A 72089-nucleotide genomic window follows, 5' to 3' on the forward strand; every position below is an offset into this window, starting at 1 on the left:
CACCACGAACTAAGTTTTTACTTCTGCTTATACCCAAATGACCTGCATGAACTTTTTGTAACATTTCTTTACGGAGTGATGTAGGAATAATAAGACTAGTATTTTTAAATACTAGTCCATCAATAACATGTATTTCAGATCGATAATTCCAATATTGTCTAACACAAAGTTCTGTTTTATTTTTATGAATTGGCCAACCTTCTATAAAATATTTTAGTACCTGTTGTAGTGTAGAATCATTAAGAGTTTCTTTTTTATAAATTTGGAGTCTCTCTTCAGAAACTGAAAGAGAAGATATGAACATATTTGCATGTATTGCAATGTCATTATCTATACTATGTTCTTCAGACTCCAATAAAGCAGCTCTAGATAATGTGTCTGAAATGTATAATTTTGAACCTTGAACATATGTTACATTGAGATCATATACTTGTAGTGATAGTATCATTCTTTGAAGTCTATTGGGTACTTGACTTAGAGGTTTCTTAAAGAGAGTAATTAAAGGTTTGTGATCAGTCTCTACATTAATTTTTCTGCCATAGACATACTGATGAAATTTTTGACAACCGAACAATATTGCAAACAACTCCTTTTCTATTTGAGCATATCTTTTCTGACAGTCTGTAAGAGTTTTTGATGCATAGGCTATAGGTTTATTACATTGTAACAGAACTGCACCTAATGCTGATTGTGACGCATCTACACTTAAAGTTAGTGGTTTTGTATTATCATAATGACATAAGATAGGTGATTTTGTGATTAAATCTTTAAGTCTTTGAAAGGCTTTATTATGGTTTTCATCCCATAACCACATTGAGTCTTTTTTTAAAAGATTTCTAAATATCTCTGTCTCTGTAGAAAGATTTTTGATGTAGGTACCTAAAAAATTTATCATGCCTAGAAATCTTTGTAAACTTTTTTGACAATTTGGAGTAGGCATTTCACAAATGGCTTTGATTTTGTCATAATCAGGGCGCATACCTTCAGCACTAAATATTTGTCCTAAGAATTTTATTTCATTTTGTTGAAAGACACATTTCTCTCTTTGAAATTTAAGATTTATAGATTCTGCTCGATTGAATACTTTTTGTAAAGTTGCTACATGTGAGGCCTCATCAGTACTATAAACCAATATATCATCAATGTATATAATTACACCCGGTATGTCTGAGAATGCTTCTACAAGTGTTTTACTAAATATTTCAGTTGAACAATTAAGACCAAATGGTAATCTTTTGAATTTGTATCGACCTAGTGGCGTGTTAAAAGTGCAAAGGTCTGAACTCTCAGAATCAAGAGGTATCATCCAAAACCCAGCAAAAGCATCCAGGTGTGAAAATATTTTAGCCCCATGTAATTTTGATCTTATATCTTCAATAGTTGGCAAAGGAAAATGTGATCTTTGTATTGCCTCATTCAGGTTTCTAGGGTCTAAACAAATTCGAAGTTTATTATTAGATTTTTCTACAATAACAATAGAACTAACCCATTTAGTAGGTTTTGACACTTTCTCTATAACATTCAGTCTTGTCATCCTGTCCAGCTCTTCTTTCAATCTGTCTTGCAATGCAAATGGAATTCTACGTTGAGCATCAATCTTTGGTTGTACATCAGGTAAGACAGTCAAATGACACTCATAGGGTAAACAACCCAGGCCCTGAAAAAGGTTTTCATATTTAATTAATAAAGTTTTTAAATTATCAGGCTGACTAGTTAGGGAATTATTAAAAATCCTTTGAACAAGACCAATTTTTGTGCATGTTTCTGCCCCTAAGACTGACTGACATGAAATATCTACTATAATAAATTTTATTTTATACATTTTATCATTAATTAGGCATTCAATAACACAATATCCCTTTATTGGTATATTGACACCACCATATGCAAATAACTTTGAAAAGCAATATTTGATAATGTTACTTGACAAATTGAGTTTACAAAATGTTTCATATGACATACAATTAGCTTTTGCTCCTGTATCTATTAAAAATTTTAAGTTTACATTATTAATTTTGATACTGATTATCCAGTCATTATCCATATTTAATGAAGACACAGTTAAATTATTATTAAATGACAGAGTACCTATAAATGTATCAGAGAATAAATTAGTAGAATTTGAATGATTACAACCTGAATTTAAAGATGAATCCATTTCATCATATTCAATGTTATTTATTGGTGTTCTACAAAGATTGTAATAATGACCAATCTTGTGACATCTTTTACATTTTACAGACTTAGCAGGACATTTAAATCTGTGATACTGTCCACATCTGGTACATTTTTTATTATTGTCAAAATTGGCTGTATTATTATTATTAAATGGTACAGCCTGCTGTTGTTTTAATCCATTTTGACTTGTAGAAAGCTGTTTAGAGTGAGAATGTGCTGTTGTTCTTGAACTGCGCAGAGTAGCTACAGGAATTTCTTGAGAGAGATATGATGTACTATTAAATGACAACTCAAGAGATTTATATATAGTCACTAATTTATATAAATCTACATCATTTTCAGTAAGCAATTTTTCTCTTATGTGATTATTTGTTTTATCCATGTTACATATGAACATGTCTCTAATTAAAGAATCTTTTAATTGTCCAAATTCACATACAGATGCCTGTTTTTTCAATTTTGTTAGAAAAGTGTCTAAGGAATCACTTTCTTGCTTCAACGTAAAAAATTTATGGCGTTCTATTGCCAAATTCTTTTTTGGAATAAAATAATCGTCAAAGGATTTCAAAACTAAGATATACGTTGACTTTTCTTTTTCACTGAATGAGTTATATATGTCCAGACATTGCTCACCCATAGAATGTAGTAGAATGGCAATTTTTCTTTCATCCGAGCATGTGTCGAACTGCATAGCTATCATGTAGTTATTGAATATTTGTTTCCACTTTTGCCAAGATTGGACGACATCGCCATCTTGGATGTTAAATGGTTTTAGTGAATTTATATCCATGACTCAATTTTGTTGCACAATTTGCTTTGGATATTTTAATTAACCGCTGCCACCATATTTTATTCATTAAAACAATGATTGATATTTTGTAATTTTATTTATTATAAATCTGACAAGTTAAAAGTTACTTCCTACTTCGATGTCCGCCACAGATTGATTCTTCATACCCAACCATAGATAAACAAAATACACAACATACTGTTTTGTCCATGATACCCCCCATGCGTTGCCATTCCTGAGGACTCAAGTGTTATTCCTCTGTACACTGTAAATTCACGCCATATCCCACCCTTCAAACCGAAACACAGCCATTCAAACACAACTGCTTCACGGTTGAAACTTGTCCTACATTGCACTCGCAATACTGTAAAGTGCATTGCGTAGTGACAATTTTGATAATGTTACACATATATATTGCATTACTTACTAATTGAAGTAATACATAATCCTGTATCTAATACCATTAAATTACATGTAACATACGAACAAAACAACCTAGTGCTGTGTTTTTTTAATGGTTGGTAATGGAATAGTATCTCCTGCCTGCGCTATCGGTATACGCTGGCAGGACACCAATGAGGGATAATTAGGTGACGACGAAAGCAGGTCTGTTAGCCCATAGTGATGAATTCCACTGGAATAAACCATGATGGTTTCTAGGAGGAACCACGTGGAGGTCGACCTGATAAGGTGTATTGCTAGCAATGGGTCAGTTAGACACCATTACTAACAATCCCTTCCCCTCTTTTTCACATATCATCATATATTAGTATATAAATTCCAACATACGAACTAAGCAAACCGGCTAAAACCGTTTTAATAAAACACGTCTTACAGAAAGCCATATGTTTTGGGACTAATATTGAACAAGGAGGTTAGACCCCAATACACAATACCTTTCCCCGTAGCTAGTGCTGTTTTAAATGCAAAAGTTTGTGTGGACGTTTGGTCTCATAATCAAAATCTATTCCGAGGTTTACAAAACTAACCAGTGAAAAGGCAACCCTGAATAGTGGCTATATGATTAGAGGTACTACACTTTCAATCTTTTATAGATATAGTATGAAAAAAAAATTAAAAAAAAAAAACAAGTTTTTAACAATTTTATATCATAGTACTGGGGACATTTTAAAATACTGCCATTTATTTTTACCATTACTTACTTTAAAGCTCTTAGATTGAAAGTAAGTAAATTCATATTAAAAGCGTAGTAAGTAAATTCACATACGATCCGCCATTCTTCGCCATCTTGTGGAGGCATCCATTTCGAAAACATTAGAGTATTGTGTATTGCGTACAGTATTTTCACAACAATTAAACATATATGTAAAATTTAAACTCAACTAAACGTCAAAAAATACTTCAGCTTCCAAATTTGAAATAAAACTAACTAACTAACATTACATTGGAAATTAAATACAACGCATTATCCAACAGTTGATTGACAATTTTATGTGACGTTTTTAACTGGATGCTCCATCTAGAATTATATTATCTATGTCACATGATATTCTATGTTCTCGTATTACCAAAAGATTATATCTTCAAAGCATAAGGCCAAGTTAGTTGGAAGGCCAATCCCCTAGTTTAATAGTTGCTAACGATATCCGAGAAACCAAGATCCGGCAACAGCAGGATGTAGCTAAATGAGTTCCGTACCTACGTACCAGTTCCCTTTGTTTGGATGTCGGTAACTAAGTTGATTGTAGCATTAGAACTAAATGAGAAAATCTAAAATTAATGAAACTTGTTCCGAAGATGATATATCAAATAAGTTTTATTTAAATATTTTTTTATACCACTGAGATAGCAAATAAGCCCATCTGTTAGTAAAGCGAGCCAGGAGCATTACGCGCACGTTACCGAACCTGAAGAAACCTCTTTTTCGCTTTTTTTGAAAAATCTCTTGGAAAAACCTCGACGACCTGAGCGTTCGTACATTTACATAACTTTTATATATATTATTTGCACACAAAAATATAATTAGACAAACATACGCAAAAAGATGTAAAAGGTACATATACAAAAAAAAAACAAAATACATAAAATAACTAACATATATTTTTTTCCTTTCCTGCGTGTGCCATCGCAACACAAGACGGTCACAACTCATTTATTGTTTTGCCCTCAAAAGAGCAAAACACTGATAATTCGTTGTTGTCCAAAGTACATGCGTATCCACTGCAGTTTTAGCTAAGTATATAATGTTACTACTAATTAAAAGAATGAAATTAAAAAAAACTAAAGCAACATATCATGATATCAAATTCAAATTTAAATTCAAATCATCTTTATTCAAATAGATTTGTTACAAGCACTTTTAAATCATACTTTTTTTTTTATTTTCTGTAAGGTTCATAAAATTGTTATCTATTGAGAAGAGCTCAAGAAACTCAACAGTTATTCTTTTAAATCTCTGTTAACATTCTGTGTATTTATTTAAATGTACTATGTCTAAAATTACATGGTCATTAAAGAGCCCACGCATGATCGACTAACACCATGCACGCTTGTCATCCAAGTAGTCGTTTAGAGTGTAATAGGCTTTGTACAATAAATGTCTTTTAATACTAATTTTAAATTTATTAAAAGATAGATCCAAAATATTCTTCGATATCTTATTATAACGTTTAATGAATATTCCCATATATTGTATCGTACCATAATTTTCAAAAAAAGAACGTATCCCTTTTTAAAAGGCCGGCAACATACCTGCAATTGTTCTGGTATTGCGAGTGCTCATAATTGGCGGTAGTCACTTACCATCAGTTGAGCCGCATGCTCGTTTGCTCTTTAGTTAAAATAAAGTATCAGGCAGTCATTCTAATGGAGTATTTTATCAATGAAAATCAAAAATATTTTTCAAATGAACATAGATGGAAAAACAAAAAACAATAAGCTTCCTATTATTCTTTTTCCATATTATTTTTATTTCCTATTATTCTTGCATGTATTAATTCTCATGCATGAGGGGCTTAACATTTTTTGACGTTTTCTTTCGATCTATATTCCTTTGGAAAAAGTATTTAGCTCAGTAAAGCTTAATATTTTTCACTTATAGAAACTATTCTACAAGAGTACCAGATTACCAGAGGGAGACTTTGTACAAAAGTCGATTGCTTGGGCACCTCTGTCCCAATCGTGTTTCAACCGTGAAGCAGTTGTGTTTGCATGGCTGTGTTTCGGTTTGAAGGGTGGGATATGGCGTGAATTTACTGGGTACAGAGGAATAACATCTGAGTCCTCAGGAACGCATGGGGGGTATCATGGACGAAACAGTATACTCTGTTATATCCATGGTACTGCTCATGTCTATAGACAACGGTTACCACTTTCCATCGGGTGGGCCGTCAGCTTGTTTGCCATTCTAAGTTGTATAAAAAAATAATAATAAAAAGGTAACATTAAAAAATCTATTTACAAAAAACATACATATACGAATAAAAAAAAATCTAAAATATAGGTATTAAACGTATTCTGAACTTTTGAATTGTAGATATCATTAATTAATATAAAGAAATAATCACTTATTGGAATAATTAACCAATTATTTTTATGATTAAAGCATAATTTTGTTGCCAAACCACTTTAGAAAAAAAAAACAGAATGATTATATTATTACTCAATATAAAATTTCAACAATAATGCAAAATTAATTTGACGTTCGTTTTTTTAAGCACACGCATAAATGATGTTTTAATAGCAGCGGATAAACGTTTAAACAGTCAATTGTTCTACATCCTGAAATAAATCCATGCAAAATACATCGCAATATCTTGTATTTATTTATTTATTTATTCATTAGTATAAATATGTGTACCTGGCGGACTTAATGCTAAAAGCATTCTCTCCAAGTCAACCATAGGGAAGTGTCAGAATACTCGAATGCGGCACTAGTAATTATTGATATACATACATACTAAAATTACATATATAAGCGAATAAATATATATGAATAATAAATATTTTTTTTTATGCAACTTAGAATGATAAACAAGCTGACGGCCCACCTGATGGAAAGTGGCAACCGTCGCCTATAGACATTAGCAGTACCATGGACATAGCAGAGTATACTGTTTCACCTATGATACCCCCCATGCGTTGCCATTCCTGAGGACTCAGGTGTTATTCCTCTGTACCTAGTAAATTCACGCCAACTTTCTTACACATATATGATATATACTATATTATACACGAATTTGGGAATAATATAAAGTACTTACTGCTCGGATAAAGATAAAAAGTGAGCGTGAACGTTTTTTTTGAAAGACGGTTTAGTCGGTAGTCTCTGTATATGTATATGAGTATTAAACAGAAAGCAATTGGTCAATACAAAATTGTTGTATTTATATCAGTGTGCCTGTCTAATTACGCTACGCACGCAATATGCACCTCATTTGGCGATACCCACTAGGGTTGCCAGAATGACTTATTATAATATTAATGATTATAATATTAATTAATTAATTATGATTTTTATTTCTTTGTACACTACATTCACGCAACACTACACACACAAATAATACACACTTTTACACTAATTTATTGCTGAACTTCCAGTGATGTGACGTGTTTTTTTTTCCAATGGGTGAAAATGGTATAGTAACCCTGCCTGCGCTAACGGGATACGCTGGCGGAGCACCAGTGAAGGGTGATAGATGAGAATGAAAACAGGCCAATTAGCCCATCATGATAGTTTCCAGGGAGAACCGCGAGGAGGTCGACCTGGTTGGGTATATTGCTAGCAATGGGATTCTCAGTCTCTATTACTAACAATCCCTTTCCCCCCTGATGCGACGTGTTAAATAAGTATCTCCATACATTTTTTTTTTTCTATTTAATTTAACCTACCCACCAAAAATTATGCTTATTTTTGGAGGATAGGTTAAATAAAATATTGTCTGTTATACAAATTGAGAATCTGTAATTGTCTAATGTATAGTGTAAATATAATATTTTCATTAAAATAGATATAAGCTGTTGATTCCAAATGTAATATTAAAATAAAATTAAATAACTAAAAAAAAAAAAATTTTAGACATTCGCTATGCATGTTTTATGGTTTATTAAAAACGGAAACGATCCACCTGCCAAGCCAAGTAACTACTAGCAAAATCCTCCCTCCCCCTTCCCGCCCCATTTATTAACAGCCATAAGAATTGGTCCCGTTCCTTTTGGCAGCCTATAGAGGAGGCCTATGCTCAGTAACGGCTCATATGATGATGATGATTATGATGAAGAAACGGGGATTAACGCAATCATTTAAGTAAACAATGACAATTAACTTGACATTAAAACAGTTTGTGTGATGACAATAATGAAGAAACTGCCTCGGAATTGACATGGAGCGCTAAATCATAACTTGTGAAACAATGATAATTAAATTGAAATTTATCAAAGTTTTCTAAATAATTTATTGGAATTTAGAATAGCAATTATTAAAGTTAGATAAAAATTTCTCTGTTGGAAAAATCGTATATTTTAAATCTACACTTATAAAAAGGAAAGATTTGATCGTTTGTTTGTAATGGAAAAACTCAAAAACTAATCAATAGATTTAATGTTTTTTTTTACATCTATAGAAAGGTATATTATCAAAAGGTAACATACGCTTACTATTATTCTCTCTACCCATACGATGTCGGGTCAGATCACAAATTTTTACTAAACACATTAAAACAAGTAACAAGTATTTTACACAAATAATGAAATTATAGAAATATATATATATATATATGTTATATATATATATATATATATATATATAGTATATATATATATATATATATATATATATATATATATATATATATATATATATATATATATATATATATATATGTCATTTGTAATAGGGGTTATATTTTATAAATTGACCATAGGTTTCATTTTGAAGAGAAATAACTTTAAATTTGGGCGAGAATAGAAAATCCTATAAGCCGCAGCAGCCCTGATCGAAATGAACCAGTGAATCGAATGGTGCATTAGTATTCACACTGTGCAATCATTATGATTCACTTTCGTTTTGTTTACTCATTCATAAGTCCACTTCCTCGTTTGTTCGTTACTAATGAATGATTTTGATTAGTGGTTTTCTTAATCTTATCATTGTTCATATCAGAAGATTGATTACAATCATCATCATCGTCATATCAGCCGATAACTGTCTTTCAAAAAAAAAAACGTTCACGCTCACTTTTTTACTTTATCGGAGCAGTAAGTACTTTTTATTCCTCTCAATTTCGTGTATACTATAGTATATTTTATATATGTGTATGTATATTTATTATTTATATATATTTATTCGTTTATATATGTAATTTTAGTATGTCTATATATCAATAATTACTAGTGCCGCATTCGAGTGTTCTGACACTTCCCTATGGTTGACTGGGAGAGAATGCTTTTAGCATTAAGTCCGCCATATACACATATATGTACTAATAAATAAATAACTGTACATTGCTGAACATAGGCCTTCACCAATAGATGGAAGGCTGTTTAGTAGTTGCCACACTTGGCAGGCGGGTCGGCGACCGTAGTTAGACTTTGGTAATGTTTTATGTAAAAGAAGCACTGCTGCCTATCCGTCGACCATTAAGTTCGCTTAGTCGCCTCTTACGACACCCACGAGAAAGAAAGGATTGGCCCATTCTATGCCGGAATCACACGACATTAATAATATATTAAAAATAAACTCTTTATTACACACAAAATTGGTGTATACATAGAATATTGATACAGCATGTGCAATTACAAAAGGCAGCTTTGTCATTAAGGATATCTCTTACAGACCACTTTACATAAAATAGGAGATATGTACAAAGTTTGAGATAAGTAAAAATTTTATGTACTAGTTTTTGTATGACGTCGTAAAAACATACAAACAAACAGACAGACGTACGGACAGACAGAAACAAAATTTCTAAAAAGTATCGTTTTAGCATCTATTAGACTAAAACCCCTCATATAAATATTTCTTAAATATCTCCCATATAGTTTTTTATGCAACTTAGAATGGAAAACAAGCTGACGGCCCACCTGATGGAAAGTGGTAACCATCGCCTATAGACATATGGTACTGCACATGTCTATAGGCGACGGTTACTTTCCATCTGTTATGTCCATTGTATTGCCATTCAGTTGTATAAAAATACATAAGCAGTACCATGGACATAACCACTTTTTCCATGATCATGCGTTGCCATTCTGAGGACTCAGGTGTTATTTCTCTATACCCCGTAAATTCACTGCCATACCCCACTCTTCAAACCGAAACACAGCAAACACAACTGCTTCACGATAGAAACATGAATGGGACAGAGGTGCCCAAGCAAACGAATTATATACAAAGTCTCCTCCTGGTAAATCTACAGAATATAATAATAATGTACAAATATTGTCTAGTTACAATTTTATCATATTACTAAGACTTTTACATTCACAGTACTCATGTAAATGTAAAATTATCCTGTACATAATAATTTGAAAAGAACAACTTTTGAGTTTCTTGCGGGTTTTTCTCGGCAGATAACAACATCCAGCATATAGTCATAAAAAAATTACAGTTTAAAAGAGTTAAATAAGTCTATTTGAATAAAGATGATTTGGATTTAAATTTGAACAGAGTTGACAATCTATTCACCATCCGCCATCTTGTGGAGGCGGCCATTTTGATAGATAGTTATTACTTTATATTATTCTAATAAAATTTTAGGCAAACGTTTTATTATTCGACGATGTATTTATTTGAAAATAGAAATAGTAATAATTATAAATACTATTATTTCAATAATATCTACTTGTCTAATAATCTTTTTTGGTACTTACACATATATTAGTATAGAAATTCCAACATACGAACTAAGCAAGCCGGCTAAAACCGTTTTAATAAAACACGTCTTACACAAAGCCATATGTTTTGGGGCTAATATTGAACAAGGAGCGTTTACATAGGGGAATACGTAATGAATACAGTTCAGTTTGCACGTTCGTCACGCTCTCCTTGCGTTTGTATTACACTATCATGGGGTAATGTGATGCGTAAGGATATGTGGGGACTGGGGACCCATATCCCGTACACCGTGTGCACCGAATAACCAATTACTACGTACAGTGTTGCTATTATATAATTACTAGTTTTAACCCACTACTATCGTCCGCTATATAATCCGGGATATATTTTTTATTTATTTATTTATTTTACACTTTATTGCACCAAGTAAAAATAAAAATAATAAATACAGTAAATACTAATGTGAAGTGATACAAAAGGTGGCCTTATCGCTAAGCAATCTCTTCCAGACAATTTCTTCTTGGCTAAAATTGCGTTTTAAATGGACGGTCATGAAAAATTACAATTTAAAAATCTAAGTTTACTAGAATAAAAATATATCTTTTTCTCTCTTTATTTCACGACTATCTTATTAATGCTAAATACTGCAAGTAGCAATAATAATTTAATGAAGCATAAGAATCTCAAAGAAGATTAAAAGACTGTTTAGAAAATAAAAATCTATTTTGCTGTAAAAACCACAAATTATTTAAATTCTGCAACAAATAAATAAGCGAATCTCCATTTCAGTAAATTGAAAACATTTTTTTGCAAGAGATATTTTGTAAAATTAAGGCGATAACTCAATGAAGGATTACATAAAAAGCAAACGTGCTTAACCTTAGTCGGTTGCATGGAATACTTAATTTGCTGCAGCATTTAAATAAAATGAGATTAAATTTAATAGTCCTTCCAATTCAGTAGAATACTGAAACTAGCAGAATGGTATTTTCTACGTTTTTTTTTTTTAATAGTTTTTAATGAACCGATACGACAACACAACCTACAAGAAAAGAGTATATTCCTTTTTAAAAGGCCGGCAGCACACCTGCAATGCCGCTGGTGTTGTGGGTGATCATGGGCGGCGGTAGTCACTTACCATCAGGTGAGCCGCATGCTCATTTGCCCCCTGTGTTGTAAAAAAAAAGCAAAAAAATATAAGAATAACTTTATTTCTTTAAACAAATAACCATGAGCTAATTATGGTACAATATAGCTATGACCACACACTAGGCAAAGCCTGTCTCGTGGAAAGAAATGAAAAAAAATATATACTCCAGCACCTTTTAAAACAAGCTATGCTTAATTTTAGATTATGTGATGCTAAATTCAATATATTTTTTTTAGAATTTATTTGTAGTATTTCTCATTTTATAAAACTTACCGTTCTTAATGACAGTCTATGGAAGAAGCTTATGTCCAGCAATGGACGGATAATGGCTGAAATGATGATGACGATATTATTCTTTATATATATATATATAAAGAATATTTACTAAAGTTGGTCTCTACTCATATTTTTACTCGTAACGCTTTCGCTTAATTCCTCTCTAATATTTGGTCTTTGAGAGCAGAGTCGGCGCGTATAAACAACTTTATGTACTCATATAATTGTTTAATGCAACAGTGTAAATTATTTTACAGCCCCATTATCGGCTTCCAGTGAACAATAAACATTATTACCTGCCTTCGTACAGCGAGCAACAGGATGCAAGATAGTCCAAGAGACAGACACTTTTATGCTACGGTAATAAACATAACAAGTTTAAGGGTTTTAAAATCTTCGAACACATTATGATGATGTGATGGTCCCCCCTTTTTGTGTACCCCTTATAATAACTACCCTCTAAACTAACCTACACGTGGAAGACCTACAAAGCCTAAGAAAAGCCTACGAAGGCTTAACCTAATGAAAACCCATGAAAATCTAGTTAAAACCTACCCTAAAGAATGGCCTAACACCCTCAATATAACCCCATACCTATATTGCCTTATACACCCCAAACATCCTATGAATCATATAAACCCTTACAATAAACACATAATATTGAACAGATCTTATAGTAGAACACTTGATCATTTGGCCAGATAAATAAATGTGTGATCGTCTAGTAATGTAGGACCCGTTGTGTGTGTAATAACCAAAAGGTTCTTTAATTGGTATATGATAGGAGTTAAATAATGAAGATGATTGATAAATCTTTAAGGATTAAGAATAATCAATGAATTATACTCATAATTCATGTAATATATGTTAATTTAATATATTACAGAATAACTGTAATAATAAAAAAAATGGGGGAGCGGTCGGGCCCCTCACACGCCCGGACCAGTGGAAGACTTTCCAACTATCTATAACTCTTCCTCCAAAAAGGTAGGGAAGGGTATTACTATTTATTAATGCACTCTGATGGTAATAAGGGAATGAGTATTCTCAGTTCCAAACCAAACATAAGTACATTTACTTCAACATTACAGTGGCTCCACCAGCCCCACGATGCTTCCAGTATAAATTGGTGTTTGCCAGAGGCAAAAAGATCGGAACTGAAATCCCAGGATCACTCCGACACGAGAGCTTACTCATGGGCGATGACCCTTTCAGTCCTATATGGCGACATAGAGATCACCCACTAACAGTACGAAACTGTTTCCCAGCGTCACCCTGTTACGAGCTTACTCAATGGGGGTTTCCCTTCGGCTCCACAAGAGATCAGACCAAGAAGCGAGATCACCCAGACACCAGAACTTACTTTGATGGGACATAACCCTTCGGCCCTATAATGTGACATTAGAGATCACCTGTGAAGACAGTCCGATAGAGATGAAGATTTGTGTGATAGGGGATACCTTCCACACCCCGGAATTGGCCAAGCCATATAATGTTGATAATTGCTATATCATAACATAGCATTGTCAATTTAATATTATTTACTTAATACCAAGAATACTCAAGGTTCAAGTTACATCTGTTGATTAGGCCAGAGCCTAAGAACGAGTAGTCCAACCCATAGGTCGAGAGCTACTAAAAGTAATGAGTGCTATTGAATGAACTATAAGTCCAGTCAATTATATATAATATTATTGTTGATTAACCACATTGTGAATTAACCAATTATTTATTCAGAGAGATATATCTAAAGGAACTATAAGTCCTTTAAAAGACACTGATTAATCACAAGTTAACAACGTCTCGTGAAATAACCAGTTGGGTTTTCTATAAGTTTGAGGACACTAAGTCCAACAAGCTATTATTGTGTTGAGAGTAATAGAGATCTTTTGTAATATTTGTAGAGGTTTGATTAATCACATTGTGAAATAATCAGATTAAATAATTATGTAGCTTTATAGAAAGGACTATAAGTCCTAATTGGTTGTTGTCATAAGTACTGATAAATTACACATTAAAGTGCCAGGTCAATTATTATATATAGGTATATAGGAAGGACAATAAGTCCTATTTGTGTATGTTGTAGTAGTAGAGGCAATATATTGCATAATTATAATGTGAAAGATATAGATTAAATATATATTTGTATAGAAAGGACAGTAAGTCCCATACAATTATTGTAGCTGTACTATAGTTATACTATATCTACTTCCTTTTAGTGTCTTAGTAAACCTATTTACTAAGAGGATTTCTCAGATAAACAAGTGTTTTAGTGTTTAAATCATCATGATTAAATCCCTAAGTAATTAGGTCTTTAAATAATTATCATATCATTTAAGTGTAATTTCTCATATAAATAATTCCAATATTTCCCCTACAGTTATTATAAAATAACAGAAAATTATATAAATTTTCTATAGACTTAGATATAGAATCATAACGTGTATAATCTCCTTTTGTTTGACATCTGTCACATTAATGACGTATTGAATGACGTATTGATGTATTGAATTGAATTTTGATTATCTATCACAACTGTCAACGTAACAAATACTAGCAAGTTTGTTTATTTGTATTTGTTTAATATAATTAAATATAAAATCATCATATATCAACCGTAATATATAACTAAATTATCAGTGATATAAATAATCAAGGTTTACACCAGTAATAATTAATAGTATCCAGTAAAGCTGCAGTTTTATATTCATATCAGTAGCCAAGCTTACTCTCAAATTCAAGAATGAACAGAAGATTAGAAGTTTAACATTCTTATTGCAATTGTACTTGCAATAATATATACATACAGTACTAATTATCAAGAACATTCCTCAAATACATGTGTGGTGAACATTTTCCCAATATGCTATCTATTTGATTTCTAACCTCTAATGTAAATTTATTAAAGAAGTGAATAATCAGTGTTAGTGTTTGCTTTATTAATATTTAAAGTAATTGTCCTAACTTGATATTAATAGGATAATATCTCCTTGGATACAGTCCGACATAAACATATAACTCAATAATTAAATTTATAAAATACTAATATTATATTTTACTACTTGTATATCTCCATACTATTCCCATAAAATATTCAAAACATGTATATTAAAAATAAATCCAGTCAATATTCACTAATATTAACCCTGTCTGAACTTGTCTAGTCAATATAACATGAACAAACAACACACATACAAACCTTATCGCCAGGACAACTTCCTTTCTAAATATGAGTAAAATACATAGCTTCACAAGTGTCATACAGTACCAATTTTATACTGAACCTCATACCTAGTTAAGAGTAACTATAGTCAGAGAATCCTTTAGTACATTTATTGCCATTAGGAAATAAATCCACACCTATAATATCAATATAATTAAATATTATTAAAAGCAGTAATATACAAAGAGTTGTTATTGTCAGCTTGCTTACTACAACAAAATCAATATTAAAGTTTATAATAAATCAAGACAAAATATCTATTTAAACAATACAGGCTTGTTTACCATAAACACCCCACAGTCACATGAGTTTATCTAGTAACACAATTAATAATGTATTAAAAATATTACATTCACATAATATCACTTGCAATAGTTAAGCTGTCTCTTTGTACATCTGGTGTAAAACAAATCCCCACATGTAGTCATGGATAATCAAATATAGACTAAGAATCATTAATCTGGTCGACCGAGTAATGGTATAAAAACACTTCACCATGAAGCGTTAAGTATGAACAGATATTCCAAACCAACACTGTAATAGTGTAATAAATACAAATATTTCATTATCATCATCGTCTCAACCATCACCAACCCACGACTGAACACAGGCAATTTCCACCGACTGACACAAGGAACGGCCCCACAATACACATAAAACAGTCACTCCAAACAATGGAGGTAGCCCACACCGCACTTGCATTTACAGGGTCGCCACTCAATAACCCCTCTCTCTCATCAATGGCTGTTTCCCCAGCAATGAGACCAGACCATAGTCACTTCAGTCTATTATCCTCAATAAATAAATACTTTATAATAACTAGATATGAAACTAGTTAGTATTGTAATAGTTCAATAGTTGATTCAATAAGTATTTTCCAAAACTGGACAATTAGAACATTGAATCAAATTGATGAAGTTCTATCAAACGACCATATAATTGGATTTTGTATATGAGTAGAATAACGTAAGTACGTAAATTATATTGATGTAAACTTTGTTCAAATGTGATTGCATTTAACGATATACGCATTACCTAAAGGTATATGGACTCGACTAAATACGTATTTTAATAGTTGTTGGGAAAAATATTAAGTATAGACTTTGCCTGTGATCACAGTCAAAAATCTAACTACGTAGTAATAAATGGAACAAGCTCACCGGATTCTCCAGTCTTCTATTGATTAATTTCACACACTTAATCCATAGTGATACACTAAGATCTCAAACCCCTTCATCGAACCAGTCCCTCCCAGATCTATATCCCAGCCATTTTTTTTATTTTATTGCGCAGTTCCTCAAAACACGACTCCCACGCCATTTTTCTTTTCTTTTTTTCTTTTATTGCGCAATTCCTAAAAAGCGACCCCCGCGCGCCCGCCGATCTGCCGGCTCTCCTCCTCTTTTTTTTTTTTTATTCTTTCTCTAATAACGTCATAGATTATGTCACCGAAGGGTAGATATTTCAATAATCAGATTTAGCCTATTATTCGAACTGAACTTTTCTTTAAATTCAATTTAATTATATGTTAACGTATTTTGGTATTTTATATTAAATTGATTATCGAATTTATAAAACTTTAAAGACTCTCATAAACCTTATTAAACTGTGTTGTATGTATCTTTTTTACACCTGATGATAAAAAGGTAAACTATAATTTGGTTATATATAAAATATAATATATTTTTGTTTAATTTATTTAATTTTCTTGTGACATCCACTACACTTTGGAAACACATCAAAGGAGTTTCCCTTCTGTGTCAATATTTCATATATGGTAACGTCTTCTCTGTATACTATTGTGAACCTTGACTTTAAAGTTTGTTTATATTAAATAGCTCAGCTTTCGCAGCGGTCACCCATAGGAACCCCTGTTTCTTTTCTATGTACTTATGGTATTAAACCTATTGTACTATAGGCGAACCGTCACAATGACTTAAATAGAATTACAGAAACACTACTTTATGCATATGAGAACTTGGCTTCGAGTTCGCAGAGAATGATTCGGTGAAATAAAATTTATGAAATTGGCTCAAGTCTGAGTGTTCTAGTTTTGCAACTAAATGATCGTAGTCTAATTTATGATAAAACAAAATATCTTACTATGACGGTGTAGTCGTAAATTCTTAGATAGATCTAATAATGTACATAGTTTTGTCTAACCTCACTACTGTTTTTTTTTTATACAACTTAGAATGGCAAACAAACTGACGGCCCACCTGATGGAAAGTGGTAACCGTTGCCTATAGACATGAGCAGTACCATGGACATAACAGAGTACTACACAACGAGCACTAACAGTGGTTGCCAACCCGCCTATCAAACGTAGCAACTACTGGCAAAACCTTCTTAAGGGAGATCTGTTGTCAGCAGTAGACGTCTTTGTTGAATTTTTATTACTCTATAACATTCCACAAAAAAGACATTGTTTTTCCAAATCGCTTTACAACTAACGGAATTATGAGAAAATATTTTTTTTTATACAACATAGAATGGCGAACAAGCTGACGGCCCACCTGATGGAAAGTGGTAACCGTTATACCTATAGACACGAGTGGACATAACAGAGTATACTGTTTCGCCCATGATACCCCCCATGCGTTGCCATTCCTGAGGACTCAGGTGTTATTCTTCTATACCCTGTAAATTCACGCCATATACCACCCTTCAAACCGAAACACAGCCATGTAAACACAACTGCTTTACGGTTGAAACACGAATGGAACAGAGGTACCTAAGCAAACGACTTTTGTACAAAATCTGCCTCTGGTGAAAAAATTAAACTTATTAAAAAAATTCAACCGAATTGAGATTGTCCTTCTTTTTTTGAAATAAATCGACTTCAATTGTAGCAAAATCAGTTTTTGATTTAAGAATTAAACCACTGAACCGAATTTGACAAACATTTCTGTGCAGCCAATCTCTAAGTACATCCTTCAAATAAAAAAAAAGAATTTTCCAAATCGTTTCACAACGGAGTTATGACGTAATAAACATAAAAAATACGACCGAATTGGGTACCTCTTTCTTACCAGAAGTCGATTGAATATTAAATATATCTATGTAGCTTTAAAAACTAAATAATTTTCAACGAATGTCAACAAGAAACAATGTAGCTAGATGGATTTCCGTGCCATGACAATGCAACCAAACGGAGAGCGAGTCGCACTCACACACTGGCACGCGTAAGATCACCAGTTATGTGCACATAACAGTAACGCTACGCGATAGTGCTCCAGGCTCCTCTTAATGGGCCATTATATTTTATGTTTAATTCAAACACTGCTCGGCAGGCGGCCGGCTCCAGCACTAACATCTTCGGTTGGATTAGCTTCTTTTAATTTTGTTATTGCACTTCTTTATTGCTCTGTATTGCTTTCTTCAAACAAATTAAATTAAAGTGCTAATAAGTATATGTAAGCAAGTAGTTTAATATTAACTTTTATTCTTTCATTATAACTTTTATTTTTACCTTTATTGTCTCGATATTTTGACCAGTTTATATAATCTAAGGCTGTAGTGTAACGTATTGGGGAACACCTGTAAGTAGTTGGTTTTATCTTGCCATGTCAATAACCCTTAGATTTCTGAGGGAAAAGGGATTGTTAGTAATGGAGACTGAGAATCCCATTGCTAGCAATATACCCAACCAGGTCGACCTCCTCGCGGTTCCCCCTGGAAACTATCATGGTTAATTCCTGATGAATTCATCATGATGGGCAAACTGGTCTGTTTTCATTCTCATCTATCCCGTTAGCGCAGGCGAGGTTACCATACCATTTTCACCCATAAAAAACCCTTAGATTCCTATTACAAATGAATAAATTATCGTCATCATCATAATACATAGCCCGTAACAATCCACTGCTGAACGTATGCCTCCCTCTTGGAGAGTTTTACTAGTAGTTGCCAAGCTTGACAGGCGAATTGGCAACAGTAGTTAGACTTCGAAGATGTTTTAAGAGGAACACTACTGCCCATCCCCATATATTCACTAACAAATTGATATTTGCATTGTTTTAACTATTATATATCCATTATTATTTGGTCCGGCTTTCCATATGGTCATTTCATGACATATCTGGCTTTTCCGTACGTCGAACAAAAGCGCCCTCTTACTGGTCCATACAAACATTATTCTAACAATTCGCAACTGGGATAAATACGAGTAAACATTTGATGGCTGCAGCGATAGTTTCTACTTCCATGATTCATTGATAGATAAACCATCGGATATTAAATGTTATTAGGGGACTCTGTATGCACAGTTTTACTAATAATAAATAGATAATAGGGAAATTGTTTAAACCTTCATGAACCTTTAGTATTTTTTTTTCTACAACTTGCAATGGCAAACAAGCTGAGGGTGCACCTGATGAAAAGTAGTAACCGTCGCCTATAGACATGGGCAGTACTGTGGACATAACAGAGTATACTGTTTCGCCCATGATACCCCCCATGCGTTGCCATTCCCGAGGACTCGAATGTTATTCCTCTGTACCCAGTAAATTCACGCCATATCCCACCCTTCAAACCGAAACACAGCCATGCAAACACAACTGCTTCACGGTTGAAACAAGAATGGGACAGAGGTACCCAAGCAACGACTTTTGTACAAAGTCTCTCTCCTAATATACCCTTTGTCTTATTTCTCAATGTCCTATACTCAAAGGTTGTCTGTAAGAGATTGCTTAGCGATAAGGCAGCCTTTTGTGTCACTTTTCATAAAAATTTAGTGTATTTATTATTTTATAATGTATGATAATAATTATATATAGTAATAATAATAATATAAATTATAATATATATAATAATATAATATAATGGTGCAAAATTTTTTTTATACAACTTAGTATAAGTATAAAATAAATAAATAAAATACTCTATCAAGTCGATTTCCACGCGGTTCTCCCTGGAAACCGTTGTGGTCATTTCTTATGGGCTTTGTCAGAATAGGCTAATTTGATCTACTTTCATCATCGACCATCATGTAACGTTCTCTCCCATTAAGAAAATACATAAATTTAATCACCAAACAGTTTTATGTTATACAGGGAATTTCAAAATTTGACGTTTCAATTGCATTTGCATGGCTGTGTTTCAGTTTGAAGGTTAGGATATGACATTGAGTCGTATGGTCTCGGTGTAAAAATGGGCCACCTCTTCCTTTATTGTGGGTGTTATAAGATCCGACTAAAGGAATCTAATGGTCGAGGGATGGGCAGCAAAGCCTAACTTACGGTTGCCAACCTGCCTGCCAAGCATAGCAACTAATAGCGAAACCCACCAATAGGGAGGCCTATGTTCAGCAGTAAATGTTGCACTGCAATGTTGACCATGAAATTATAGGGTACCTTCATTTTCAGAAATGGCAACACATGAATGGTATAAGCGACAATATACTCTGTTATGTCCAAGGTACTGGTGACGTCTATAGGCGTCGATTACTACTTCCTATCAAGTAGCCTATCAGCTTGTTAGTCATTCAAACTTGCATAAAAAAATGTTTAGGCCAACTAAAAAACTGACCTGTTTTATTTAAACTGTCCATTCAGTGGCAATTTAATCTGTGGAACAGTCAAGTTTTATGCGCTCATAAGAAGGCTTTTAGTCGATCAATTCTGATCAATATAGCCAACCAGTAGTAAGTACTCTATAATTCATACAGATAATCTGCTGTTTCACTGCTCGCTATACAATGACCTAAATTCATTTTGCAATAAGTACAGGCTCGCTGCCCAATCGTTGGCTAATTCCGATGGCATTATTATACAGTACAGGATTCGTGCTTAGTCGCCCGTGTTCAACGCATGGTGTAATCTACGCTTGAGCCTAACCTATGGAGGAAAGACATTGTTAACAGCGGGAACTAGCGGCCTCATTGGTAGTAATTATACCCTGAAGACTTGGTCAATTCTTGATGAAACCAACTGGCCTGAATGGATCCACGCTTATCATCTCACACTGCTGCCATTCAGCGTATAGCGATACAGGCGGAGGTGACAATCCATTACCAGCATTTGAAAAAACTAGGAAGCATGTTTTAAGTAAAATTGGAAAGGCAAACAAGCTGACAACTAACTTAATGAATAATAGTAACTGTCTCCAATAGACATGAACAGTACCATGGATTTCATACACATTGTTCACCATATCATCACCATCATCATCGTCATTATATCGGCCTTTAATTGTCCACTGCTGAATAAGCCTTCCCCATAAAGATAGTTTTGCCAGTAGTTGCCACGCTTGGCAGGTGGATTGGCAACCGCAGTTAAGCTTTTAGAGATCTTTTAAAAGTCACCTCTTACGACACCCGCAGTAAAGGAAGGGGTAGCTTATATATATAAACTTGAAATTTCACCAAATACCAAAAATCAACACCACCAGCCAGTTCCATTGAAATCCTTTTTCAACGCTATCCCATAGCCATATCATGGTGGCATTTGACAAAAATTCAATTATTAAATATTCTCGCCGTTTTTTACGACTATGAAAATGGCTTAACATTTCCCTTTTATCTTTTGAACATCTGATCGGTTTTCCTCTATTGAATGCGACACCCTTCTATACGCACCCTAACAATGTTTTTATACGACACGACACGATTACGATCCGATACGACTTTACTTGATTACTAGATTGCCAGACTTCTTAACTCTCGAAACTCGTCTTTGTTTGAAACTAGATGGCGCTGTGTTAATGATGATGATAATAAAATACCCGAATATTAAGACTGTATATTTATTTAATAAACAAATCAAAATATATCATGTAACAAATTAAATATAATAAGGCGATTTAGAGTATTTATAATCCTTGTCTAACTTCGGTGGACCTTTCAAGTATGCTTTCAACATTGTACCCCCAGAAAACCGTATGTCCCCGAAATATAAAAGAAAGATTTTTTTGGTGAAAGTACTTTCTGGAGTCATCAACTTTTATGAAGACTCGAAACCATAAAAGTACAGCGAAACTAGACATAAATCGCACTTGAAAATCAACCAGTAGAGTCCAACTGTACGCTTCATCTTTTTAAAGTCGTATAGAAGTCGTACATGTATTATAAATGTCCCACTAAAGTTAGGCACATACCAGACCGGGTACGTGTAATTTCACTCCATTCTCTATGTTTTACATTCTCCTCGTATCTCTAGGGAGCGTTTCGACTGAAAGCCGGTTATTTCTTGCATTCTGTACTAAATTCACAGTTAGGAAATTGAATTTTTCGAATTCCACGTCTCAAGGAGCCGCGGCCATTTTTACTTGGTCCGCCGCGCCGCTCTTTCATTATTTTTCACAAATCTCGGAGCGGTTAGTGCTTACGGGATCACGGTTCTTGTAATAATGGACAAGTGTTGTTGTATTCTCAATCGCACGACAGGAAAAGGTGTATGAACGTAACCTAAAATATCTTACCGTTTATTTTTTCCGTCAGAAATAATAAAAAAAAAAGAAAATACCCATAAAATATTAGTTGATTTACGGTTATACTTACAAAAATAACGAATAATTTGATATCATAAATCTCTGAACGATAATATAATAAATTTATAGATATAGTATAATATATATATATTTTAATTTTCTTCTTTTTTTTCAAATACTCGTAATATGAAAGGATGCGAATAATTTCGATACTTCCCCGTATATATTATATACTAGCGGCCCATCCCGGCTTCGCACGGGTGGACATTTTTACATTTTAAATAGTGGCCATTAAGTGGCTGCACTCGCGACGGAAGCTTAAAAAACTTCTCCCGTTTTCCCAACATTTCTCTTCACTGCTCTGCTCCTATTGATCGTAGCGTGATGAAAAGTATACTATAAGTATACTTTTCATCATTCTATAGTAATACTATAACCTGCCCAGGAGTATGAAGAATAATTGTACCAAGTTTCGTTAAAATCCGTCGAGTATTTTTGGTTTCTATAAAGAACATACAGATAGACAGACAAAAATTTTACTGACTACATTTTTGGCATCTGTATCAATGGAAAGAGTGGCCCATTCTATGTTGGGACCACACGGCGAATGGGGAGGAAGGGATTGTTAGTAATGGAAAATAAGGGCTCTATTGTTAACAATATACCCAACCAGGTCGACCTCCCCGTGGTCCCCCCTGGAAACCGTTGTGCTGAATTCCAAGTGTATTCATTACGATGGGCTAACTGACCTGTTTTTTTCATTCTCATCTATCATCCCTCAACGGTGCCCCGCCAACGTATACCGTTAGCGCAGGCGAGGTTATCATTCCATTATCATCCATTAAAAAAAACACACGGAGAATATATGTATATCTATAAGTAGGCAAATTCCTATGTATATAACAATAAAATATACACAATAAAACCACCTTCAGATTACACGATCTATTTAGAAAGCTGTACAAACATCACAATGCTGTCAGAACTTAGAACTGTTTAGTAATACAAATGTATACATTTCTCAGTCTCAGGCAACAGCCGCAGAATTGCAATCGCTTGTATCCAAAACGCCTGACGGATTATCAAAGGCTAAACAGACTAAATGCGAGCTCGCATCTTAACTTTGTTTTAATTTTACTATAAATTAATTTCTATATAATCTAAATATAAAAAGATAAATTTACAAAATAAATATTGTATCAGTAAATTATAATAAATCAATTCATCATCATCATCGTCATCATCATACATACATATATACATACATACATACCAGCCTTTAATTGTCCACTGCTAAATGTAAACCTCTCCTTAAAAAATTTTATGCATCATTGAAGTATATTGTTGTCTTAATTGTAATAAATCGGTGTGTGAATTGTTTTAAAATAAGAATTGTGACTAGTCAACATTTATTTTGTTTTTTTTTATTGCCTTTTTTACAGAGCACATGACATGAATGATAACATATTCACGCTGACTTTTTTTTTATACCACTTAGAATGACAAACAAGCTGACGGCCCACCTGATGGAAAGTGGTAACCGTCGCCTATAGACATGAGCAATACCATGGACATAACAGAGTATACTGTTTCGCCCATGATACCCCCCATGCGTTGCCATTCCTGAGGGCTCAAGTGTTATTCCTCTGTACCCAGTAAATTCACGCCATATCCCAACCTTCAGACCGAAAAACAGCCATGCAAACACAACTGCTTCACGGTTGAAATACGAATGGGACAGAGGTACCCAAGCAATCGAGTTTTGTATAAAGACTCCCTCTGGTGATGATGATGACATTGATTAGATTGAAATTATTTAAATTTAGAACAAGAACTCGTCAATCGTTATTCGCTTTTTCTTTTGATTGCATGTCTTTATTATTACGTAATGTCGTTGATCGAAAAAGCGAATATTAATTTACCAAAGAGTTGGCAAAGGAAGCCAGTTTGGCAATTCGAAACCATTAATTAGTAGATATCCTTTGATTATTAATTAACCTTACCTCTATCTATTTTTTACAGGTATACTCGTAATCTAGTTTCAAAGGTATTTTTGGGGATTCACCTTTAATTATAATAATTACATATTGATAGGAAAAAAAAGGAATTCATGAATCGAAAAACAACGAGATGTTTTATAGATAGATATTGAATTGTAACCAAATATTTATAGGGTGAGGGATGGGCACTAACGTCCCTCTTCATCATCTCTAAAGCCTGACTGCGGTTGCCAATCAGCTTACCTAGCATGGCAACTAGTGGCAAACCCGAGGGGGGTTTGCCACTAGTTGCCATGCTAGGTGCCACTAGGCCCTTATGGTGGAGTTCTATGATCAACAATATGCAGTTAATTTAATTTAATTTTCAAGGCATATTTTTTTAATACTGACTTACACAACGAGAGTGGAATGCAATAAATTCAAGTTTTAAACTACAAGAGGTAAGGAAACTGCTATTCGTACTAGCAAATAACTTTTAGAGCAGTCTACTATTCACTTGCTCTAAGTTTGTCGCAATCAAATAACTTCGAAAATACCCACTGGCTAATTCTGTAGAACATTCAAATATTGTTATTCTATATCGACATATTATTTGTTCCTGAATGTAAGTCTAGTTTCCTATGTTATTATTTTATTACTAGTGGTTGCCCCATGGTCGAAATTCGACTATAACACACATTGTACTAAATGAATTTATTATGGTTATGTTTGATAATGAGTAAGACTATAGACAAATAAAATTAAAGACTAGCAGTATTAATCTATTCTCAATGTGACCTCAGACTTTAACAATAACTAAAGAGTATATCGTCATAGTCGTAGAATACTGACGGATCTGACAAAGTACATTTAAAGATCCGTCAGTATTCTACGACTATGGCGATATATGCGTTTGTGTATCAAATACATAGTAGTGTGTGTAATGTTTTTTTTTTTTATTGATTTAATGTATTTTATGGATAATTAAAAGAAAAATATTAGCATTCTTTTTTTTTTATACAACTGAAAATGGCAAACAAGCTGACGGCCCATTTGATGGAAAGTGGTAACCGTCGCCTATAGGCATAAGCAGTACCATGGACATAACAGAGTATACTGTTTCGCCCATGATACCTCCCATGCGTTGCCATTCCTGAGGACTCAGGTGTTATTCCTCTGTACCCAGTAAATTCACTGTCATATCTCACCCTTCAAAGCGAAACACAGCCACGCAAACACAACTGCTTCACGCTAGAAACACTAATGGGACAGAGGTGCTCTTCTCTAAGTATATAAATAATAAGCGTGGTGCATTTCAAAACAAAGTTTTTACTTTACGTATTAATAAATGTATTATTATTTATTATTATTATATCAGCTATTAACTGTCTTCTGCTAAACAGGGGGGTGGGGGGAGCTCCATAAAAGGAGTTTTGCCATAAAATTCCACGCTTGACAGGTAGGTTGGCAACCACAGTTAAGCTTTGGTGAGGTTTTAAGAGAGACATCTGTTCATCTGTCAATACCCTTGGTCTTAGAAATGCAAGGAGGTATTACTGAAATTGATATCAAATACTCGAGTCTGCAATCCCTTGAAGCTGTGTAGAACAACCAAACTGTTTTCTCTTCTTACTGCTCGCTGATAATTAATGCTCCTTTCCACTCAGGGTTTGCTGTAAAAGAACTGTTACTGAGTTATGTTCGTATCTTTATTAAATAAAAAATATATACATTATAAATTTTATGTACAATAAAGTATAAGAAAAAAAAATCTAATTTCAAAATCAAAGGAATAAAAAATACAGCTATTTACAGTATATCCTTTGACATTTGAAATAAATTATATACTTATTCACTACTTACGATGAAATTTGACAAGAAGCAGTGTCGTACCTACAGTACAAGTAGAAACCGAAAAATATATTTTTGTAATTTCATTCCAAAAAAAATTTTAGCAATTTCTTCTTTCATTTGTATGGACTAGTACTAGTAGTACAGTGCTTGTGAATGGAATAATAAATGTATGTCTTTCATTCTTTCATACGTTTCTTGCGATTGATGTTGCTGTTTTTTACGGTGCAAAATACACATCTTGTAGTGTACATTATACCTAGTCCAGCTATAAGTTCTGTTACAAATAAAAATGCATTTTTTTATGAACTAATGTAATATTACTAAAACTTATACCTACATATTTATTAAAGTCTCAGCAAAAAAAGTTAAATTTATCCCATTATTCATAAAAACTAAAACGTCCTACAAACCTACTTTAACTATTACACTGTTTTGTCCCTTTCATTCAAACTGAGAATTTAGCATAAAAGAAAGAGAAAACATTTCAATAGCTAAATTAGTTTTATAAGAAGTTTGATCTTTACAAATAAGGGGGTAATCCCTTAGCACCATTACGTTCTTAATCTGTCCTACTTATAATGAAACTTCTAGAACCGAGTTGAATTTGCAAAACAAAGCCAATGCAGCCATCTAAATCTGTAAGCAAGTTCGTAGGAGCAGATGTTTTGAAATCGTCTCTAAGATTTAATTAAACGAACTTCCATTGTTGCCGAATGTTCCGTTTGTTGCGCAGCTTGCTATAAATGTGATTTGTATGACAGTTTAATTTTAACTTTATAAGTTAAAAGTATCAATAATGTAATAACCAGAGGGAGACTTTGTACAAAAGTCGATTGCTTGGGTACCTCTGTCCCATTCGTGTTTCTACCGTGAAGTAGTTGTGTTTGCATGGCTGTGTTTCGGTTCGAAATATGAGATATGGCGTGAATTTACTGGGTACAGAGGAATAACACCTGAGCCCTCAGGAATGGCAACGCATGGGGGGTATCGTGGACGAAACAGTATACTTTGTTATGTCCATGATACTGCTCATGTCTATAGGCGACGGTTACCACTTTCCATCAGGTGGGCCGTCAGCTTGTTTGCCAATCTAAGTAGTATAAAAAAAAATTATTTGCTTGTGAAAAATTTTACGAATATATTTCTTTATTGAGGGAGTATATTAGATAGAATTGAAAACATTTAATGCCAGTAAACACACAATCACAGTAGAAAATATCGAAAATACATATACAAGAAGTGTACCATACTAGGCAAAAGGAACCGGCTCAGCTGATGCTGCGAGTGTCCCAGTGTAATGTGAACATCAGCACAGCGCTGGTTTTCAGCCAGTCCCTCTCTTAACAAAATACAACATAAATACAGATAATATCTTAGATAAATAAATACATTCTACTTTAATAATTAATAGGTGTATCCCTTCTCTTGTAGAATTTAGTGAAACGTCATAAGAAATTAATTTAAAAATAAAAACGCATATCCACTATGTAGTCACAAACTAAGCAGGCCTTATACAATGGTTCCTAGAATCTGATAGATAAATTAAGATTTTATATATATATATATATATATATATATATATATATATATATATATATATATATATATATATATATATATATACATATACATATATATATATACATAGAAATACTCATAAAATACAATAACATTGTACGGGGATCGAACTCACAACCATCAGTTGACGAAAATTAACTTTTTTGTTAAATTCCACACGGACAAAGTCGCGGGTACAGCTATTGTCAATAAAATATAACTATTTAGAATAAGTAAAAATAAAATTTAATTAAGTAGGTATCATAATAAAAAAAAACTAAAAAATTTATGAATTGTCTGTTAGGCGGAACGAAGTTAAGGTAATAAGAAGTTATTTATTTATTTACACTTTATTGCACTAAGTAAATAGAGAAATAACAAATACAATAAATATTAATGAGAAGTGATACAACAGGCGGCCTTATCGCTAAGCAATCTCTTCCAGCCAACCTTTGGGTAGAGGACATTGAGAAAAAGACAAAGAGTATGTGGCGCACTATTATATAAATATTATCATATACAAACACATATACATACACACATACACATACATATATAATATATACACAATTAAATATATACATAACATACACATACTTAACAGCACACATACAACAGAAAAAAAAATGACGAAGGAAAACGAAAAGAGATCACAGGAAAATAGTACTAAAGTGAGAGGTAGTAAGATTTAACAGAGGTTTTGAAGGTAGTAAGAGTTTGAGCGCACCGAATAGAGGCGAGAGAGAATTAAGAGATATTAAAGATTATTTAGATACGTTCATGAATAACAAATTCCCATTAATGTTAATTTCGATTGCAATTACATTACGTCGTTATATCGCTGTACAAACGACAAACAAATTGATTATTTTCGGTTACCTGCAATCAAATCCGTCTAGACGTCCCCGACACGCTGTCATACAATAAGCCGTAATTAGCACCACAAAGGGCTCTTGTGTTTATCGTATGGTCTAAGTTACGAGATGGTAGCTATTTAATATTTGTTTGGTAATAAAAATCTCGCCGTGTGAGTCCCGGCATAGAATAAGCCACTCCTGCCTATACCGTTAGTGTCGTAAAAGATAACTTGGAAATTACAAACGCTTTCTCTTATGCATTGTCTTGTCAACTAGCAACATTGTATTTTTTTTTGTTATGGGTGAAAATGGTATGGTAACTCCGCCTGCGCTAGCGGGATATGCTGGCGGATCACCAGTGAAGGGTGACAGATGAGAATGAAAACAAGTCAGTTAGCCCTTCATAATGAATTCGTCAGGAATTAACCATGATAGTTTCCAGGGAGAACCGCGAGAAGGTTGACCTGGTTGGGTATATTGCTAGCAATGGGATTCTCAGTCTCCATTACTAACAATCTCTTTCCCCCCAGCAACATTGTATTAGCATGATTGCTTGGGTTATTAGCACTTATTTAAGTTAGGTTTACAGGACAGCCGGTACACGTGGGATGAATATTCTATTGATATTTGAACACCAAACATATTTTATGTGTTATATAGTATTCTTGTCACCGTGTCGGTTTCGGGATAGAATGGGCTACCCCTTTCTTTCCCGTGGGTATCGTAAAAGAGAGCTAAGGGAACTTAATAGTTGAGGGATGGGCAGCAGCGTCTCTCTTAAAACATCTCTAAACTAACTGCGGTTGCCAACCCGCCTGCCAAACGTAGCAACTACTGGCAAATCTCCTTTTATGGGGACGACTTATGTTCAACAGTGGACAGTTAATAGCTGAAATAATAAAGATCTCAACGCTAGGCGTGACAATTTTGACAAAAGGAATGATAAATTTTGACTAGAGACAGATATTTGGCGAGACAAAAGAGAGACCTTTAGCCCAGCAGTGGTTTGGGGGGAAGGGGTCGTTAGTAATGCGGGCTACCAGTCCCATTGCTAGCAATATACCCTGTCAGGTCGACCTCCACGCGGTTCCCCCTGGAAACCATCGTGCTGAGTTCCAGGTGTATTCATCACGATGGGCTGACTGACCTGCCTGTTTTATTATTCACCTATCATTCCTCACTGGTGCTCCGCCAGCGTATACCGTTAGCGCAGGCGGGGTTACCATTCCATTAATCATGTATTAAAAAAAAAGCCCAGCACGGAACAATTAAAAAAGGCCTTTATTAAAAAAAAGATCTTCTCTCAGAGCTCGATAGCTCAGTGGCCCAGTAAGCATGACATAGTGACCTAAACGTATTTAAAGAGGATTAATTTAAAGTAGCGCAGAACTTTTGGAAGGAAATTTTGAGGATTTTTCTCCAGCACTAGTACATCATGTGTTAATAACAGAATAGAAAAAATATTTTTATTGAGTATTATAAATAATGTATTTATATTATTTTTATACATTTTCGATATAAACTTACTTTGACGCAACGAAGGTCCGGCATGTATGTACACAAATTAAAAAAAAAACATTACTAAAGATGATGATATAAGAAAAAAATATTTAAGACGGTCTTAAAACATTTCGCCTTCATTTTTTTTTAATTATGGCCACAAAAATTAATATAAAATTATGATCATTACCCGTGTGATGATAATAAAAAAAAATCCTCAACCAACTTGAACAAACCACGAGTTCTAATAGTTTTCCATATTTAATTCTCTCGCCGAGCGCTTATCACTCAAACCACCCATAACAGAGGGCATAACATGGTGACAAAGACGCCCCTGGCCGCGGAAGCGATCCTTCATTAAGGGACAAAGGTCAATAGGGCCCGGGTGACGCTCCTGGACGTCTGATTAAACCCGAATCACGGGCCCTTTTTTGTGTTCTGTAATTACGCCGCATTGTAACAAGGGTTTTTTTGGATTAAGGATCCTTTGATATTTCGTTTGCGATTTTTTATGGTCGCCACGTATGAAGCTTGACCTTCGCTAATTGCTTGCGAGGTATGCCCGTGGAATTCAGTATATAAGGTTTGGTCTACAGTATTCAGGGTATCCTAGTTTTAAGGACTTAGGATCAGTAAGCTAAAGAATATATTCTGTGGTTAAACAGACAATTAGCCGAACATATTGTAAAAAGTCTCTGACCGAAGAAATTATAGCTAAATTAAATTTTTCGAAATCTCTTCAAAATCATAAAAATAATATCAACATATTAAACATAGAGAATTTAGAAACAAAGTATGTTTAAGTTGTATTATTATTTAAAATGACACTATTGATAAGAATAAATACAAAAAATAAATTAATCTCATCTTGTTTTTATCTTTTAAGCATTTCAATACAAGTTTTTAGAACTATTTTCTTGTTACTAAAGAAGAAATAAGCAAGAATTTCAAAATATTAATTTTCATCCAGATTAACATATTTTTCGATTTTGATGTTTTTGTTTGTCATGCAATAGACCTAGGATGGATTTATCCTATTAAGTTCCCATATTAAGTTCCTGTTTATTCAGTAATATCAAGCATCTTGGTTGAAGTAAGTTAAAAAAATACACTCACAACTAGTCAAATTAATTAATTTACTGCATCAGTAAATTCACAACCGCGGAACACTGGTATTCTGGTAGAAGCCTTAACGTTACGTTACGTTACCTCTCACTTCGTCCACTTCATTACTGAAGGTTGTGTCCTTGAAAGGTGTCTGTTGCGTCTCTTATAATGTTACTCCATTTCGCACGGTCTTCAGCCACTGGCGACTGCAACAGACAGTCCCGTAACGGCGGTTACTTAGTCCGACCATCGACTAGGTGATCGTCCGCGTGGTGTTTTTCCTTCTATCTTGCCTACAACCATTAGCTTGTCCAGATTGTTAGACTGTCAACGAGCAATATGACCGAGGTATCCGTGAATCCTCCGATAGCAGACTATTGTGTTCTGTAACGTTAACCAATCTTCATTATTTTACAAATATATATACTATTTGGGATGGAAAAGAACACAGGCTATGTTTTAACTGACTCACGCTAGTACAACAAACAAATAATTAATTTTACAAGCAAATTTTCATAATTTCGCTAATAGAATCTTACTTTGTCTAACCCTAAAGTAAACTGGCCTGTCGTAAAGATAAAACGAAACTACATCCAATGCTAAATGCTCGCACCACAAATTCCTAAACTGAATCCTCGAATAAATAACTATACACTAAAGCAGAGTATGCAAATGCACCAGTTTGCATGCTGCGAACTCGAGATTTGCGGCGCCCCTTGATATCATGTTTCGGAATTATGATAGTTGAGCGCGGTGGGAATATTAATCCCGCGGAAGTGGCGGGATCCCGCGCGTGCGGTGAATAGGGTTTCCGACTTCTATTCGATTTATACGAAGATCGATGTTTTGGACCTCAATCATCGATTATTTATATCGATTTTAGATCGATCTAAATAATCGATTGTTTTTAAAGATAATTTGTTCTTAGGATAATTAAAAAAATACTAAATCGAGATTTATTTATCCCTTTCTATGTCAAATACCTTTTTCTAATTAGTTTTCCTTTTATTATAAAGTTAACATTCCTCTGTAGGTAATTTTTTTTATTTATTTTTATCCCCTGTATGTACAGTTTTCAAATTTTTGTTAAAAATAAACAATAACATAGAAAGATTGATCGGTTTTCGTAAGAATGGACTTTACAATATCGATTCTCTCATCGAAAGATATGAGATTTCTCGATTAGAAACGATTCAATTGATCGATATTTTTATCCAAGATCGGAAGCCCTAGCGATAAATCGGGCTGTAATCCTACAATATATCCCGTGGCGTCAAAAAAACAGTTCGTCGTACACTGATTCGAGCACCTACGTGCTGTGTGTGAAATATTTTGTACAATGTTTTGAATTAATCTCTTTTTATGACTGTAAATCGAGCTGAACGGAGGCGAATACACTAGTTCGTAGAATTTGTTTGGTGAACTTTGTTTTTAGCTAAGCTCAAAAAAAGACTGTAAAAAGTCGCCATAGACAAGTTATTTATCATAGCATAGGGCATTCAAACTGATCACATTTTTTTTTTGCGTAAGTATTATGTATTTATTATTTTATCTGTGTCTCTACCAATAAATAATTTGGAAAATCCCAGGTTAACTCACATTTAGAGGGGGGGAAGGGATTGTTAGTAATGGGGATTAGCAACCCCATTGCTAGTAATAAACCCTATCAGGTCGACCTCCTCGCGGTTCCCCCTGGAAACCATCGTGATTGGTTTATTGTTGAATTTGTTACGATGGGCTAACTGACCTGCTTCACCCTCATCTATCATCCCTCACTGGTGTCCCGCCAGCGTATACCAATAGCGCAGACGGGGCTACCATTTCATTATCATCCATTAAAAAAAAAACTCACATTTAGACAGGACGTGTTGTATAGGAACCGTGATTTTTTTTATGTTTTTAATCTTCTTTAACAATAAATATGTATGTTTTACTCGTAAAACACATTTCATGCATGAAATTTTAAATATTACAACTAAAAATTTTTTAATGATTTCGATTTTGGTCAATAATTATGGGTATCTACTCATGTTCAGTATTGAAACATGGGAAGTTAAGTACCTACTGATGATATAATGATAACGATGGGGGAAACCTTCCTTCTGTAATAGACAGATGACAATTTGCCTATTGCTGAATATAGGCCTCCCCCATAGACTGCCACGGAGAGCAGTCCTGAGCCACTTGCATCCACTGACTTCCTGTGATACACTTGAGGTCCTATACTGCGTTTATCCGGGATCACCACTCAAGAACCTTTCTTCCTCATCGGTTGTCGGTTCCTCGAGTTATGTGACCTGTCCATTGCTATTTCAGCTCGCTTGTCCTTCGGGCTATACGGTCACTTTGGTTCTTTTGCGGATATCCTCATTTCGGATTCTGTCACGCAAAGAAACTCCGAGCATAGCCCTCTCCATAGTTCGCTGAGTAACTTGAAACTTGCATACGGAACCATTTAAGCAGGGGGGAAAGGGATTGTTAGTAATGGAGTTTGACAGCCCCATTGCTAGCAATATGCCTTATTAGGTCAACCTCCACGTGGTTCCCCTGGAAACCATCGTGACTAATTCTTGTTGAATTCGTAACGATGGGCTAACTGACCTTCCTCATCCTCACCTATCATCCTTCACTGGTGCCCCGCCGGTGTATACCGATAGCGCGGGTTAGGTTACCATTCCATTATCATCCATTAAAAAAAAAACCATGTAAGCAGTAATAACTATATAGATTGACTTTGAATGTACATAATTATAATATTAATACCAAATGTCCAATAATTATTAATTGCTGGTTAGACATTACTGGTTTACTACGCACAGTGTACGTACATGTACTACAATATAATTATCTCTATTCCCAAACTGGAACATTGTTTCAGTCATGTTAAAGTCTAACTGATACAGGACCGTAGCTAGACCCAAGTTTAAGGTAGGGCAAAATAACTTTTTGGTGGAGCAAAAACCATAATTAAATTACTTCGAAAAAGTGAATCTGTCTAATTTTCTTGGGGGCTTTCGTTTTAAGGTAGGACTTTGACTCTTTTAATGTTGTTGCCCCTCAATGTCCCCCCCCTAGCTACAGTCACGTACTGATATAAAAAAATTATAACTAGCCAATGTGTATACATGAAAAATATATTAATAATAAGAAAAAAATACGTATAAGGGGTCTTAATAAAAACAATAGAAATCAAAAATTAATTTTATACTTTCACGTTGTTTACACGTAATTTTAAATACATAATCGGCACTTAAACGTCAGCAATAAAGAATTAGGTATGTAGGTACTACGAATAGTTTACAGGTAAAAGCTATTTCATCCCGTTAAGTCCCGACTGTGTATTTAATAATTTTTTTTTTATACAACTTAGAATGGCAAACAAGCTGACGGCCTAGCTGATGGAAAGTGGTAACCGTCGAAACACACAAACACAACTGCTTCACGGTAGAAACACGAATGGGACAGAGGTACCCAACAAATACACCCAAAATAAAAAGTAAATATCAAGTGTTATCACAGCTTCTCCCTTCTGATTTCAATAATGTTTACTTAAGATAAATATGATAAGGGATCAACCTTATTGAAGTCCCAGTTGCTCTTATTTTTTTTTGTAGCACAAAATCTTAAATGTATATAACACTAAACTTGTCTGAAATGAAACACTGTTCTAATAACTACTCAGAAAGTTAGTCGCCAACACCGAGGCATGCGCCGGAAAACCTCCCCTCCGTCAACAAACAAACTTCTCCATAAACTGACATGGAGGTATCGTAAATGGAACGGGCTTCGTGTCTTACATTTTTTTCTTTAGAAAAGCTATAGAGAAAAACTATGCATTAATATATCGTCTGTATAGACGCATATTAATGCATAGTTTATAAATATAACCCACATTACTCCAAGTTCACAGCCCTTTTAACTTTCCTCCAACAATTTCCCCAGTACTTCGTTGTGCGCCAAAACATGTTTAGAAAATTACTGGACACATCCAGCACAAGGAAGTGATATTTTTTATGGGTGATAATGAAACAGTAACTCCACCCGCGCTATCGGTATACACCGGCGGGGCACCAGTAAAGGATGATAGGTGAGGATGAAGCAGGTCAGTTAGCCCATCGTGACGAATTCAAAAAGAATTGTTCACGACAGTTTCCAGGAGGAATCACGTGGAGGTCGACCTGTTAGGGCATATTACTAGCAATGGGGTTGTCAAACTCCATAGCTAACAAACCTCTTTTCACCCCAGTGAAGTGATTAGGTGCCATATGCGCGACGTAATGCGTACCCATGTGTATTGTCCATAGTTCAGTGCAAAATTGTACAAAGCCTTATATAAATGATATAAATTATCTAAAAAAGAAAATCGTTAAAAATAAACTTATACGTTGAAAGCATTTCTAGCCTTCTCTATATCTATGTATTTAAACTTAAAACTTAGCTTAAACAATCCACAGTTGTATATCTTCCATAACTTCTAGTGCAAGCAAAATTTTTACCATACTCGTAGACCATTCGAAAATTAATACAATTTTTTATCCGAATGCGTTAATATGAATGGACGTGGTTATGCCTACGTACATTGTAACATCACTGCCATATCACACCTATACAAATACATCTGCTTAACAGCATAGACGCGAAAGGGGAAAAGGGATTGTCAGTAAAGGGAATTAGCAATCCCATTGCTAGCGATATACCTCGTCATTTCGACCTCCACGCGGTTCCCCCTGGAAACCATCGCGATTATTTTTTGTTGATTTCATCACGATGGGCTAACTGGCCTGCTTCATCATCACCTATCATCCCTCATTGGTACCCCGCCAGTGTATACCGATAGCGCAGGCGGGGCTACTATTCCATTATCATCCATTAAAAACAGCATAGACACGAGTAAGACAGGGATATCCAAGCAAACGAAATACAGTCTTCCTCTGGTAAATATAACAATGCATTGAACAAAATATAATATGGAACAGCGAAGAGTTAGCGTCCGATAAATGACCGATCATTTGCAGGTTTATTGAACTGGCCTGCACGTGACGGTAATCGATCAAACAAATATTAACGAGCGCCCTCTATATTCACGCAACTGATTTGGCCATTATCGAAAATAATAACTCAGTCATTAACAATATTCGTTTTTTTTATTATTTAACAGAATGTATCCTGCAAGATCATGTCAACTCCGTCATAATCTAACCTTAATTAGATTTTTTTATGGGTGATAATGGAATGGTAACCCCGCCCGTGCTATCGGTATACATCGGCGGGGCACCAGTGAGAGATGATAGGTGAGGATGGTCAGTTAGCCCATCGTAACGAATTCAACAAGAATTGTTCACGATGGTTTCCAAGGGGAATCACGGGGAGGTCGACCTAATAAGGTATATTGCTAGCAATGGGGCTGTCAAACTCCATTGCTAACAATCCCTTTCCCCCAACCTTAATTAGTTTTACATATAGAAGTAAAAAAGCATTAGGTCATTAGGTAGTATGTGTGAATAAAATTATTCTATTTAATTCCACTACCATAATTATAAGGGGAAAAGAGATTCTTAGAAACGGAGATTAGCAATCCCATTGCTAGCAATATGCCCTATCAGGTCGACCTTCACGCGGTTTTCCCTAGGAACTATCGTGCTTGATTTATTGTCGAATACATCACCTGATTATCAATTGACCTGCTTCATCATCATCTATCACTCATTGGTATCTCGCCAGTGTATTCCGATAGCACAAGCGGGATAACCATTCCATTGTCATCCATTAAAAAAACTACCATAAGTATATATGTAAATGTCAGCACAAAACATTAGGAGCGATCTTAAAGTATCATAGAATAATTCTCGTGCAATCATATTAAAAATTTACCCATTATTCATAAAAATATTAACTTTCTATAAATCTACTTTATTACACTGTTTTGTCACTTTCTTTCAAATTAGGCATTTATTGTAAAAAAGAAAGAGACAAAACATTTAAAATAGATTTATGAGAAGCTTAAGGTTTTTATGAATAAGGAGGTTAGTTTATACTAATTTTTAGAATAATCATTTCGCTATAATATCAAATTGAAATTTTAATAGAAAATGATTCCTCAGAATCGATTCTAGAGCCACAGACATACAGAAATCAAAGATTTTTATAGCTTTATACATATATATAAAACATATAGTGCTTGGGCACCTCTGTCCCATTCGTGTTTCTACCGTGAAGCAGTTGTGTTTGCATGGCTGTGTTTCGGTTTGAAGGGTATGGCGTGAATTTACAGGGTACAGAGGAATAACACCTGAGTCCTCAGGAATGGCAACGCATGGGGGTATCATGGGCGAAACGGTATACTCTGTTATGTCCATGGTATTGCTCATGTCTATAGGCGACGGTTACCACTTTCCATCAGATGGGCCGTCAGCTTGTTTGCCATTCTAAGTTGTATAAAAAAATAAAATAAAAAAAAGACGAAAAACCCAATATACATTTTATAAAAATGTCAACCACATAACTCTGACTTGTTTACGTCTAGGTATGTACGTCAAGAAAATACTTAAAGTTCATTTTTAATAACTACATTTGAGTAATAACTTGTTATTTTATGGGTCAGTATAAGTACAGTGAACAGCGTTGATATATTTATTATATTTCTTTTATATCACAAAAAATGATAAACAAGCATACAACCCGCATAAGAATACATAAACAATATTTTGAATTGACAAAAACAGCTTTAAATACTATCTTTAATATTAATTAGTTTTTATTTTTGTTGTTTAATCTTTAGTATAATATAGATATTATAAATAAAATATGTATATATATTTATTTATTTACTTATTTAGGAATAAATTGCTCACTTCACTTACTGTTTCCCAAAACGTGTATTCAGCCATAGGTTCATGTCACAAACTTGAAAATTTTAAACAACATTTAGAAAATCTATCTAAATTATCATTAAAAATATCAATAACAGCCTGCTGAGCAATCAGATATTGAGCAAAAAATAGTGAGAAAAAAAAAGAGAGAGCAAACTGAGCAGTACAGGCGCGAACCGGCGATGCCGATAGTAACGGTATGCATGCAACCGCATGCAGGTATACATATAATGTAGTCATTATATTAATATATTAGTTCTCTTCCAGCAAACCCTGAGTGGAAAGGAGCATTAATTACCAACATCAAATATACTATTTATTTAAATTTTTATAACTTAATACTGCTTACTAGTTCGTTTTTATACAAATGCATTATTATATGCATATAAAACAAGTTTTTTAAAAAAGCAACAGCTTAATTTTTTCCCGTGCTTCTTTGTAATTACGTTTCGAACGGACGGTAATGAAAAAAATATACAATTTAAAAATGCTTTAATATAAGTGTATAAGTTGAATAAACATTTTTTTTTTCTTTTATCAAATGCCATCAGTTTTATTTTTTCTTTCTTATTTTAATTTTAAATATGAAATACTGTAGAAATACAAAAAGTTTTATAACAGATTTCAATTGTCATACAGCAATTTGATAATATTAACAATTTCCTTGCAATGAATCTTTTACGTGGACTATTAAATTTATGAATAAGACTGTACAAAGAATAAACGGGCAGCCAATGAAAACATCACGGCAGGAAACTATTAAAACCTTCATAAACCGTGGACTTGAGCCGGTAATTTCAATTTACTGTCGCGAAAAATTTTCACGACATTTTCCAACGTACCAAATTAAGTTTCACAAGTTGAGAATGACGTATTTCGTTTATATTATTAATAAAGACGACCTATTTAGAAGCCGTTTAGAATGGTATATTTAGTAGTGGCACTACACAATTACTTTATTTAAATACTATGTTTAAAATATAGTTATAACACAAAGGGTCCGTCAAAAACAATGTAATAAGCTAAGAAACCAAGTCGAAAGCATGCGATATTAAAAAAGTTGTTTGTTTTTAGCCAACGTTGTTGTATAAAAAATCAATCGGAGATCTATGAAAGGAGCTATACGCGGTGTGTCAGATGGTAGAAACAGGAAAGGAGATATCTACAGAAGAACTATTTTTTTTATATCACAAAGGTAGCAAACGAGCATTCAACCTTTCTGGTAAATGATCACTGTAGCCTCTGAACGCCTAGGGGTGTCACGTGCTGCCGACTCTGAAAAAAACTTAACCCTTTATTGAATAACCCTATACTGTAGTCTCTAGGGAAAACCTCTGCAGGAAGCTCATTCCATAACCTGAGCGTTCGTGAGAGAAAATTTCTCTGGAACCACAGTGTACGTGACCATTTAGGTTCATGTAAAGATGAATCTCCTGTCGATGGCAAGTGGTGTGATGCTAAAAGAAAACTGTAGGCATAATTTCAAACAAATCCTCAGAACACAATCCGTTATACAAGCGGTGGAACATACAAATGGAGGCCAAGTCTCGTCTTAGACTTAAGAGCTCGACATCGATATGCTCGACTAAATGATCGATATATGTCAATATATATATCCGATTGAATTGATTGGATCTGCAAGCTAATTCGGCAATAGGCCAGCCACATTACTTGAGCAATAATTGTCTGCGATCCCGTATAAACAAGTGACTATAAGACGACGACCTACTAGATGAAGCGATCTGAAGTGTTGTAGTAAGTCAGTGGATGGACCGTTCATTATAGCTGCATGTGGTTTCCCACAGTGGTCCAGCAGTGGACAGTTATGGACTGAAATTATGATTCAAAACGTTGCATATTTTCAATTTAACAAATTGACAGTCTTCTAATATAACCAACAAAAATATGTGACGCAAAAAATATCCTTTCTTAATATAGTAAATTGAAATTTCACTAGAACCAGATGATAGAATTACTATTAAAACATATCTCACACTAACAAATGGCCTGTCTCAAACAAACGTCTTTTAAATTCACCGCTCTGCGGTACAGACGAAGTTTTATACAAGCAACAAACGTGTCTAATGTTCTTTTAGACGTTCTAAAGAAATCTGTTACGGGCGCAGCCGCAGCGCGAGGTGTGTCTGTCGGCGACACGTTGAATTCAATTTATTACAATCCTTTGTACTGCGCTCCTGCAGTGTCTAAGCACGTAACCGATTGAAATATATAAGAATCTTGTTAAACTAAAACTCTTTAAAATCCTTACCATATTAGCCTAACCCATGAGGGAAGGGTTGCCAGTAGTTGCCACGTTCGGCAGGTAGGTTGGCAACTACATTTTAAGAGGGACGCTGCTGCCCATCCCTCGCCCTCCCTTAGTCGCTTATTACGACACCCTCGGCAAGGAAGGGGTGGCCCATTCTCCGCCCGGGCACACACGGCAAATTTTTCTTGCTTAATTCTTTTAAAATCGAACCCCCACGAGCCACGCTCAACATGATTATACATGGGTATACCCACGAGAAAGGAAGGGATGGCCTATTCTATACCGGGACTATAAGGGAACTTTTTATCTCGATCAGGGAATATTACCTCATTTCGCGTACCGTACCTACATGAATTGTTCTATCTATAATAATAGGTTGTGTGGTGAAAAATGAACAATGCAAAGTATTATTCGACCTAAACTAAAAACAAACAACTAAATCGTAAGAGGTAACTACGGAAACAAATTGGAATATATTAGTGTTAGAGACTGAAAAATCTAATTAAAATCCAATATAAAACCACATCGAATGCCAACGATTAATTGACTTCATGGTCACACAGATATTTATAGATAATAGTAATAATCAGGGTCTTCTGTGCCCTCCTGAGAGGGTTAGGTAGAGGCCTCGGAGTGGATCCCTATGCCTGAGCTTCAAGTCAGATGGCGACCACCCCCGGGTCACTAGAATGATGCTTCACTAAAGAAGTGAGACGTGGTATTCTTGTTAGATAGATAATTTATTTGCATCACTTACAGCACATAAACAGCAAACGATACAAAAGCAAAATGAAAAAAGATACATGTACAAAAGATTTAAAAAAAAAGAAACCAAAAACAAAATCAGAATGCATAAAATTAATAAAATTCTTGTTATGGTATAGGTCTTCGTTTTCTCTCTTGGTGGAATGCTCTAGCTCGGCCGTGGCCAGATACAGAAGGAGACATATCCAAAGGACCTCAGCGCAATGGAGAGCTTCATCGACAATCCACTATAGTCGTCATGAAAACCACGACTACTCTGTCAAGAATGTACAATTGACCACTATTTTTAGTAAATAAAAATGAAATAGTAAGCCCGTCTGCGCTAAAGGTTTACGCTATCAGGCCAGACGCTTGGGATGATAGCTGAAGATAAAATCAGGTCCATTAACGTGAATTGAAGTGAAATGAATTTATTGGAATTATTTCTAGAAGTATCGCGTGAATATATTTTTAAGGGTAATAATGAAATGATAACCCCGATTTCACTATTAATTTACGCTAGAGAGATATAAGTGAAGAATGATTTTTTTTTATACAACTTAGAATGGCAATCAAGCTGACGGCCCACTTGATGGAGAGTGGTAACCGTCGCCTATAGGCATGAGCAGTACCATGGACATAACAGAGTATACTGTTTCGCTCATGATACCCCCCATACGTTGCCATTCCTGAGGACTCAGGTGTTATTCCTCTGTACCCAGTAAATTCAAGCTAGTAGTTTTGAATAAAAAAAAATGCGTTCGCGAAGTTTTGGATTAATGAAATTCGTAGAGAAAAATTTAGAGAAATTTGGGTAATTGTCTTTTATTCTGTCATCAAACATTGTCCCAATACTGGGGGTATTGGTAAAAAGTACAATCGCTTGTATATTTCAGCTGTGGCTGAAACAATGCGTAGCACAACGCCCTGTCAGAGCATGTCAGCCGGTAATGTACGACGGCTGGCGAGCAATTTACACTGAATTATTGCATATAGCCATTCCAACGGTATATTCCACTTTGCACCACTATAGTAATTCTGATTTAGTTTAAAAATAAAATGTAATCAGATTTCAATTACCAATTATCAACCTGCTTTTTCATTTCAAATAAATAATAAAGTATTATGGTCTAAGGTACGGAAGCCACCACGAAGAATGTTAAAAAGCAAGTAAAGTGAAATGGATTGAATAGGAAGACCGATCCTGGCAACTAAAGCCAGTATTAATAACGCCAAGCAGAAAAAGAAAGAATATAGTATTGATTTGTCTTACTAGTCACATTGTCCTTTTTATTATGTTCTTCATTTATGTTATTTTTTTATATAACCTATTAACATCTATAAACAAGTACTTAAATTTATCTAGGGCCAAAATATTAAGTGATTTTACAGCCTATTAGACCATGTCAATCAATAAAAAGCATATTCCTAATTTCTTCTTGCGCATTCTTTATTGCTTCAATCAATATGGATATAGCCATAGACAAGGGCTTAACAGAATGGGCTACCCCTTCCTTTCCCGTGGATATCGTAATTGGCGATTAAAGAAACTTAATTGTCAAGGGATGGGCAGCAGCGTCTCTCTTAAAATATCACCAAAGCCTAACTGCGGTTGCCAATCCGCCTGCCAAGTGTTTCAATTACTGGCAAAACCACCCTTATGGAACAGACCTATATTCAGCAGTGGACAGGTAACGACTGATAATATAATTATTGACTAGAAGATACACTGAGCTAATGTTTAAACGACATACAATTGTGAATCTTTAGTTGCTTCATTTAACAGTGGTTTAGCCCTACTTAAATAGCAAATTAAATATATTAATAGATTTAACTTGAACAAACGACGTATCACGTGACACTGTAATATATGGAGCACTATAAAGTGGTTATGTTTCACGAAACGAATAGACAAATAAGAGCAAATACAAAGGTGCCAATTGGAATAACTCAGTCGACCAGACGGACCGATAAATTATAACAAGTTACCACAGCGACAACGATTCTCGATACTCCACATGGACCGATGTACAATAGCGTCAGATCGTGTGTTTGTATATTTAATTGTAAGATGTTCCCATTTCCGTGTATTGACAACGTATGAGGACAATGCCATTACCCCTTTTCAACCGACTTCAAAATGAAGGGGTTCTCAGTTCAGTTATATTTCTTTTTTTATTGTTTGTTACTCCATAACTGGTCAATTCTAAACCTATTTGGAAGATTCTTTTTTCATGTTAATAAATATACGAGCAAAGGTTATTTGGAAGAGATTGTTTTAGCACCTTGTGTTCCTTGTTACTATAACTAATAATTCAGTTTATTGACGCATTGGTTCAAGGCTAGTTTCGAGCAGTGATGAAACAGTTAAGAATCTATCAGGTAACAAACAAACAAACATTTATCATCATCATTTCAGCCATTATCCGTCACACCATCTAGGGTCGTCCTACACTGCGTTTGCCCGTACAGGCCGCCACTCAAGCACCTTTCTTCCCCGTCGGTTATCGGTTCTTCGAACTATGTGACCAGCCCATTGCCACTTCAGCTTGTTTATTCGGGCTATATCGGTTACTTTGGTTCCTTTGCGGATATCCTCGTTTCAGATTCTATCACGCAAAGAGACTCCGTGTATGGCCCTCTCCATAGCCTGCTGAGTAGTTTGAAGCTTTTGCAGGAATCGTGTAAGACCATATTTCCTTTCCAAAAGTACAATTAAAGCTTTAAACATTAGTAAACATATTATATTAAATTAGAAACTAATTGATCAAGGTACACCAAAAACTACCCAGTTACAAAAAACGAACAAATCGGCAGAAAACTCCCACAAGAATAGTATGTAACTGTAAAAATTCAAGAAGTTATTACATAATAAACTCCCATGTTAAAGATAATTGTTATCAGACCCCGTTTTAGCTACAGATTATATCAAACGTCTGTACATACTTACATAAACCACAAATAGATTATCCGCCTTTCGTTGGCAGTGCAGTAAAAAATCTTATTGTTTGCCTAAATTAATGTATGTATTTAAAAAACCAAAATTAACAAATGCATTGCTCAAGCAGAACCATGGCGGCGTGTCTAGCAGCTGTTTAAAATTTTAAATCGCTAACGACTTCAGTAATAAATCACTTTTTGTTCCGTATCTCAATGATGGATTATCGAGCGAATATGGCGCAATCACGGGTTAAAATTCACTGACAATTTACATTTTGTCACGGATCTTTTATTTATGTGTGTGAAATGACAGAGATTTAAAAACAGTAAATTAACGATCAGCGTTGGAACAAAAATTAATGTTTAATTGACCTTTACGTTATTATAGGAATGGCAACGCATGGGGGGTATCATTGGCGAAACAATATACTCTGTTATGTCTATAGGCGACGGTTACCACTTTCCATCAAGTAGGCCGTCAGCTTGTTTGTCACTTTATGTTGTATAAAAAAAAGACATCACTTGGCTCTTAATATTAGGGGTAAGTGGTTTATACAGCAATATCAATATATTTTAGTTACAATATATCGGTCCAATATATAATATATATGTAATAAATGTTAAATTATAATACTTAAAAAAATACTTAGAATAAAATATTTTAAAATGAATAGCAAGAGAGCTGATGGCGCACCTGATTGAAAATGGTAACCATCACCTGTAGACATCAATATATTCCAGCCCATGATACCCCCCCCCCTACTATGTTTTAAGATGGACCCGATAGATAACCCTATATATATATAGATATAGATAACCCGACTACCCCCATGCGTTGCCATTCCTGAGGACTCAGGTGTTATTCCTCTGTACCCAGTAAATTCACGCCATATCTCACCCTTCAAACCGAAACACAGCCATGCTAACACAACTGTTTCACGGTTGAAACACGAATGGGACAGAGGTACCCAAGCAATCGACTTTTGTACAAAATCTAATTTTGTGTTATCTATCTAAACACATTCATACGTTTTAGACTCTAACACACTATAAAGTTTTGAATAATTAAGTATAGTACCGATAAAACGGAACCCTTACGAATCCTAGAGCACAGAGATAATGAAACAGGTCTTAATAAATTAACTACCATTAGCACTAATTGGCGACTAGTGCGTTACTAAGCAACAGACTGTACTTGGGAGCAAGAAAGAAAAATCGTGTTTTATATCAAGAACTATCCAGTCCTCGAGCTATCCAGCATCAAACCATCCCTCGCAAAGTTAAAATAAGCTCTAGCGGAAACTTAGCCGCCGTAAGATTTTTAAACTTTCGTCATAAAGGATTTTGTAACACTTTATGAATATGAAAATGTTATCCGTGAAATTTATTCAACTATTGTACGAGATAAAGTGTTTGCAACAGTTTAAATTAAAACTTGCATGTCTAAGTTTTCTTACATCATACGGATAGCTGGTTTTTGTTTGGTTTGATAACCTATTAAATATAAATAAATATATTGTATATAAATTTGATTTATAGAGAAGAGATAATATGATGTTTATATACATATATATACCTAGTCCAGCCATAAGTTCTGTTACAAATGAACACGAAAAAATATGTGAAATAGCGCGAAATCGAAAGAAGTTTTTAAAATAATAACGTGTTCCAAATTCAAAATAATTTAAAAGTTGAAAAAATAGTTTTTATGCAACAGTATTCATGGCCAGACTAGTTATAACGGGAAATTAAAGAACTCACCGTGTTTACCGTTTCCAACAATTGTTTCGACTTCATCCGAAGTCTTCTTCGGGAGGCATATGGCGTAGTGTCTCGCCTCGCACTCGTAGAAAAAAATAAACATAAGTTTTTAAAAATAAAAAATAATATTCCATTAAACAATAATTTTTTACCTGCAACTTTGCAACACAATTATATTGTATTGTATTAACAGCCGTTACTTGTTGTACTTCTATTAGCTGTAAATAGACCTCCCCTATTGGGGGGGGATGCCAATGGTGGCCACGCTTGGCAGGCGGGTTGCCAACCGCAATTAGGCTTTAATAATGTTTTAAGAGGGGTGCTGCTGCCCATCCCTGAACCATTAAATTCCCTTAGTCGCTCTTACGACATTTACGATATAGTAAAAAGAAGCCCATTCTATGCCGGGACCATACGGCGATCATACTGTTACATACAGATCGTCAAATATTATATTAGCATAAATGATTTTCATGGAATTTACATTTCTTTGTGTTTTCCAAACAAAGTGAACGTAGTTGATCCAATGTCAGATCGAGTTACGGTTCAAATCAAAGAACTTTTTTACTTTTAAATCTCACACATAAAATAAAGCTTTTGTTCTAAGTAATTCCGTCTAACAAGTTTGTAGTGTTACTAGAACGTCGAATGCCCTACCCATACAAATTACATCGAAGTGTGATTTGTTAGAATGCCAACAGCTGGACAAAGTCGCGAGGTGCTTGTTTAAGTTTGCAGGTCGCCTCTCCAGCACAAATAGGCAACTTGTAACATTCTCTTACTACTGTGACTTAGAATATAGGACCAATTAAAATTTAATTTTGTTTTCAACTTTGCTATGTCCACAGTTTCTTTTCACATTTTGTTTTTTAACGCCATCTAGTATCAAATATGGTCATTTCATGTCATAAATATCACGTAAACGCGGATGGAATCATATAAAATAAATAAATTTTTCTACTTGACAGTAGATTAGGAAATTTTTAATTTTCTATAGTCAATATGTTAACTCTCATACAGTAACCCTCATTTAGCTTAATAATTATAATATTATAATTTTAAGTATAATAAATCTTGATATTTTTACTTGAAACATTGTCATATATACAAATCGACAGACATACAAATACAGAAAATCAAACACCTCGTTTTCAGTGCTTCATCATATTTATAATATACTCATAAACTACAGTTTTGACTTAGTTACAATTTTATTATATGTAAAGAAAGACGTATATGCGATATATTTACCACTAGTAAAAGTGGAAGTACATCTGCCACACAATAGACCCTAGTCAAAATTAAATAATGACTCTACTCGTATTGTAGCGTTACGCAAGTTCGGCTGGCGCTCAGAGGGAAAGTTCAAGGCCGGGGATACAAACGTGACAACCCTAGTATTGGGTATGTATACTTATATACATTTATATAAAAGACTTGGCTATAACATTACGTAGCAACTAATAAATACTATTACAACTTGGAGGAAAATCCTCCAAGAAACATAGGTAGTAATATTTTTTTTAAATTGAACGTGACCACATTTAATTTGAAATGTTTATAACTTATTTTCTTATTATTTACATATATATGTAACCTACGTACTATATTTAAATACGTCCATTACCTTTCTTTAACACTCATTTTTCTGTCTATATAATCTACTAGGACAATAAGTCCAAATATTTAAGTCCTACTTACAAATGTGTTTTTTTTTTGTTTTTCTCCTTTCTTATTTTCAAATCGACCCAATTCTAAATTCCAAATTGATCTCAACTCCTCAGTTAGTGTTGTCGCTATAACAAGTCGTCCAGTGGACGCGCACACGTGCCTCGACTGCAGCGCCAATCTAATTTCCTAAAGCATTGTCTCCACGCTATCATCCTCGGGACACGGTTGGAAATCTACACGTTATTAGAATTAACGTCGGTCATTTTGCTGAGAAAATTTGCAGTAACAAGGTAGTATTTTCCCTTCCTATCACGTGGGTGTCGTAAGAGGTGACCAAGGGAACTTAATAGTGGACAGTTGCGCCCATCTTAAAACATCACCAAGGACTAACTGCGTTTGCCATTACGCTTGCCAAGCATGGTAATTATTGGCAACCTTCCCTTCGTTTATGGGAGAGGCCTATGTTGAACAGTGGACATTTAACGGCTTATATGATGATGATGATGATGATGAAGACAGTATTTCCTTCACAAACAATACAACTTCGAAAAGATGTCTCTATATATTAATTTAGAAAACAAAGTCGTGTCTCTTAGTTTTAATTAATTTTGCTTCGCTTGATGCAGTTTTTTGCATCGTAACTGGTAGTTCCATTTGTAATAAAATTTATATGATTGCAACCACAGATAATGTACTTTGTGAAATGTCATCTTCCAGATAAACGAAATGCCTAAAATAGTTACAAAAGAAAATTAATAAAAAAAAAATCTAGTAATTTATTTCACTTTGTATACATCCAAATTCATAAACTAGATATAGAGGTTAAGAATAGTATCAGCGCTCCCCTCTTCTATGCCTCAAGAACTTAGATTAAAAATACTTTTTTTTGGCCCTTGTATATGTGTATACATTTGTCACGTTTTTAGTTATAAAGACTTTAATAAATACTTTTTTAATTATTTATTAATTAAACTAATTCATTGAGAGGTAGGTGACCTCTCAATTACTACAAAAAACTATTAATTAAAATAATCGAACCCCGAAATTCACAAATTCACAAAAAATCTCCACTTTAACCCACTTCCTTCTCAGATCATATATTTTTTATTACTAAAAGCAACCGTCTCGATGGAGTTGGAAAGTCAAAAAATCTTTCTCAAAAACTTTCCACTTCAAATATTTGTACAAGTTTGATTCGAGGAAGCCTTTTTTTCTCTGAAAGTCGCGGTAAATTCATAAAGAATGGAACATTTGCAAGTGAAATGAAAACCGGGAGACGAGAAAAATAGAAGCTAAAAAGAGCCGGTCGGAAGTGAAACTCCCATTGTTAGAACATGCGAATGAGGACCATTTATACATACGAAACCTTATTAATATTTTGCCCGTGACTCCGTTCGCGTGTATTGTGGAAAAATATTGTCGCATTAATTTTGTACAACATTTATTTACACTTTAATATTTTACGCCATCTAGCGTCTAATAGAGATAATTATTTACGACAGTATGGGAATGGAATGACACACTGTATTCGTATTAATACATCATCGTCATCATGATATCAGCCAGTAACTGTCCACTGCTGAATATAAGAGAGTTTTGTCAATAGTTGCCACGCTTGAAAGGCAGGTTGACAATCGTAGTTAGGCTTTGGTAATGTAATTAAGAAGGACGCTACTGCCGATCCCTTGACCATTCAGTTTTCTTAGTTGCCCCTTCCGACACCTACGGGAAAAGTAGAGGTGGCCCATTCTATGCCGGGACCATACAGCGGTGATTACGCTCTATATTCACTATTCGAGAACAGATTTCAGTATTATTTTTTTCTAAAATGATTTACATCGCCGATTACAACGTTACTTTTTTTAAGCTGTTAAACTGCCACTCGCAGTCACATAAAAAATGTATTCTAAATATAGTAATAGAAATTTCTTTACCTATTAGTTACGTTACAATGTATTCAAAGTACTTTACAGTCCTAATCCAGGATTATCATATAAGATAACATAAGAGAAAAGGTTTTTGATAGATCAATATATATCTAGATGGCGCATCGAGTGTATAAACTAGCGATGAGTAATATATCGAAATATCTATATATCGTAGTTACTATATCTATATACTGGTTCAATACCGAATATACAATTGTATCGTTATATTTATTAATTGTCTTGCTTATTTCCTATATTGTATAATACAAATAAAGTATACTCATTCTGTCATTCATTCATATATTACATATCGGTTAACCAAGATATAATATCGAAATAAAAAACCAAATCAAAATGCGTATAGATATCTGACCCTTATAAGTGATATCATAATGGTGAAAGACTTTATTTATAAAGAAACTCAACATATAGATAACGGAGTTATACCGTTACTACCCACGCCTAATAAAAACATATGAAAGACGGCGAACCAATTTGACTGACGTTTCGTTTTTTCACACTATGTGTTTATAAGTTTAATCTCTTGTCAAGTATTAGAAAACCAAAAGGTATAATATTAATAATTGTCAACGTTTCAAATCTATGACACATGACAGTTTACGAGCTTCCCTTTGTCGCTTTGGTTATCCATTTATTAATTGCCCTGTTGTTGTTAATCGAATAGCCGCCATCTTCTTCTTACTCCTTTTTTTGCTCTGTCATATCTAAACAAATAAATTTACCATCCCTATTTCACAAATAAATAGTTCCCAATTGAAACAGTAATAATAGGAATTAAACTACGTGCAATTTCCATTTAGTTACAAAACGGCACGTCGTTTTCGAAGCGTTCACGAGGAGAGACTCCATCTAATTGATATTGGTCTATTTTGAACAGTCTACATCGAAGTAAAAGGCTCGCTAGTTCCCGTTCTATTCGGATATTCCTCTGAAATGACACGGACTATGAGTACGTTAGCTATATGAAAAGTTGCATTAGTGTCTCCAGTCCGCCCCACAAGGATAATCCCGTATAAAGCCACAAAAATATGTATTGCATTACGCTCAGTAGGAAATACCCTTTTGGATTCCCTTTAAGGTCCACATCTGATGCAGAAACATATAAATAGATAAATAAAGGGACACGATTTGACCACTTTGAGGTGGGATTTGTTATCTTACTCGAGGAAAGTAACTGTAATGCAATATAGGGTAGTGAAAATACGCAGAATGATTACAATATTATTAACATCCGTTGAAGGGAGTATTCTACCAGCTATAGGTTACTATCATCATCATATCAGTGATTAACTGTCCACTACTGGACATAGGCATCCCCCATAAAGGAATAACACCTGAGTCCTAAGGAATGGCACCGCATGGACGGTATCATGGACGAAACAGTATACTCTGTTATGTCCATGGTACCGCTCATATCTATAGGCGACGGTTACAACTTTCCATCAGATGGGCCGTTAGCTTGTTTGCCATTCTAAGTTGTATATAAAAAAAAAAGGATTTTTCCAAATTGGTTTACAACTGACGGAGTTATGAGGTAACAAATATAAAATATACATGAGCAGTACCATGGACATAACAGAGTATACTATTCGTGAGGACTCAGATGTTATTCCTCCATACCTATTGTTTATAGAATACACAACATATCCTATTGTTCGTTTCAATCTTAAAAAAATAATAAAAACACAGCCATGCAAAACAATTTTTATGTTTGTTGAAACTCGGATCAGTTGTAAACTAATTTGGAAAAATACTTTTTTTATATCGACTTTTGTACAAGTCTGACGGCCCTGGTAAATGAAAGTGTATCCTTCTGTATGAAAGCATAAACATAACAAAGTGTCGGTTTCCCATAGAAATTTTATCGAAATCGGTGCAGTAGTTCAGTTTTTAAATCAAAACAACTGATTTGTTTTGTGGAACACAATTTAATTATGTTCTCAACCTAACCGTAATCCTTACTAATATTATAAATTTGAAAGTAAGTTTGTTTTAAATCAAAATAACTGGTTTATTTTGTGCAACCAGATTAATAATTTTTTAAACTTAGTGTAACGTACTATAGGGGATAAGCCACTTTTCATCCCGATCTATAAACATATCAAAGTCACACAGACAAAGTCACAGGTAAAAGCTTGTATAAAATAAATATTATTTTATCTGTGCCCATAAAAACATAAATCCCTCTTTCATTTCAGTTACGCCATTGTCAAATATTCAGTTCTTATCCCCGAATCGACTTTCATCATCAGACATATTGTCCGCGGCGCAAAATTGTAATATTTTTACGACTTCCTAATATCTCCCTAGACAAATTAATATCTAACAGTCCCGGCTATATTTTATTTTTCATAACGTGACGCAATACGATAGAGTTGCGAGATTCCATCTTCAAATTCACGGAAATAGTTTTCTACGTACAATTTTACACTTAATTTTTTCACGCGGCAATTTATTTTATTTTTTTTTTTTTATTTGAGAGATGAGAAAGTGTGCTATTGGTGAATATTATTATTTGGTGATAATCGCAGAGCATGTAGTCACTAAGTTAGTGATAAATCTTTTGTTGTTACATGAAAAATTTTAAAATAAAGCATTTACGTTTAAACAAAATTTTTAGAATCCTAATAAATTATAAACTTACACTATAAACTATATTATATTGTTTAAAATAAAGTACAACATGTAAGTATTTGTTTATTGAATGACGGTCCAATTGATAAGTCCTTTTTTAACCGATTTAAAAAAAGAAGATTCTCAATTCGGTTGTTTTTAAATTTATAAACAAATCGATTTGGAAAATTCTATAATATCTGAAAATATATATTTACACATTGTTTCCATAGCATTTTAATCAAAATCGGTTCAGCAGTTTAGTTTTTAAATCGAAATATCTGATTTTGTCACAATTAAAGCCTTTCTTTTTGTGAGACGCAATCTTTTGTTTATCTTCGTTTAAAAATAAAACTTTTAACACAATAAAAAAAAATCAATTACATCTATTTTATTTAAATGTTTAATTTATTTATACGAGTAGCATATAGCTATTTAATATATAATCTACATAACAAATGAGTCAGACTATCAGCACGCGAACTTTAATAAAAAAAAATAATAAAAAAAACAGTATGCAAAATATTATAATGAAATATATGAAAGTCGCCAATTGACCTAATACGTACCAACTACGTGTAATATTCGCGCCCTACATCACTGTCCCGGCTCATCGGAGGCGGCAACACTAAACATGACGTGCGGAAATGGAAAACCGTCAAGACTTATTTCCCATGTGATACGCTATCAACACGCGGCACGCGGCCGACGCCGGATGTACTTACGTACATGTGTGCAAATGGTGACGTAATTGATTTTCTCTTGCCATACCAAGAGGTTATTAACCCACTTCAATTAGGAGATTTACAATTCGAATGTATTTTTTTGCCATTAAGTTGTATAAAAGAAGTTTTTTTTTTTTTTATTTAGCGAATAACAACATTTTTATTGCGTTTATATAAATGCTAATGTAGCATAACAAATGCGTAGACGAATATAAACATACTCGTGAATTCAAATTATTGTAATGTACAGGAATCGAACTCGACTATGACCATGGTTTACAAAAAAGGGAATAAGGTAGGAAAACGGAGACATGATACATCTGATTGAAAAGTCGAGATTGTTGTATTATATACCAGTCGTTAAATGTCCATTGCAGAACCTAGAACCTAAGCCTTTCCCATAAAGGGAATTTTGCCAGTAGTTGCCACACTTGGCAGACGGGTTAGCAACCGCAGTTAGGCTTTTAGTGATATTTTAAGAGGGACGCTGCTGATCATCATTCAAACATTAAGTTCCCTTAGTCGTCTCTTACGACACCCATTTCTATCTCCTTATAAAACATAAAACAAACAATACAAAAGTATAAAAGTGAATATAGACTATCGAATGATAAGTATATTACATCACTACGTTTGTTTTTATGCAACTTAGAATGGCAAGCAAACTGACGGCCCACATGATGGAAAATAGTAACCATCGCCTGTAGACATGAGTAGTACCATGGACATAACAGAGTATACTGTTTCGCCCATGATACCCCCATGCGTTACCATTCCTGAGGACTCAGGTGTTATTCCTGTGTACCCTGTAAATTCATTGTCATATTCCACCCATCAAACCGAAACACAACCATGCAAACACAACTGTTTCACGGTAGAAACACGAATGGGACAAAGGTGCCCAAGCAAACGACTTTTGTACACTGTCTCCCTCTAAATATATACCGTGATAAGTGTATTAAACCACTACATCACCGAAACCGTCAATATTGTAATTTAAAATAAAGAGTTACGTCATAATTAGAGGCGGTAGGCGGCTTAGATACAAATTAATTAATTTTATAATAGAACATTTCAGTAAATAAGTGTTACGTTTCAGACTAATGTATACCCTCATTTACTGAGGCTTGAGTGATTTAATTTATATAGTACAGTCGGCGGCAATAAACAAGTTTAATGTCTAAGTTTCTCATCATCGAACAAAAATTGTATTGTATTATAAAATCTTTATTGAACATAATTCATACTGAATACATTAAAAGATTTAATATGCAACGGCGGACTTATCCCTTTAAAGGGATCTCTTACAGTTAACCTTTGAGAAGCTGAAAGAAAAGTGTAAAATGTACAAGGGTAATAACTGTATAGTTAAAGATAAACTAAATAATACTTAGTAAAAAATTTAACATATAATACAATAAAAATAACTGTATACACTTACATATGTAAATAATAAAATATGTACAGAAAAAAAATATTTCGCATCTATAAAATTCATTGATAAATAAATACTTAGCATACCTATCGCAAAGTGCCATCTAGACATAGACTAATCAGAACTTGTACTCAAGAGGGAGACTTTGTACAAAATTCGATTGCTTGGGTACCTCTGTCCCATTTGTGTTTCAACCGTGAAGCAGTTGTGTTTGCATGGCTGTGTTTCGGTTTGAAGGGTGAGATATGGCGTAAATTTACAGGGTACAGAGGAATAAGACCCGAGTCCTCAGGAATGGCAACGCATGGGGGGTATCATGGGCGAAACAGTATATTCTGTTATGTTCATGGTACTGCTCATGTCTATAGGCGACGGTTACCACTTTCCATCAGGTGGGCCGTCAGCTTATTTGCCATTCTAATCATGTAGGTACAATTTATTTACAACTATTTATTTTCGCCGTCTGTACGCGATAAACTTTACATTTCTATTGTTATTTACAACGGCACAATACTCTACTGAATGTGAGATTTCATGAAATTCAACCTTAATTCTAGGCATAAAATATTGACTGGCTGAACAAAACCCTTACTAGGCAAATTTTAATACAGCATTTAATGGCAATGTCAGATTTTCTCTGAGTAAGCCTATTGTATTTTATTGTACTGTTATCAAAAAGTATTGATTTATTGTACTGTTATCAAAAAGTATCGATTTATTGTTTAAGTATTAAAGTTGTAGGTTTTATCGGTATTAGTGTAAAATTTTTTACGAATCTCCTTGACTTTTTGTATTTCAAATATTTGGAAATTTAAACGTAAAAGAAATTTTACCTTATTCTCTAAAATGTCGTTGTATTTTTCTACACGACAGTCGATTGTTTGTTTCAATTTACAACATGATTATTAACTCATTTCAGATTTAAAAAAAAATAGTCTTTAGGCGGATTATCTTATTATGAGATCAGTTACAACTTAAACTCATAATAATTTTTATGTCAGCTATCCTAAAAAAAATTATATTATTAAATTATATAACACACAAAAAAATACTAACCAACACCACCTACTTTTCGAAGTCGGTTAAAAACATAAAAGTACATAAAGATTGGAACAATGCATCTGAACCCTTTTTGTTTTTATAAATACTTAACTACTAGAAGGAGGTTTCGTACAAAAGTCGTTTGATTGGGCACCTCTGTCCCATTCGTGTTTCAACCGTGAAGCAGTTGTGTTTGCATGGCTGTGTTTCGGTTTGAAGGGTGGGAATATGACGTGAATTTACTGGGTACAGAGGAATAACACCTGAGTCCTCAGGAATGGCAACGCATGGGGGGTATCATGGGTGAAACAGTATCCTGTGTTATGTCCATGGTACTGCTCATGTGTATAGGCGATGGTTACCACTTTCCATCAGGTGAACAGTGGTTGTTTGCCATTCTAAGTTGCATAAAAAAAACTTAACTACATATCAACCGGCTGGCAATATTGTCAGCGTTTTTTCTACAATTTGTCTAAACGAACGAGCGTGTCTATACTGCTGATCCTTTTCTCAATAGGCAACCCTTCAAGTAACAGATTACCATACAACACAAGAATTACCATCACGTTTCCAATATTTAGCCGCGATCTGCCCGAGATCAAAGGCGCGCTCGCCGACACCCATGTATGATTCTACACCGACAGTACGCGTTATTTCAATAAAATTCTTATTCATAGATTTGTGGATCGCCTTCTGAAAGCTAATGCCGAATGCGGTGGGTCGCGTATTCTCGAATGTTCCATCGTATCAACTTATATTGCGGTGAGCTGAAGAAGATATTACCAAGGGTAATAAAGGATTGATAGTAATTAAATCTAACAACCCCATTACAAGGGGAAGAGATTTTTAGAAATGGTAATCATAAACTACTATAACTAACCTACTTCAGCACGCTCCCTCAATTCACGCAGTACAATTATTAAATAATATTACAAACATCATTGATATTTTTAGTAGTGGCCTGCCAAAGATATTAGAAGCGGCTCACAAATATCTGGAGTCGAGTTAAATACATTTATTATAATTTTGTATGTTGTAATTATTTTTAATAAATAAATAAATAAATAATTGCTAGTAATATATAACAATATATAATTATGAGCGAAACTACACTCTGTTATGTCCATGGTACTGCTCGTGTCTATAGGCGTCAGTGGCCATTTTTCATCAGGTCGGCCATCAGCTTGTTTGTCATTCTAAGTTGCATAAAAAACTCCGTTAGGTCGACTTTCACGTGCCCAACTTAGAAACCATCGTACTGGTATTCCAGGTGTACTGGTATTCATCACGATGGGCTAACTGATCTGCCTTTTTATTGTCACCTATCATACCTCACTGGTGTCCCGCTAGCGTTTACCATTAGCGCAGGCGGGATTACCATTCCATACTCACTCATTAATAAAATGAACGTACTACCTGTCCATGTTGACATGAAATAAAGAATGTAATCTGTTTATTTCAAACTTCATTCATATTAAATACCTTCATCGTAAAATACTACCGTAAAGATAGTGAACTCTCCAACAATAGAACGTTTTCTTTGGGTTTTGTATTGTATATATATAAGATTGTCGGAAAGAAATCCCTTTAAGGAATAAATAAACCGTACAACTCGCCATAGACGTAAATTTCATCCCAACCATCTGGACGAGTGGCGGGGCGGTCTTCCACTGTGCGTTTTTCAAGGCACTTTCTTTCACGCACAACCACTCATTGGAATCAACTTCCAGCAGCAGTGTTTCCGAACCGATACTACATCATAACTTTCAAGAAAACATGGATGACGGTAGCCACTTACCATCAGATGTGCCACATTCTCGTTTGCCCCCTGTGTTGTAAAAAAAAAAACCGCCTGTGTACATTTTTGTTATAACCTAATATCTATACTATAAGTGAATGTACAAAAACATATACATAAATAAACAAATAAGAATATTGAAAACGCCAAACAAGTGTTGGCATCAAGTGGAAATTGAAAATACGCAGCAAGGTTATTTGAAGGCTTCAGAATTGATACGGAGCTGGCATGTTCAGAAGTTCTAAATCTGACTCGTGTTACTTATTTATGACTGCGATGCCTATAAGCATGGATAAAGTATTATGATAGACTTAATATAAAATTATTGGTAGAACTAAATTTCAATTTAATCAATCAATACATATAATAAAATCGTAACTGGTCGCTGTCTGTGCATGAAAGATAAATAAGAAAAACTATTTTAGGAGGGCTTTATGAACGCAATAGAATACAAAACAATGAATTTTAAAATTTTTGTCTATTTATCTATACGTTTGTGTATGCTGATTTCAGAAACGGCTTAACCGATTTGAATGCGGTTTTCACTAATCTTCTCCTACCAGTAATTTTGCCAATCATAATTGCATGTAGATGGTTATATCTGTCACGTCTAAGTACATGGCTAAGATACCAAATTTTACTCTTTTTAATGATGGGTTGCTTAATCTGTCACAAATCCTCAACTGTGATGTCTTTCTGTATCCACTTTATCCTCAACATCTGTCTGCATGCACACATTTCAAATACTTCTATACATTTCTTCAGGCCTTCTTTAATTGTCCACGATTTTCATCCGTATAGAAATATGGACCAAATGTAATAATGAAGAAGGCGCGTATGTAAGCCAATCTTCAGGTTCTTAATGCAAACAAGCTGATGGCCCACCTGAAGAAAAGTGGTAGCCGTCGCCTATACACATAAACAGTACCATGAACATAACAGAAAGAGTATTATTGGGCGAAACAGTATACTCTGTTATGTCCATGGTACTGCTCACGTCTATAGGCGACGGTTACCACGTTCCATCAAGTGGGCCGTCAGTTTGTTTGCCATTCTAAGTTGAATAAAAAAAAAATTGATTAAAGTCTTTATGTTTTTAATGTATCGTAATAAAATGGTACCTTGCGCTGATAATATTTGGCGACGAAGCACTAGTATGGGAAGTGAAAAAGCAGATCGGTTAGTTCATTGTGATGAGTTCACTTGGTTTTGGTTTTGGTATGGCAAACAAGCTGACAGCCCTGTCAGCTTGTTTGCCATTCTAAGTTGTATAAAAAAAAATATTGTTTAGAAGCTTCTGAATTAATTTTTGTTTTGTTTTTTATTTAACTTTTTTTTTGGTTTAATTTTTATCACAAATCGTTGCAACCGAATGGCTTTGATACAGTCGTCGTATTAATAATTGGATCATGCTGTGTGCACATGTTGTGGCAAGTTTACCTGATCAATACATTAATATGTTTGCATATGTTTGTATTTGTAAACTTCTGTTATGTGCGACAAATAAATAAAATAAAATAAAAATAAACACGTACAACACTACGGGAGTCAACTAGGATGTTTCTACTTTCTTCATTTGAAGACAAAACTAGTATTTCGTATTAGTAAAGTGTCAGTTAATAAAATAAATAAATCCAAACAAAAATAGTATAATTGCAAGTGGACGCCTAAATGGAAAACTAATTGAAAACGTGCCTCACCGCAATTTCTTGTTTTTATTAAAAAAAAAGTATAAATGTTATACTTTTAATTGAATATATAACTGTAATAATAACTGTATTAATAATAAATTTCATCCCAACCATCTGGACGAGTGGCGGTCCTCCACCGTGCGTTTTTCAAGGCACTTTCTCCCACGCACAACCACTCTTTGGAATCAACCTCCAGCAGCAGTATTTCCGAACCGATACGACAACATAACCTTCAAGAAAAGAGCATATTCCTTTTTAAAAGGCCGGCAGCACACCTGCAATGCCGTAGGTGTTGTGGGTGACCATGGGCGGCGGTAGTCACTTACCATCAGGTGAGCCGCATGCTCGTTTGCCCCCTGTGTTGTAAAAAAAAAAATTATATAACTGTAATATTTAATATGATATAATACCATAATAGTTATATTATTATGTTCTTAAGATAAAAAAAATATGGCATCGTGTCTCAGTGGTGTACTATTCCGATTGATAGACTCCAAAAGTCATGAGTTCGAATCTGACTAATACCAAAAGCCTTGTAGGTTACTTAATAAACAATTATTAAGCAAACCCTATTATACGCTGCTCTGCGTAATTATGTCCCGAGTTTGATTCTCGATTGAACCAATTTATGAAATGATCTTTTTGTAGATTGACTCAGATCTGGGTGTCTGACTCTAGACTGTGCCTCGAAATATTCGTTAATTGTTGTTAAAGATACCCTATCTTAGCTTGGAAACCATACGATTGGTGTAGTTGCGTAACATTTATATAACCTCGTCTGCGCTATCAGTATGCACTGGCGGGACACCAGTGAGGGATAATAGGTGAGTATGAAAGCAGGTCAGTTAGCTAATTACACGAGAATTAACTACGATAGTTTTCACGAAGAATCGCGTGGAGGTCGACCTGATAGGGTATTCTGCTATCAATGTGGCTGTTAGATTCTATTACTAACAATCCTTTTTCCCCCTAACAAATGTACTTGGTGTTAGTTGATCATATAGGGGCTTTTAAATATTCAATGACCATATTATTTTAGACATAATACATTTATAATATGAACGCTATATAGTACTAAGTCCATCTTTTATACCAAACATTTTTCTTTGTAATGAGGTTAATAAAAAAAAATAACAAAAAGTTAACTTAGGTTTGAAAGTTCATTAATTGTTAAGTTTCTTGTTATTCCTTTTCAACGAATAACTTTTTAATATTACAGTAAAAATACATAGAAATAACGTTTCAAAAGAGCTTCTGTATAAGCTTATTTAAATAAAGTTTATTTTAAATTATTAATTTAATTAAAAAACAAACCAACTACTACAAAATTAATATGGAAATATGAAAAAAAATCTTAAAACCTTTTCAAAATTTACGAAGACAAATAAAAAAAAAAGAAAATAAATCGAGAATATTCTGCCTCCGTGAATTGCTTAAAAATCACGTTACCGGATTACGAAACATCACGAGCCCATTACGTAATAATGTGGAATTTCTAATTTAATTAAACAAAACACCTTTAGTACGCCCGAATTAGAGCCTTTATTATTGGCCTGACCCTAGTGTTGTTTGGTGTTGCAATTTACTCGAACGATTCAATTTTCGTCCACCTACAAGGCAGCGTCCCGTGAAATTGGTTTAAATAAAATTATAAACATTCGAATAACTAAGCGGTTTAAATAAGCGTATAAATTGTTAACTCACACACTCAATTCTCATGCATATATTTGAGGGAAGGATGGAAAGTATAGGCATGAACTGTAATTTATGGACTCCAAATTTAAACATTTGTTTATGCGACTTCATTATTTTACTTTAACATTTCATTCTAAATTTAAAATAAAGTAAAAACTCTTAGATTAACTCTGAGGTTTGTTTGAATCCAAGCATTTGGCGTTCCATTGTTTCTGCCTACCCTAATGGGAGACAGGCGTCACAGATATGTATGTATGTATGTAAAGACTCTAATTTTAAAAATTGGCATTTTGTTCTTTTGCAGTTTAAATAAAATAAATTTTAACTTTTAAAGTTGGCATTTTGCTCTGTTATAATTTGAGGACTTCCTTCTTTTTGAAGTCGGTCGAGACTAATATAATGTTACTGCATGATTCAAGATTTACCAGTAAAAGATTTTAATAAAGCGAATAAACTTTTTAATTGCTAGATAATTGGGTGATTAAGATTACTCATTATTATCTCCTTTTTATAGACTGTGAATAAAAACATCTTTAATATTTTTTTTTTATAAAATATTTATAAAACTAAGAAAAGTAAACTGTGCTCACTAATGAAAAGTGTCACGAAAAAACGGTGGTAAAAAAAAGGACATTCTCCAGCAGTGAACTTTTAGAATAATAAAATATGATAATAGTTTTCATTAAATAGACCACAGCAGTGGAGACAATAATAAATGAAAACCTAGAACTAAATAATGGCGAAAGTTAACGTCGCGTCAGTCAAGTTAATAAAGCTAACAGAATGCACACTTTAATGGAGGTTTCTGACGGTAGTTCTTTAATAACAGATGCGAACAAAAATGAGAAGTAACGATATTACATTAACAACATACAATGTTCACCTCATTACAGAGAAAATTCTATTGTCATCATCATGATCATCATATCAGCCGTTATCTGTCCACTGCTGGGCATAGCCCCCCCCCCCCCAGCCACCACATAAGAAATGTTCCCGAGCCACCTGCATCCACTCACTCCCACAATGCATTTGATGTCGTTGCTCTATCTAATAGGGGGTCGTCCTACACTACATTTGTCCGTACGGAGTCGCTACTCGAGAACCTTTCTTCCGCATCGGTTGTCGATTATCCGAGCTATGTGATCTGCCCAAAACCACTTCAGCTTGTTAATCCTGCGGGCGATGTCGGTGTAAAATACATATATTACTTATAGAACTGGTGGTAAGATTGTTAATAATGGAAACTAAGGGCTCCCTTGCTAGTAACCAGATCGACCTCCACGTGGTCCCCCCTAGAAGCCATCTTGTTAAATTCCCAAATGTATTCATCACGACGGGCTAACTGACCTGTCTTTTCATCCTCGCCTATCATCCCTCACTGGTGCCCCGCCAGTGTATACCGTTAACGCAGGCAGGTTACCATACCATCATCGTCCATTAAAAAAAAAACTGGTTTCATCTACGACTTTCAAATATCTATGCAATTAAGATGTGCTGAATTCTGGTTAAAATAAAAATCTGTAACATCCTATGAAGGCAGTTAGGAAGGGTACCAATCGATCAGCAACGCGCATGTGACACCCCTAGTGTTGCAGGCGTCCTTAGGCTATAGTGATCATTTATATCAGATAGGCTGTATGCTTGTTTGTCACCTTTATGGTATAAAAAAAATTGCATATTGTATAAAAAAATTACAAGATTTTACAAAAAAAAGAGTTTATCTTTTTATTTTATTATTTCAGCCATTAACTGTCCACTACTGAACAAAAGCCTTCCCTAAAAGGAGAGTTTTACCAGCAGTTGCCACGCTTGGCAGGCGGGTTGGCAACCGCAGTTAGGCTTTTACAGATGTTTTAATAGGGACGCTGCTGCCCATCCCTCGCCCTCCTTTAGTCGCCTCTTACGACACCCACGGGAAAGGAAGGGATGGCCCACTCTATGCTGGGTCAGACACAGTTATAAACTCGAATAGTACTTTTTTTATGCAACTTAGAATGGCAAACAAGTTGACGACCCACCTGATGGTAAGTGATAACCGTTGCCTAAAGACATGAGCAGTACTATGGACATAACAGAGTATACTGTTTCACCCATGATACCCCCAACGCGTTTCCATTCCTGAGGACTCAGGTGTTATTCCTCTGTACCCTGTAAATTCACTGCCATATCCCACCCTTCAAACCGAAACACAACTGCTTCACGGTAGAAACACGAATAGTACAGAGGTGCCCAAGCAAACGCCTTTTGTACAAAGTCTCCTTCTGGTACGAAATAACAACAATACCATCGATCTCATATTAAAAGTTTTTTGCCATACTTTACTTCTAATATACCTTTGAATTGTTAATCATATAGAATCGTAAATTATTAATTTTCATCGATATCGTTAACGTTAATTTATTCTGTTGGTACATCACTATCTGATTCGATATGATGTCCCGTCTGATTAGTATTCCGAGTCAGCTTAATCGAGCACAAACAATGGCCCGCGATTTGTTAATCATCATTAATAGCCAGGTACACGCGACTATGAATAAAGCAAAACAATTAAATATTTTATTTTTATTTTAATATTTATATTTTAAATATACGTATAAAGATTGATTTAACCGGAACATTGTTTAAGTTGACGATTGACGTTTAACTTTATATTTTATATTTGTTTATTTTATATTCAATAATGTTAAAGTATTATTTTTCGTATATATATATATATATATATATATATATATATATATCGTGTTTCAACCGTGAAGCAGCTGTGTTGGCATGGCTGTGTTTCAGTTTGAAGGGTGGGATATGGCGTGAATTTACTGGGTACAGAGGAATAACACCTGAGTCCTCAGGAATGGCAACGCAGAGGAGTATCATGGGCGAAACAGTATACTCTGTTATATCCATGGTACTGCTCATGTCTATAGGCGACGGTTACCACTTTCCATCAGGTGGACCGGCAGCTTGTTTGCCATTCTAAGTTGTATAAATATATATATATATATATATATATAACATTGATATACATATGTTAGATTAAATCAATTCAATTAGCTATAATGTTACAATTTGTTCAAGCCAAATCATTAGAATCAACAAATATTCCTTTTGGAATCCTATACCCTTAAATAAATTACTTAGATTAGTTAATCTGTCGGTCCAAGCCGCTTCATTAACATATAAATGATATAAAAAAAAAACAAGACGCAAGTCGATGCCCTCTTTCTTTCTCATACATGAGGTAGCGATAACGTATCTATCGTGCGCCATTTATTTATTACGCTAATGTAAACTACAACGTGCTTTTTTTATACAAAAATAGAAACCTATAATTCAATAACTCATACGGAATCAAGTACCAATTGTCGCATCACGGGTTCGACGCGTGGCGTAGAGTAAAAAATACGTTGCCGTCAAGACGGTCGTTAATTTAATGTGGGACACAATATAATTTCCCCGGCAGGTAAAAGTATTATCCCCTAAACAATATTAGCTACGTGAGCGGAATCGGTTACAAATTGACTTTACGGCTATTGCGCACACAGATGTAATAATATATAGCTGTCTGTCGCTTCGTGTGTCCCCCTTTCACCTCATTGACGAGACGTCCCGATTTTTAATGTACGACTTTTGTCACATAAACCACTATAAGAAAAAAATTCTAGTATCAATATACGAGTTGTATGGGGGAAAGAGATTGTTAATAATGGAGACTGAGAATCCCATTGCTAGCAATATACCCAACCAGATCGACCTCCTCGCGGTTCCCCCTGAAAACTATCATGGTTAATTCTTGATGAATTCATCATGATGGGCTAACTGGCCTGTTTTCATTCTCATCTATCACCCTTCACTGGTGCTCCGCCAGCGTATCCCGTTAGCGCAGGCGGGGTTACCATACCATTTTCACGCATCAAAAAAAACTGTGGTTTTTATAATGGATAACATTAAAATAGTGGTATGGTAACACCTTAGTATTTTAAAGCTTTTTTTACACTATATATAACTATATAACTAATATATAACTATATATAAATATATATATATATATAACTAATTAATATCCCGCATTTTTCTGATTCATGGTATCACTAGTCCATACGGAGAAAAGATTAAAAGTATACACTAATAATAGCAGATACCTGTCATCGATGCTGTCGCATGAGCGTACACTAATATCGCATTGGGTATCAGGGATAGGGAACTTGATTTTTCCTATTTTTTTTTTCTTTTTTAATTTTTTCTGAGTAGTTTCGTTATTATAATTCTTAATTTTTTTTTTCACCCCTGTGTGAGTGTAGTCGCATATTTCTGTAAAATAAAGTTTCTTTCTTTCTTTCTTCTTTCGAAATCGAAATTATTAACAAATAAATCCTATTAATATTATAAATATTAAAGTTTGCAAAGGCGTTTGTATGCTTCTTACTCGATCACGCTTAAATCGCTGAACGTGTTTGAATAAAATTTTGGTTCACAAATAGTTTATATCCTAAGTTTTTTTTTTTTTTTATACAACTTAGAATAGTAAACAAATTGACGGCCCACCAGATGGACAGAGGTAACCGTCGCCTATAGACATGAGCAGTACCATGGACATAACAGAGTATACTGTTTCGCCCATGATACCCCCCATGCGTTGCCATTCCTGAGGACTCAGATGTTATTCCTCTGTACCCAGTAAATTCACGCCATATCCCACCCTTCAAACTGAAACACAGCCATGCAAACACAACTGCTTCACGGTAGAAACATGAATGGGCCAGAGGTACCCAAGCAATCGACTTTTGTACAAAGTCTCCCTCTGGTAAAATATCAATAGTTTACTAAAATACGGGTTATATTTCCCGGCATCGTACGGCGTTATACTAAACTTATTTTAAATACATTTTTTTCATAGCATGCTTCTCATATAAAAATCCTAGTACATATTAGAGATTTTCCAATATTAAAATAACTACATTTTAGAAGCAAAAATTTTTAAGCTAATTAAAAAATTCATTCTTACTAAATTATTTAAGATATCAATGAATACAGAATACAGGAGTGAAATAAAAATAGCATCCTTTGAAGGCAGTATTCTAAAAGCAAATTGAATATTTTTATCAAAAATTCACAAAACAACGCGGCCCGCTGTTAAGTTAGTAAGAGAGACTCAAAATGTTTACTGACTGATCCTAAGTATGTAGGATAGGATTATTTTAAATTATCTATAACATGGTTGGACAATTTGAGTAAGTACCTAATGCTCACTAAAATGGGGGGAAAAGGGATTGTTACTAATGGAGACTGAGAATCCCATTGCTAGCAATATATCCGACCAGGTCGACCTCCTCGCGGTTCCTCTTGGAAACCATCATGATTAATTCCTGATGAATTCATCATGATGGGCTAACTGGCCTGTTTTCATTCTCATCGACCACCCTTCACTGGTGCCCCGCCAGCGTATCCCATTAGCGCAGGCGGGGTAACCACTCTCTTTTCATTCAATAAAAAAAAATGCTCACTAAAATGTCCAGATCCTAAAATGTGGTTGAGTGCAATGATAGCTAATCCATCCGGAGGGGAAAGGAATTGTTAGCAATGGAGTTTGACAGCTCCATTGCTAGCAATATGCCCTATTAGGTCGACCACCACGTGGTTCCTCCTGGAAACCATCGTGAACAATTCTTGTTGAATTTGTCACGATGGGCTAACTGACCTACTTCATTCACACCTACCATCCTTCACTGGTGTCCCGCCAGTGTACACCGATAGCGCGATACCATTCCATTAACACCCATTAAAAAAAAAAACATTCATCATACTCATGAAAGGACACTGCCTGTAAGGACTGGTCTACTCTGGGCACTGCAACTAAATTAAAAATTTATTCTATCGCAATTTGTATGCTAATATTTTTACGATCTGATACTGTTAAGTAGTTTATATTCACATAAATTCAAAATACGAATATATATAATTCAAGTTTTTGAAAAAGCAACAGTTTAATTTCTTGCTCGTGCTTCTTAGCTGAATTTACATTTCATGAGTTTTTGAATCATAAAGAATTACTGTTTAAAATGTTTAAATTACTTATTACTTACGTTAACTTGAATAAAAATACTTTTGTTTTTCTTTCTTTTTAGTTCTTTTTGATATTTTAATTTAATCATTATTGATTTAATAGGTATAATCTAATATAATATTTATAGTATGAATCAGTCTTGAAATAGCTTATTTATACATTTAAAATAATTTAAATGAAAACATATAACGCCTAATCATATAAAAGGACAAAAATATTCATACAAGATACCTGCACCCAAGACCCGAGAAATCATAGCCATCAGTCGGACGGAAGTACGAGATTTTTACACTTACGAAGGTCTACGGCGATAGGCGCAAGTTATGACTATTTTCCGTAGTTTGACAAGGTGAATATGTCAGGGCTGTATGTTTTACATATAGGTGAATGTCGCAGGAAATTCAATGTTCCCGCGTGGCAACCCTTCGACCTCTGCTATCTGGCCCGTGACAGATATTGCGGGCGTGACGCGAAATATCGATGTCCTCCGACACTACAGGCGGATATGCGTCACTGAATTCGAAACACGACGGTTTATTCTAGAATTCGAATATCGATTAAGTATTCGATTTTCAAATTAAATTCCACTTTTCTTTTTCTTTTATAATTTTAACTAGCCTCAAAAAGAAGAAAAGTTTGTCAAGTCAACTGTATTTTGTTTAATGTTTATTACCTCATAACTCCGTTAATTGGAAACCCTGTTGGAAATTTCTTTTTTATCTTACAGGATGAACAGAGTGAGAGTAGAAATTTTACCAAAATCGGTCCAGTAGTTTTTATATCAAAATAACCACACAGGTTTTGCCACAATTGAAGTCAGTGTTTTTTTTTTTTAACACAATCTCGATAATAATGAAAATTAAGACTGTCAATACAAACAAATCTTGTTTTGTTACGTCAATATGAAATACATTTTGTACCGGCTTTTACCCACGACTTCGTTCACATGACCAAGATGGTAAATTGATTAGGGTTAATAGAAGCCTACTTCTTTACATGGAATTATTTAATTAAATCATCTAAATAATCATTTTCATGGTCGCATCCAGTAAGCATGATGCGAACGAATAGGATTTCCCATAATTATTAGCTTATATACCAGCATCTGCTTCCGCGGGGCCGGGCATGTTTGCTGACCAGGATGAAAGTGGTTTATGTCCTTTCCCATCCTATGTAGTACATACAAAATTTTATAAAGATTGCTTGGCTTATTTGTTTTTTCTTTATTTGGTCAATGAATTATCAAGGCGTTAAGAGGTAAAAAACAGACAAACTCACTTTCACATTTATAATATTAAGTAACTATAAAAGCAAAAAAAATTATGACGTAAATAATATACATACATGATTCTACTGCAATTATTTTATCATCATCAGTCGTTAACTGCCCACTGCTGAACATAGGCCTACTCCATATGGGTATATTTTGCCAGTAGTTGCCATATTTGGCAACTTGGCAAACTTAACTACTGTTGCTTTGGTGATGTTTTAATTCTTTTATATTCGGCATTAATTTGTTTTGGACTTTGAAAAATTTTTCGTTAAAATGATTCGAAATGATATCGTTATTATATTAGTATCGATATATCCGAATATTCCTACCGATACTCGAGAACTCCTTCGAGTATAAAGAATATCGCCGACGCCAGATCCCTGATAGAGTACACCTTTATTCTGTCTCCGTCAAAGTGAACCCTTTCTAGTACTCAAGTCGATCACTATCATAGACAAACAGAACCTCATATTATATTATATATTATTTATACTTATAAATAAATTAAATTCACCATAAAGTAAATAATTAATTAATATTACATTTAAATATTTACATTTTGCACTTTTTTTTTATACAACTTACATAGAATGGCAAACAAGCTGACGGCCCACCTGATGGAAAGTGGTAACCGTCGCCTATAGACATGAGCAGTACCATGGATCTAACAGAGTACGAGGTTTGTCCGGAAAGTACGTATAAAAGTTTTTTAAAAATTTTATTTTACAATTATTCAGGTAAATCAATTTTATCCCCTTCAAAGTACTCCCCCTGTGACATAATGCACTTGTGCCAACGCCGTTTCCACTGTGAGAAGGCTCCTTGAAAGTCCTCTGGTTGTAGGTTTCTCAGCTGCCCCGTCGTAGCTTTTTTTATCTCATTTATGTCCCCCAAATGCCGCCCCCGAAGTACCAATTTGGTTTTTGGGAACAAGAAGAAGTCACACGGGGCCAAATCCGGCGAATAGGGGGGGTGTTCGGTCACCGTAATGGAATTTTTACTCAAAAACTCACGGACAACAAGAGAGGTGTGGGCAGGGGCATTGTCGTGGTGAAGAATCCAACGCCCCTCTCGCGCCAATTCTGGACGAACTCGTGCCACACGAGCTTTGAGGCGTCTGAGCACATCGACGTAGAATTTTCCATCAACTGTCTGGCCTGGAGGGACGAATTCTTGATGGACAATCCCCCGAACATCGAAAAAAACAATCAACATTGTCTTGACATTTGAGCGGGATTTTCTTGATTTTTTTGCTCGTGGTTCCCCGGATGTCTTTCACTCTTTGCTTTCACGGCCATTCTTGCCGAGTTTCGAGAGAAACTTGATTACGACGCGCTGCTCTTCAACGGAAGCGGGCTCCATGCCGACGGGGTTTCGTTAAGAGGTAACTTCACAGATGGCGTGACAAGCCAGTTCGCACCGCACGGCGGTCAGACCAGAACTGAAGCATTGTTAGGGACATAAGGAAGGGGTCCTGCGCTTACCTGGCCTCCCCACTCCTCTTTCTCGCATTCCAGAACACTTTTATACGAACTTTCCGGACAGACCTCGTATACTGTTTCGCCCATAATACCCCCCACGCGTTGCCATTCGTGAGGACTCAGGTCCTATTCCTCTGCTGCGGCTGTGTTTCGGTTTGAATAGTGGAATATGGCAGTGAATTTACAGGGTACAGAGGAATAACACCTGAGTCCTCAGGAATGGCAACGCATAGGGAGTATCATGGGCGAAACAGTCTCTGTACATAGAATTTTACTGTGCATTAAAGTTTAAATTAAATAAATAAATAAAATAAAAATACATATTCTATTCTATTCTATTCTGTTGTATTATTCATCGGTTATGAACTAACATCATATGTGCGAAGTCTTTTGTTCGCCTGTAATATCGTTTGGTTTGCTATTTCCATATTATCAATGGGCGCGTATTGGTAGATCGACACGGGGATTTCAGTTATGTCGCGATGTGCATTTCGCATCGATACAATTGCGCCGGTTTACATTTTAATTATGAATTCACGATGATATTGTGTTGATTGTGAATTTATAATGAATTAACAATTCATTTGAATAAAATATTTGAATAACATCAAACATATAAAGAGATAGAGTTGAAAAAGATATGTGTTAAATTAAAAAGATTTTGTTAAAAAAAAATACGATCTAAATAGTTTTTTTTTTATACAACTTAGAATGACAATGGATGGTAAGTGATAACCGTCGCCTATAGACATGAGCAGTACCATGGACATAACAGAGTATACTGTTTCGCCCATGACACCCCTCATGCGTTGCCATTCCTGAGGACTCAGTTGTTAATCCTCTGTACTTTGTAAATTCACGCCATATCGCACCCTTCAAACCGAAACACAGCCATGCAAACATAACTGCTTCACGGTAGAAACACGAATGGAACAGAGGTACCCAAGCAATCGATTTAAGTACAAAGTCTCCCTCTGGTAAGAAACTTGTGACTGTTTTTTTTTTTTTTAAATAAGACATTCTAAATATAAATGAATACAAGTACTATCAGAAACAAATGCTGTTTAAAGAACTAATCATAAAATAATTTTAAATCTATTATATTATTATATTATTGTCGACTTATTTTTATCTGCTGACCGTACACATCACAGAACAAAGGATATCACTTCAATCGTATGAGTTACTACCCATCAACTAATACAGGCTTTGGATGCGCCACTATCATAGTACTATGTACTGTGACTCGGCACACAATATGTGGATCTGATACGTAGAAATATCTTTCATCATATACTGTCTAAAGCTAAACACACGCCTCCCCATAGAGTTACGCCAGTAGTTGCCACGATTGGCAGGTTGGTTGGCAACCGCAATTAAGCTTTGGTGGTATTTTAAGAGGGACGCTGCTGCCCATAACTCGACCATTAAATTCTCTTAATCGAATAATTAATTAATATTTACCTTGAACTAATATTATAGTAGATGAAAAAATAAATTGATGTAAGTACAACTAATTAAATATTTATAATTAAAGAGAAGTATACTTTGAAAAAGATATGGCAAAAGTTAAAAATATATTATTATATTGGAAAAAAAATTATAAAGGTTCCAGGCATCCAAAGGCTACCTGAAAGAGATCGCTCTTAGCGATAAGGCCGGCCATTGTTTTCTTAGTGTAATATTTTCTTGTAATTTGTTTGTATTTATAATAAGTTTACTATTGTAATCTTATGGAGGAAACAATAACGAGTATCCTCTGTCTGTCTCTATCTATAAGGAGAAAAATATATCGAACAAATAATTATAAATAATGGCCTCAGTTGGAACCTTCGTATTTAAATACACTTTAACTAAATAAATTACGTTTAGAAGAAGTAGTATATCATTTGAGAGTTAAACCAAAAAAAAATATCGTAAGTTATGAATTTATTGATAATTCTGAACGAACTTAAAAAAAATATATTTAAATCGATATTTTATAGGTACCTGTGTATTTTTTTCTTTTTGTTTATATTAACATACACACAGAAATATCAAACTAGCTTGGAAAACTTCCACTATTTTGAAGATGTTTAAAAACTATAAATAATTGCTTGTGTTGTTAATAAATATTGTTGATTTTATTACTTTTTTCACTGTTTTAATTTTATATTCCTTTTTATATTAATACCCGCCCACTATGTACTTTTTATTATAACATTGTGATTTGTCGGTAACATTGATCTTTATCGGGTGCTCACGATACAGGTTCACCTAGTGTGGGGCCCATTGTATTTTGTATTTGTAACCTTGTGTTTTTTGTCAAATAATAATAATTATAATAACTGTACAAACACTATTTGAATATGTACAATATAAAAGAACACTTATATAACATAA

The 72089-nt window shown here is 34.4% G+C and overlaps 1 protein-coding gene and 1 long non-coding RNA gene across 2 annotated transcripts; both read right to left on the reverse strand.

Annotated features, from left to right (window-relative positions):
* Window positions 1-231: 231 nt before the first annotated feature.
* Window positions 232-2968, reverse strand: LOC128202437 (uncharacterized). Its single transcript, XM_052902765.1, has 2 exons — window positions 2137-2968; window positions 232-1657 (listed from the first exon to the last, which is right to left on the reverse strand). The coding sequence occupies exons 1-2, from the start codon at window positions 2966-2968 to the stop codon at window positions 1635-1637; spliced, it is 855 nt and encodes a 284-aa protein (XP_052758725.1). The 3' UTR covers window positions 232-1634.
* A 23857-nt stretch (window positions 2969-26825) lies between these two features.
* LOC128202444 (uncharacterized) lies at window positions 26826-32380 on the reverse strand. Its single transcript, XR_008253780.1, has 3 exons — window positions 32234-32380; window positions 31797-32078; window positions 26826-26947 (listed from the first exon to the last, which is right to left on the reverse strand). It is a non-coding gene; the product is annotated as an uncharacterized LOC128202444 (long non-coding RNA).
* Between the last annotated feature and the right edge of the window lie 39709 nt (window positions 32381-72089).

The sequence above is a fragment of the Galleria mellonella genome, unplaced genomic scaffold (genome assembly GCF_026898425.1).
Source record: "Galleria mellonella isolate WM207_F2 unplaced genomic scaffold, CSIRO_AGI_GalMel_v1 utg96, whole genome shotgun sequence".
Classification (NCBI taxonomy): Eukaryota; Metazoa; Arthropoda; class Insecta; order Lepidoptera; family Pyralidae; genus Galleria; species Galleria mellonella.

What these genes read in the sequence shown, in the direction of transcription:
- LOC128202437 (XM_052902765.1), bottom strand. Translation starts at nt 2,968, where the DNA reads ATGGATATAAATTCACTAAAACCATTTAACATCCAAGATGGCGATGTC. An exon ending in GGATTCATCTTTAAATTCAG is followed by an intron (nt 1,658 to 2,136) that starts GTTGTAATCATT and finishes AACCTTTTTCAG; the next exon opens with GGCCTGGGTTGTTTACCCTA.